This window comes from Dipteris shenzhenensis, chromosome 10 (genome assembly GCF_047967505.1).
Source record: "Dipteris shenzhenensis isolate YYH24624 ecotype China chromosome 10, Dip_SZ_1.0, whole genome shotgun sequence".
In the NCBI taxonomy this organism is placed as follows: domain Eukaryota; kingdom Viridiplantae; phylum Streptophyta; class Polypodiopsida; order Gleicheniales; family Dipteridaceae; genus Dipteris; species Dipteris shenzhenensis.
Window position 1 is genome coordinate 12104363 of NC_141605.1, and position 71896 is coordinate 12176258.

The 71896-nt window shown below is 42.7% G+C and overlaps 3 protein-coding genes across 3 annotated transcripts; 2 read left to right on the plus strand and 1 right to left on the minus strand.

Moving 5' to 3' along the window:
• The first annotated feature begins 3856 nt into the window (after window positions 1-3856).
• On the plus strand, window positions 3857-19669 carry LOC147897406 (la-related protein 6A-like). Its single transcript, XM_087380536.1, has 10 exons — window positions 3857-4730; window positions 4908-4989; window positions 5223-5317; window positions 5420-5491; window positions 5632-5711; window positions 5835-5931; window positions 6531-6578; window positions 6772-6840; window positions 7012-7185; window positions 18899-19669. Exons 1-10 carry the CDS (start codon window positions 4056-4058, stop codon window positions 19145-19147), a joined length of 1641 nt encoding a protein of 546 aa, XP_087236662.1. The 5' UTR covers window positions 3857-4055; the 3' UTR covers window positions 19148-19669.
• Window positions 19670-49335: 29666 nt separating this feature from the next.
• LOC147897407 (beta-phenylalanine coenzyme A ligase-like) lies at window positions 49336-60127 on the minus strand. Its single transcript, XM_087380625.1, has 6 exons — window positions 59050-60127; window positions 51338-51527; window positions 50948-51093; window positions 50778-50845; window positions 50511-50613; window positions 49336-49851 (listed from the first exon to the last, which is right to left on the minus strand). Exons 1-6 carry the CDS (start codon window positions 60082-60084, stop codon window positions 49738-49740), a joined length of 1656 nt encoding a protein of 551 aa, XP_087236751.1. The 5' UTR covers window positions 60085-60127; the 3' UTR covers window positions 49336-49737.
• A 6969-nt stretch (window positions 60128-67096) lies between these two features.
• LOC147897408 (Transmembrane amino acid transporter family protein) lies at window positions 67097-70138 on the plus strand. The gene is made up of 5 exons (XM_087380452.1): window positions 67097-67929; window positions 68040-68173; window positions 68311-68738; window positions 68893-69024; window positions 69177-70138. Exons 1-5 carry the CDS (start codon window positions 67250-67252, stop codon window positions 69663-69665), a joined length of 1863 nt encoding a protein of 620 aa, XP_087236578.1. The 5' UTR covers window positions 67097-67249; the 3' UTR covers window positions 69666-70138.
• Window positions 70139-71896: the final 1758 nt, after the last annotated feature.

Sequence of the window (71896 nt, forward strand, 5' to 3'; positions counted from 1 at the left end):
TGTTAGAGGAGGGTCTCATTGATGGCACTCTAGTTTGTCTGGCGAAGGGGTTGACCAAATCTAGGTTGAGCAGGCCCAACCACCCCATGAAATTAGAGAATGATTCCCTCAATCGCAAGACTGTGGTTGAAGGTGTGGGGGATTGGGGCCTAATTGAGTTGGAATTAAGAGCCATAGTGCCCCATGATTCGAGTTCTTCCCACTTAGGCATCGAAGCTCATTACGTCCTTCAAACTCAGGAACTAACAATGCGATGTGTGATGGGCTGATTAGAATGTTATTTGAAGCACTATCTTCCAGCTTTGGGGCAATTCCTACCAGATCTTAGGTGCATGTGTTGCTCACTCAGCATGGCTACTCCAGTCAGAATCCGTCATTGTGTAGGCTCTCTGGCCTTAAAGCAGTAGTCGCTGCATTAGCCTTAAAGCAGCGACTTCTTGAGTCACTACGTTAGCCTTAAAGCAATGACTCCTTAATGCGACGATTCCTTAAAGCAACGACTATCAAACACAGCAGGTACTTAATGGGTTGAAAATAGCAACTCCTTGTCGCAATGGGTTCTTAATGTAGCAGTCGAATATAGCAGTGACTCCTTATCACAGTGACCTCAGAGTCATTGCGTTAGCCTTAAAGCAATGGGTTGACTTTTGATGTGACAGTTATGAGCTCATTTAATGCCATGTGTCAATTAGAATGGTGGAGGTGGTTGACCAACTATCAAGTAACACGGTCAATGCAGTAAGTTGGCTATGTCATCGATTGGTTTTTGGTGCTCCTTGTGAATTTTGGAGTTTCTGTGCAAGGACTATGAGCACTGGGCGGTGGTATCCTACCTAATCAACCTACTCAAATAAAAAAACTACAAAAAAAAACAACTTAAAAGCGACAAGTTAGAGATTTTCCAAGGGGGTGGCTGGGACTCACTCACACCACATAGCTAGTAGTGACTCCACGTGTTATAGGGATCTTGGAGGAATGCTCATAGAGACTCCACTCTGGAGCAATCCTTTCGAGAGCTTTGCATGAATGACCCTAACACTTGTGTCACTCAAGTGTCTGTCAGATTGTGTCAATGTGATTCCACAAGAATGTAGAGGAAAGGGAGAAGAGGAGAGGGGAAGGTAGGAGAAGAGAGGGGATGTGGAAGAGAAGGGGAGACTGAGGGGAGGGAAGTGGAAATAACAAAGGCAACACACAATGGAAAGCAGGAAGTCTCACTCACAAGAGAATGAAGAGAATGAGAGAGCTTGTATTCCAAAACTTGCAACTACACAATCAAGACCAAAGTCAAACTTCTGGCCTTTTGTACAATCCACCTTTTGAAGAGAGGGCTAACCCTTGTACTCTCTTTCACCTCTCTCACTCTCTTTTTACATGCATCTGGGCCCATATGGCTCCAAGGTGGATAGCATATAACCTTCCTTACACTTCTCCGCTTTATCAATACAATCAGGTGGCACTTGCATGAGCTGTTAACCGTAGCGGTTATTATGGATCTACATCAGTGTTTCCCTTAGTCTCAAGATTCTTTGCTTGATTCTTCATTCTTTAATTGCTTAGGAGGTTTTAACTAGGTATCAAGATGCTAGGGTACGAGCGTAGATTCTCTAACAAGCTATGCATGTCAAGGGAAAGGTCTTTGTAAAGAATGCACATTGCATTTTATGTCCATCTATTGGAAGTTGAGAGTAGGCAACCAACCTTTGGCAAATGACCTGCTACTATAAGGCGAATTGTATCTAGGAATTTCTATAGTACTCCACACATGCCAAACAATAAAAACCATGTTTTACCATGGCTTGATCTTAGTAATAAGACTGTAAATATATTTGAGCCTTTCCTCTTGAAGAGGATGCCCCCATGCCAACTTTTTGGCTAATACCAACTATAGAAGTTCATATGGAGGGGCATTAGGTTAAGGTTAATATTGCACAATGGAGAACCATATTGAAGAGAGGATGAGAGCTTTTAATGGTGAACCAATAGGTCGTACCTTTTGTTCTAGACTTTCTTTCACAAAAAAATCCTTTATTATTTTCATATTTTGTTCTCTTCAGAGCTGTTCCACCTAAAGACCCTCTATTTATATACAACTCTACATGGTCGATGAAGACTCACTCCTCCTAGTTGTCATTGCTGCTTAGGCTTCGGCATGATAGACTTTCAAATGTTCACTAGGCCAATAATAAAATACATGCTGCTAGAGAACTATGAGAACTAGAAGAGCTTATTATTTTAGTCTCATCATTTGCTCATTTTCTTTTGAAACGCTTTTCAGCAGGGATCACTTGTAATAAAACCATGTACATACTAGAGAGAAAAGCTTTGGCAAACCCGCGAACTCTCATGTCCTCATGGGAAAAGCAATCCTCAATAGGACAATTTTTAAAATCCTCAATAGGACAATTTTTTTAACAAAGCCACGCATGGAGGGACCTTAAACCATGTGAGAAGAGCATTCAAGGTTATTAACATGTTCTCCCAAGAAAGTATTTTTTGAGGTAACCTACCATGATTCATAAAGTCCCTATAGTATTTGCTTTTGAGTCAAATGAAACACCAAGCAGCATGTAGTTACTCTAATGAAACCCCACCCACCCCATGTGAAGCCTTCTAAAAAGCAATGTTTGTGTATGAAGGCCTAGGTTTTCTAGACAACCATAATGCCTTATATTTCTAAAAAACTATTTAGAGCTAGAGTTGTAGCAAAATCAACCACAATGAGAACTAGAATATTGATTTTATGTGGCATTCCTTAGTTTGTTTGCATCAACAAATGGTTTAAGACCTTTTGGTGCCCTAACGACTAGGCTATACCTGTAATATTGCTTTAATAGGAGTTTTGTAGTAGCTAGTCCAACTAAATCTGTTCTGGTGGGCATTCATGGAAGATGGAATTGTGCAAGAGCATACTTCATAGTCTTGTAAAAAAGTCTAATGATCTCTTGGGATTAAGGTTGGCCCTCATAATGATGTTAGGGCCTAAATTCATATCACAAAACAAAACCAAAGTCATATGGCATATCAATAGAGGAAAGAAATTTCTTAACCATCCACTTCTAGTCTAATGTCACTTGTCTACTTTGTTGATTACAAGACAAAACAAGTCACCAGAATAGGAAAGAGCTCGGTAGACCATAACAAACAAAAACTGCTCGGTAGGAAAGAGCTCGGTAGACCATTAAGGAATACCTATAACAAACAAAAACTGCAATAGCACATAGAATTGATAGGACAGAGCAATCATCCACACAACACTCGCAAAAAGCTCAAATCACTTGGTAGAGTAACACAGACCCCTAAAAAAAACACCAATTAGGAAAGGATCCCACAAAGAGGCCAACAAATTCATGCTGCAATCATAGTGAGCTTGTACACAACCAACGTGTCCTAAATATGCATAAGAAATTAGTGTTGTCCATGGGAGATTGCAACGTTCCACCATGTTTCACTTTGTTCTGGAGAACCCATGTGTGCACTAGAATAGTGGGTGGAGAGAGAGGTTTATGATTGCAATCTGTCAAGGTTGGCACATGCAAGCTGGAAGCTCGCTGGATGTGCCACATGTAATCCGATTGCCTGGTCTCCATTGATGCAGGACCTTGACTTGATTGTGTAGTGCCTGAACCTTGCCAAAAGGCCTCCAAGAGAGAGAGAGAGAGAGAGAGAGAGAGAGACAGAGAGAGACAGAGAGGGGGGTGGGGGGGAGGGGGGAATAGACTCGTAGAGATGAATGAGTGGGAGAGAGAGAGAGAGAGAGAGAATTGGGGAGAGAGGGGGGGGGGGGGGGTTGAGCCCTCCTAGAAAGAGTAGTGCGAGAGAGTAGTGCGCGCGCGCGCGAGAGAGAGAGGGAGAGGGAGGGAGGGGAAGAGAGGTAGTGGGAGAGAGAGAGAGAGAGAGAAGGGCGAGAGAGAGAGAGAAGGGAGAGAGGGAGGGAGGAACTTGGAAGAGAAGGAAGCAGCATATGACGAGGAGGCTTTGCGTGTTTTCGGGTTTCGGGACGACGACGACGACGACGACGACGCTGCTGGCAATGAATTGAGCTCTCTCAGGCAATGGGACAATTCACCAACCCTGCATCTCTGTTGGTCTCACGCCATGGCGGAGCAGCAGCATCAGGATTAGCTCCCCGCCTCTCCCCTCCTCCTTCCTCCCCCATGGCTTCTCTCTCCCCCTCGCCCATCGCCATTTTCAGCCTCGAATCCGGCACTTCCGGCCACAATTCCGAGGTCTCCAGCCCCAAATCCGCCGTGTCCAGCTTGGAATCCGCTGAATCCTCAGCGTCCAGCATCGACTCGTTCCGTTCCTTCCAAGAATCGCCCCCCGGCGGTTGCAGCTTCGATTCGCAGCAGGAACCCTCCGAACCGAGTCGTGATCGCGCGCATTCGGTGCTCATTTTGTCTCCAGGCCTGTTGAAACACGGAGAAGCACAGGATGATGATGAGTTTTGTCAGGATGATGGGCTTGCTCAGGATCGCGGGCTTTCCTCCACTCGCCTTGAAGAAGCGTCCTCGGAGGACCTGCCGATTGAGGCACCGCCCATACCCGGATCTATGATTGGACTCGTGCCAATGAGCGACGCTCCACCAATATTGGAACCCACCTCCTGTGTCGATGTCGAGACTGTTCGAGACCCAGATCAGTTAGAGCACGTGGACTCTACTTCGGCTCCAGCTTCTACTTCAAAGCCTACATTGACGGATGAATTGAAGGCAAAGATTGTGGAGCAGGTAAGGCATTATGTCGTACAAAGGGGAATGCTCGTTTCGAAAACACTAGGCGCACGTTTTCCAACTTTCCGGCCGAGTTCAAACAAACGTATTGTCTATCTATTTCGAATTTACGGCGTGTCTTGGTTCCCTATCTGATAATCGAATGAAGTAGCTGATGTGCTTTCACTCCGGCAGGTAGAGTTTTATTTCAGTGATGCAAACCTCCCTACTGATAACTACTTGATGAAGTTCGTTAAAAAGGACCCTGAAGGTTTTGGTACGTCATCATTATTGCCCGGTTGTTTAGTTTTTGCAAACATAGTTCGTTGCCTTGTATTTCTAATCTTTGTTGATCAGTTTTAAGAGAGCATTGCAAGCGAACTCTTGTAAAGCCAAAATTCCTTGGCCGTTTTCATTGATTGCGGGAGTAAGATTGGAATTTTTGTTGATGGGTAGGCATGTTCTCTCGAACAAAATTCGAGCACTGATGTGTGCTTTCACGGTTTGTAGTTCCTATCCCTGTTGTGGCAAATTTCCGAAAAGTAAGAAATCTTTTGAAAAATCATGCACTTGTGGCCACAGCTCTGCGAAGCTCAAAACAGCTGGTATATGTCTAACCTAATACGTCAGGTTCTGTCTGTACTTGTCGAGATGTATGGTGGTACATTTCTAGGGTTTCCTATGAAAAGTGGATTCTTATCTACCAGGTGGTAAGTGAGGATGGCAAGAAGGTGCGACGACTGCAGCCTCTTCCAGATGTGGACCATGAAGAAGCGCAGGTAACTATAAAGTGCGCTTAGTGAGCGCTAAGCATATATGGGTTTCCATCTGTAAACGTTTGTATTTGAACCCTGAAGGATGGAGTAGGTCTTTATACGTAGTTAACATGGCTCTTGTGTCTTTTATTTGCATCAAACAGTCACGTACGGTTGTTGCCGAGAATCTCCCCGAGGACCATTCTATTGACGCTATGAAAGGACTTTTTGGGAGAGTTGGCAAGTGTGTCTCCTTGCCACCGTTTGAAGTGCACATTGCTTTATGTTTATCCATTGATGAAACCTTCTCTTCAATGATGTGCTTGGAATGTTTAACGGCTGCTTATTAAATGTTCCCTTTATTCAGTGTGAAGATGGTGCGTATATGTCAACCAGAGGCAGGCAACGGTGCTAATCATACACAAGCCAAGTTCATAAAGACGGACATGGTTGTCAGCAACAAGGTATTTTTTAAATGTATTAGCAACCAGGCATGGCGCATTATATCAGCAACAAGGTTATGATGTGTGAAGGCTTCCAGACTTGTGTTTTGCTGTTTGAGATACTGGTGGTAAAGGTTCAGAACAGGGTAAACAATTAGGAAGTTGATTTTCTAGTTTGAGCTTTGAGTAGGTAGGCTTCTCCCTATGTGCAAGCCTTTATGATGACTTCATCTCCGGAGAGCCTCAAGAAAATCTATGCACATTGTGGATGGTTTCCCAAGTGAGAGCATATGCACACACACTGTCTATTAACATTGGCTGCTGACAAAGTCGATTGGGGTATCCTGTTAGTAGCTAAGTAGCAGACATTAAAAGCTGCAATTTCTATCTTGCAATTACACGATGAATCAGGTTATGTTCATGGATTCTTCAAGCTTTCCAATAGAGCAGAGAACATTTTTGGTATATTCCTTTGGTTTCTAACTGAGATGGTTCTTTCTCATGTATGCTTATGTCAACTTTAAACCATGGTTATATGCATGACACCTTGTATATTAGCTTGTTGGTCAAACCCTGCTGGTATCGTTGACTGCTGACTACATGTTCTGGTGGAATTTCAGCTGCATGCCCTGATAGAGTATGAATCTGTGGAGCAAGCAGAAAGAGCTGTAAGTACTTTGGTTAAGGCTCTTTTAATATCTGAAGCATCCTTGGCTAGTTGATTAGTTATTTCAACGGAACCACTAATGAGGACTATGTCTTGCATGGCCCTGAAGTTATTAAGTGTCAGGCTGACCATAAGAATTATAAGAAGTTTTTTCACATACAGTTTGATTCTACTTGGTTCTATGCCTTGATCAGGTTTCTGAGCTTTCAGATCATCGAAACTGGAGAAGTGGGCTGCATGTGAGGCTACTGTTAAGGAGGACTGTATGTTATCCTCTCTCTCTCTCTCTCTCTCTCTCTCTCTCTGTGGAGGACTATATGTTATCCTCTCTCTCTCTCTCTCTCTCTCTCTCTCTCTCTCTCTCTCTCTCGCTCTCATCCTAGTGTGATGTATGCATCTTCTAGGAGTGATTTGAAATATGTGGATCTTGGCAGTTTCACGGTAAACATGGCCATCAACAACCCACAAGCACTAGAGTTCGCAAATCAAGCGATAGAGTTGATGGGAGTGGAGGAGAAGAAGATGCTGTCCCTTCATTGGGTGGTGCCATTTCTGAAAAGATTAGAGAGGAAAGTCATCATGGTGTTGAAAGGTCCGACGAACTTGTGGTGAGTCTCTTGGACTTGAACTCCCTTCATGTACAAGTTTTCTTTCAATGTGTTTCTTGGTTACATACAACCACACCTTTTTTTGCTATGCTGTAGTCATTTTTTGTGGCATCTTACATCGTGATCTAGTCTATCAAGGATGGTTCCAAATTTCTTTCATAGGATCTAGAAAGATCTTATTTAGGAGTTTGGTGAGTGTATGGGATCTTAGTAGCGTTATCATGTTGCATGTAGTTGCATGCCCCTATGTATACAAGGCTCAAGATCAACGTAATGATAATTTATAATGGTTTAGAATTTGGAGTCTTAATGTATGCACTATAGACTCATCTAGTCAAGAGCTTCCTTTGATGAAGAGTATGTGTGCTGTATCGAGTTGCAGATTGAGTCCAGTTGTTGAGCTTATACTTGTCTATCGTAGTGTCTTTCATTTCAACTCCTTTTTTAACATTTACTTTGCGATGAGTTCTAGCCCTGCATCTTCCAAAATTTGCAATCAAAGTAAACTGTGTGTAGGCCTGCGAAAGGATGGCTAGGGAGAAATGCGTCTTTTTCACCCAATCCTAGCTTGAAATAGGGAAGCCTAGTGTAGATGCCCCTCCATTTAAATTTGAATCTGCTTTTAGCTAACAAGCGATGTATTGCATTTCATGCCAACTTGACGAGCTGTTTCTAGGCCTCGGGTGAAATCTAGTGTGTCTCTAGTGTGTCTGATGTATCTGATGAGATTGGTGCAGATAGGGTACGAAGGAGGGCTGAGCGAGTGGGATAGGAGATAGGGGCAGAGTAGTGGGGATGGCAAAAGATTGGGAGTGATATGGGAACATTTGGGAGATGGTGGAGGTGAGTCTGACTGTAGAGGGGAATGGTGGCTGGCAAAGGGGTCGATGTGACAAGAAAGAGGAGTACTGTGAAGAGGCCTAAGGGGGTACTATGGCGGTCAGGCTATAGAGACATGTCGAGGCCGATGTCGATACTGGTGTCGGTGACAATGATGGTGCTGCTGTTGCCACGAAGGTTGGTGATGAGGATGAAGGTAATGATGACAATGCTGATGATGCTGACGCTGAAGCTGAGGCTAGGGCTTAAGCTACTGAGGCTGAGGCTGTGGTGGCTGCCTTCTTTACAGCCATGCTATCTGTTTGCAAACTGCTGCAGTTGCGATGTCATCGATCTCTCCTTTTGGTGGCTGTTTGAGCTGCTGGTCTCCTTTCTCTCCTTTTTGCCATGGTGCTTTGCTGTTTTTTTGCTATTTTCTTGATTTTTCCTTCAGTTACAGATGGGGAAAGGGACTATTGCCCTTCCTTCCCATCATTTCTGCTTCTTGGGCTGAAAGGTGGGAGGCCTTTCTTGGAGTGGAATAACCTCCCAAAGGCTTCAAAATAGCACCTCTTGGTGTCCGTGCCCATGCGTCAATCCAAGCGTTAGGTGCACTAATAGATGATCCTCAAGTACCCCAACCTGCCCTTTGAACCATGTTCCAAAAATCTTTTTCTGGGTGGTGTAGCCGAAGCTTTCTTGTTCCCGTCATGAGAGGCAAATGTCACAGTTAAAGGGCACATTCGCATAGGGGGGAGTCACCCCATTAGGATGCCTGTTGGGACCAATGGGAGAAATCACAAGATGACTTTCCCTGCCTCTGTCCACCTTCGCTGCTCAGAAAAATCCCAAGATCATGGCCCTCAGCAGACCTGGAGGCAATCTCGAAGCTAAGGTTGGTCGATGCAGGGACGACAGGCGTAGATGGCACAGGACTGGAGCAGAGGTGGGCTGGTGCAGGCACTGTGCAGCAATGGAGGCAGAATGTAGCAGCTCGCTGCTGCGATGGAAGAACAAGTTGCAGGCAGTCAGCAACGGGGTTACTGGATGAGCAACAGCCAAATATATAGGAGCATCCCCTTGTCCGCATCATTCAAGTTGAAGAGAGCAAGTATGAGGCTCATTATTTTCATTGTGTGTCCATTCTTTGTCGTTGAGTTACTCTCTTGTCTCTTTCTTGATGCGGTATCATAGCCTATGGTTTATTGATGCCCATGGTTGATTGCTATGGTGATAGCTTGAGATGATGTGAGCTGTTAGAATTAGAGGAGAGAGGGAGAAGACACTATAGATGACACATTATGAACAAGAGAGCACACTCCATAGACCTGTTGGAATACTAAGGTCACCTTCCCACTTGTGAGCCCTCATATGAGGAGGACATGGGGGAGGATGACATACAGTATGAGATGGGACAGAGAGGGTTTGTTTAGGGCTTCCATGTGATTAGCAGAGGATCCAGCTCTGCAATCTCGAACCTCTTGGATCTCCTCCGTGCCTGTGAAGAAACCGACAGATTTGGTCCAATTTATGCAAGCTCTGGAAGCCTTGGCCCCTGTGACCCTCTCCAGGCTAGCCGCGATCCACGTAGAGTGTGTTGTCATCTGCGAACTCGGAGTCAAGGAGCTCCTCCTCCTACCTGATCAGAAGCCGCATCCCTATAAAGCCTAGTGTCTGGGAGTGCAAAAAATAACCCAAGGCCTCTGTCATGAAAAGAAAAAGATAAGGGGCCAACAGACAGCCCTGCCTCACTGAATGGGAAAGAGAAAAGGCCTCGCCTGTGTGGCCTCCAACAATCATTTGGTTGGAGCTGCCCGCATAAGAGCTGATACCCCTCTGATCCATCTCTCTGAGAAACTGAGCTTTTGCATGGTCCCCTCCAAGAATAACCACACCTTGGTCCACCTTCCCTCCGAAGGCTCTACCCAGCGACTCTGGTTACTGTCTCTAAGACTCCTGCTGCATCTGCCTACGTGGCCTCCGAGTCCCCTCCCCTCTCATGTCGCTATGCTGTCCCTATGTCTACTGAGGGGAAGGATGCGTCTTGTACAGTCCTCATGTACAATCTCTAGCTAGGTGCCCCATCTATCTACACGTCAAACATTGGTCTGGTAAGCCTGAAACCTCCAAATGTTGACAAAGAGTATCCCCCTCCAAAGTCTCCAAGAGAATCATGTCTGGCAGGGTATCCGTTCTCTCTACCACTAGTCTAAGTTGAGGAACCCCATTGTCTGTCACCACTGCTGCCTCCGACTTTGCTGAGTATTCCAAACTGTGCCAAAATCTCGTCCAATGGAAGGAAGGATGGACTTGTATTCCCTCGGAAGCCCCGGGAAGCGGAGCGTCACTGGGAAGCGGGGAACATGGTGAGTCAAGTCCATGTCCTCCACCGCAAATCCATGATACCAAGGGATGAGGTAAACCAAATGGGGGCCCAGGAGGATAGGACTATGCTCCACACGAGTCAAAGCGGTATCCGGGGAGCCTAGCTGGAGGAGGAAAACACCGCGTCTGACACATTCCCTGACTAATATCTCTTTCTTTTTTACCGATTCACAGACGAAATTCACAAGCGTTGGCATCCCGAATATCCTCCCAGCCTATCTCATGGATGGCATGCACACAAAGATACGTAAGTTCTATTTTCTTCATGCCTATCCACAAGCCCTCAGTTCCCTAGATGGTTCCCTCTACCACATGTCATCATTCTAGACCTTTAGCTTGGTACACCATTTACCCCTCTCTTGGGGCACAATTAAAACATTTGCCCCTTGGCATTTTTACACATTTAGGTGCACCTAGGCCTGAGCACTCAGAACCACCTAGTCGATGCCAATACACCCTCACCTAGGACCTTGGCAGTTACTTCCCTTGACCATTTTATTTACGCACATAAAATATTATAAAAGTCGGTCATCTAAGAGAAAATGCCCACCGATCTTTCCGAGGTCATGCTATCTCGGCTAGAGCATAACATTCCTTCCCTCTTGAAGCATCAGCGTCCTCGATGATGAAATCTGGGAACACTCTCCGTAACTGGTATACAGATTCCCAGGTAGCTTCTGATAGAGGTAGACCATGCCATGCAACCAACACCGTGGGTATCTTTCGATTGCGCACTTGCATTGTTCCTCGGTCCAGGATTCCTGTTGGTTTGCGTCTTGCATTATCCTCTATCTCCTGAAACAAAACAACACCTTCGATTAGTGAGTCACCAGTATGCAAAATTTTCTTTAAACGAGAAACATGAAACACTGGGTGCACCTTACACCCCGGTGGTAATTCTAATTTATAGGCTACCTTGCCTATTCTTTTTAGAATTAACCATGGCCCACAATATCGAGGTGATAACTTAGCACACTCTCCTGCAGTCAAAGACAGAGAGTGTGAAGGAACTCTGAGAAAAACTTTTTCTCCTTACTTAAATTCTCTAGCGAATCGGTTTTCATCCGCATACGCCTTAGCTCTATTCATAGCGTGGCGGATGTTAGCTCTCGCAAGTGCTAGCATCTCCCGCATCTGAACCACAAAGTTCGCGGCACTAGGCACTCTCTGAGGTATTCCAACTATAGTTGGATTCGCTGGTCTATAACCATAGTTCAGCTCAAACGGACTGAACCCTGTAGAGGAATGTTTTCTATCATTGTAGGCAAACTCTAACAATGGCAACCACTTGTCCCATGTATGTTGCCTCAATGACACATATGCTCTAAGCATATCCTCTAAAATTTGATTGACTCTTTCTGTCTGACCATTTGTTTCTGGATGATCCCTACTACTCATTCCCAACTCAGTCCTTAGTGTCTCAAATACCGCGGTCCAAAAATGACCGGTAAATTTGACATCTCTGTCTGGCACTATGGATTTGGGTAATCCATGCAGACGAAATATATGTCTAATAAACAAATCCGCCACTTGCGGGGCACTAACAGACTCTGTAGTTGGAATGAAGTGAGCCATCTTGGTAAGACGATCAACCACCACAAGGATAGAATCATATCCACCTTGTGTCGTAGGCAGCCCTACAATAAAGTCCATGGAAATGCTCTCCCACTTACTTAGTGGTATCTCCAAGGGCTGTAAAAGGCCGGGTGGCTTCACCTGTTCTGCCTTACTTACGTGACACGAAAAACGTGTCACATATTCATGAATATGCTTTTTCATCTTTGGCCAAAAGAAATCTCGCTTCACGAGATCATATGTCTTCTCGACTCCTAGATGTCCCACACATGGGCTATCATGGCATTGCTGAATGACTCTCGGCCTGAGATCATTCTGATTAGGTACTACTACCTTGCCATTTCTTTTTAGCATACCATCCTTTATGGCATATCTTGCATAAGTTTGGCCTTTTCTGGATGCCAGGTCATCCTTTTCCCCGGGTTTTAACACATGAGCCTTAGGCCATAGGCTCTGGACGAACTCGTCCACCTTTTGAGTTTCTCTAATCTCGGCCATTAAAGCAACTCTCTAACATTGTGAAACTCATGTCATGCATAATGTGTGACAACGCATCAGCAACTTTATTATCCTTGCCTCTTCGGTACTGAATCGTCAAATTAAACTCCTGCATGAGTTCTGCTCACCTAGCTTGGCGGCCTCTTAAGTCAGGTTGTTTACAAAAATGTTTCAGAGTATCATGATCAACATCCACATAAAACTCTGATCCATACAAATAATGTCGCCATGTTTTCAAAGCATGGACAACAGCATATAACTCTAATTCATGAGTTGGCCAATTTCTTTGAGAGGGAGAAAGCTTCTTGCTTTCAAAGGCTACTGGCCTTCCCTCTTGAAGAACTGCTCCTACCGCAATGCCACTTGCATCGGTTTCCAGGAACAACGGTTGATCAACTATTTTTAACACCGGTCCTGTGACCACAGCTTGTTTTATGGTGTTAAAACTTTCTTGTTGATTCTGTCCCCATATAAAAGGTACTTTATCTGAGGTCAGATCAGTCAATGGCGATACTATTTCGGAATATCCTTTGATATGCCTTCGATAAAATTGGACAAATCCCAAGAATGATCGCAAAGCGGTCAAACTCTGAGGGATTGGCCAAGTCAGTATCGCAGCCACTTTCTTTGGATCCATTTCTACCCCCTCTTGAGTAATTATGAATCCTAAATATTTAAGTTTAATCATACACAGTATAGTTTTCTTCTTATTTACATAAAGACTGGCTTTCCTCAAAGTACTGAACACTATTCTTAAGTGTTCGCGATGCTCAGTAATACTTTTACTGAATATCAGAATATCGTCAATAAAATGTACTACAAACTTTCCGATATACGGACGTAGTAAATCGTTCATAAGCATGACGAATGTAGCTGGAGCATTGGTAAGTCCAAAGGGCATTACCAAAAACTCATAATGACCAAACCTGCTTCTGAAAGCAGTTTTATGCACATCCTCGGCTCTAATACGGATCTGATGGTAGCCACACTTAAGATCTATCTTACTGAAAATTACGGCCCCATGTAATGCATCTAGCAAATCATCGATCCGAGCCATTGGATACCTGTGCTTAATAGTGATATTATTCAATGCTCTGTAATCTATACAGAGGCGAAAAGTATCATCTTTCTTCTTCTTTAATATCACTGGCGAAGCAAAAGGTGAAAAACTGGGTTGAATCTGCCCCAGCTTGAGGTATTCTTCCAGTTGTCTTCGCACCTCAGCTTCTTCTGTAAAGCTTAATCTATAGGGAGGTCTATTTACAGGTTCTGCCCGCGGGATCAGCTCAATTTTATGTTGAACATTCCGCTCTGGAGGTAACCCATAAGGTAACTCATCCCTAAAACAATCAGAGAACTTCTCCGATATCTCTTTAGCCAACTCGGCCATTTCCCCATCTTGAGTAGCCTCAGTGCTAGCCGATGCATCATCAATCGACTCTACCGATGCTATACACAGACACAGAAACTCTTTCAGAGTCTTCCAAATTTCCATGGCTGAAATCAATGGTCCTCGAGGTAAATCCTTTTCACCTCGCAAAACATATTTTACCCTGTTCATCTTGAACTGGTAAATATGCTTTTTCCAATCAATGGTTGGATTTTTTCAAAAATGCCAAGCCATACCTAGGGCTATATCTGCGTGAGCTAGCCTGGTCAATTCAAAGTCCAGCTTCTCAACATAGTCCTGTATTCGAAGTTCCAACTGGGTAACCCTTTGGTCCCATACTTCAGTTGAACTTCCATCTGCCATCCTGACCGTATAAGCATAGTCAGACGGACTAGTTTTCAACTTGAGCCTCTTAATAAGCTTCGAGTTAATTACATTGTGCGTTGACACTGAGTCAGACAACACAATCACATCATGATTGGCTACTTGCCCTTTCATTTTAATCAACTCAGGCTCATCAAAAATCGTATACCCCGTTGCTGCGGGCTTTGAAAGAATGTTATCAGGTGCACCGCTTACTAACTTAGTAACAGACACACTTAACAACACAGGTACTAACCTCTGAGAAGGTCCCGCCAATTACATCCGCATATGTTCCGCATTGGGACTCTCCTGCATTTTCGCGTCGCATTCAGATATTATCATATTGGCCGTGCGACGGTCTTTGTTTAGTGGACAATCTTTCCACTGATGTCGTTGAAGGCAGCCAAAGCACAATCCTTCTTTTCTAGCTTTCTCTTTTTGCTCAGGGGTCAACGAGGACTTTGACCAAGCCCGGGCTGCCATTGGAGTTACTTTTCTTTTCACTCCGACGGTGGTACTTGTCTTTGCTTGTCCCTCAACCGGCTTCACCTGCTTGGTTTGGCCACTTGGCTGCGAGACACTTGTCTTTGAAGTCCATTTCCTCTGAAATCCCCCTTTTCTCGGGTACTCATGCTGAGTCCCTGCCTGCGTACGTCAAAACCCCAAAAATATATCACACTTCGAACTCCCCTTTTGCTGTACAGGAATAATAGACTGCAACTGAAAACTGAAAATTTGTATAGTGAAAATTTGTATAGAAGGAAAAAAAGATGCCCCCTGGAAGCTCCGCGAAGTCTTGAATGGATACTCCTATCCCTGGTATTCAGATTTTAATTAAAATTGTCGAACCACTGCCAAACTGCGTAATCTGCGCAATGTATTAGTCTTGACCTGTTTGATGACGAAATTCCCACATCGTTGAGCTATCGGAGCTTTTTCATTTCAAAATCGTCAAATCTGAAAATCTTCTGCATCCTTGCATCGCTACCGCCTACCTAAGCCTTCGCGAGATCTGAGTTTTACAAGCATCTTTTGGCCCAGCTTTCGAGAGAAGTAATAAGCTATAGCCAGGCAAGGAATACGTTTGTTGCCCCTTGCTTTTACCACTCTCTCTACCCGCATTTGCGCTTTGCATAGCTTGCTACTGAGGTCTTTTCGATAATTGTTTCCGAAAACGTGGCGCACATTTTCTCCTTGCACGTCCTTACTGAAAAAATATCCGCAGCCGGTGAAGGTTTCCCAAGCTTGATAGTGTTGTTCTTAAGCAACAGACGCTATTCATCGCAATTTTGTGGCTCTGGCATAATTGAAATCCTCATTCGTCGTCTTCATTCACTCCGTGACATCGATGTGCTTTTTTTTTTCTAGCTTTCCTGACGTTGAGTGGTGCCGACGGTCATTAATTATTTCTTCTGATATAACCTTCTGAGCTTATTCAAGGAGAAGGTCCTCCACAAGTTCCTCACGCTTGCGATGACGTCCGTGACTATCCACAGCGTAATCCTGTGCTGAAGCCTTGCTTCTATAAAACTCGCATGGATCCCCACGTCCACCTGAGCCACGCTGATTTCACAGGTGTTTCACCCAACACCGCTCATCGTGTCGAAGGGCCTACCCCTAACTTCAGTGTCATGCGCCATCGTTTCCTGGCTCCAAGCTGACCGTAAACCAACGGATTCACGTAGGCAGCTCGTCCCTTCTACACAACTCGTTCATCCACACTCCCAGATGTTCTGTGCTCTGATACCAAATGACACATTCCCTGACTAATCTCTCTTTCTTTTTTACCGATTCATAGAGGAAATTCACAGGCGTTGGCATCCCGAATATCCTCCCAGCCTATCTCATGGATGGCATGCTCACAAAGATACGTAATTTCTATTTTCCTCATGCCTATCCACAAGCCCTCAGTTCCCTAGATGGTTCCCTCTGCCACATGTCATCATTCTAGACCTTTAGCTTGGTACACCATTTACCCCTCTCTTGGGGCACAATTAAAACATTTGCCCCTTGGCATTTTTACACATTTAGGTGCACCTAGGCCTGAGCACTCAGAACCACCTAGTCGATGCCAATACACCCTCACCTAGGACCTTGGCAGTTACTTCCCTTGACCATTTTATTTACGCACATAAAATATTACAAAAGTCAGTCATCTAAGAGAAAATGCCCACTGATCTTTCCAAGGTCATGCTATCTCGGCTAGAGCATAACAACGTCCATAGATAGTGACCTCCTAGATGTGGTCAACATCTAGTGCCAAGGTGGCCTAGATCCAGTCCCTAATTTGCCTCGTGGAGGGAGTGATGCCTACTATTGTGCCTATGACAGGCCTGTCTTGTATGAGATTCACTGCCTACTATACATGTTGCTTATCTGTTGCTGACAGAAGAACTTTGACAGTTGGGGGATTCAAGGGTGTTGCCATAGAGCTCCTCTGGCCAGACCAATGGTTGCCACCAATGTCCCAATCACTAGCAATAAGCAATAAACTGCACCAACCGAAGGTGGGAGAGGAGGAAAGGAAGAAAGAAGCAAAAGCGGCCGTGAGAAGAAGGCCACCAACGAACCGGCCGAGCCCTGAAATAAAGACCCCGAAGCTCTTCCACAGCCAAGCTCTCGAACTCAAAAAGAATAGTGAACTGCACAAGTGAGCTGCCACGAAGAAGAGCTAGCCACAAAGAACTTGAATCTTTCCACGAGCTTGGGAGCGGCTTCCCGAGGCCAGCATCACAGCAAAGTTAAAGACGGACACTTTGCAGTTACCATGGGTAGTTCAGAACTACATAGCTGTACAATGGTGGACTAGAAGTGCTCTTCTTGGTTCCAAGGCAAGCAACGATTTGAGTTTCTAGGGTATGTAATGTTGTTCTCGTCTTTTGGAGTTTTTTGCAGTTTCCTTTGCGGTGATTATATGAGGTCTCGATTGCTAGGAGAATGGAGGGTGAAAGCCTTCCGTATTGTGGAGGCATTCGGTGCCTACTACCCTATGACCTTAGAGTTTGGTGGTTCAGACTTTAGGAGTTTTGGAACACTGATTAGTATGGTGATCAAGAGGCTTCACCATGGCTACCTAGGTGTTGGAAGAACCAAATGATGGACCAGATGAAACCTTTCACGTGGAATTGGTGATTCAAAGGACCGAGGAGCATGCATATACCTGTTGGAGAAGGGTGGTGTTTTTTGGGTCAGCTAACGGATGGTGTCGAACCTAGCATTTTTAAAGGATAGAAGTTCTCATCAGGCTCTCATGAAGAGTTATGTTTACTTGGACAGTAGACTAGAGGGAGAGATACATAAATGAAGATAGATTCACTGATACATGGGCAAACTCGAGCATCTATTTATCGGGGCAATCTTGAAAGTGCAGAAGAAGAAAAGCTAGCTGAATGTACTTTTACAGGAAAATAATCATTATTGCTGATGTGGCTCTCTGATGATGTAGCTGCAGAAGTGGCATACATTGCTAATTTTCACACTTACATGATCCCAAGGCATTTCTCATAGTGAATTTTTAATGAAGTGCAAATGTTATTGTTCTGGACTGAGATTGCATTTGTCGATTATGATTGCCAATGGTGGGCTTTGTTATTGGACCTTGGGTGAAACCCCCATCAAGCGGTAATGCTAGAGAATGGTTTTCTGGAGGTCCCCCCCCCCCCCCCCCCACCCACACACACCCACACACACACTTCCCTTCCTTCCCCACCACCCTCCTCTCCTCACGAATGTTTTTGACCCCCTAAATAAATTTCCCGCCAAGGAAACAGGGTGAATTGACAATCAAATATTGTCATACTCTTCAAATCGTGATTTCCAGATTCCTCTGGAGGGGATCCACATGCTGGGGATAATGTCTTGGTAATGAAATTTGTAAAGTTATACAAATACATCTTGTGAAAGTTATAAAATGGTTTACAGTAAAAAGGTTGACAGTGAATTGTCACGTGAAAGCAAACATTTTGTGGAAAAGTTTACAGTGAATTGACATGTAAAAACAAACAGTTTCTTTAGAGACAAGCTTGCTATTTTGGCAGGCTCAGGTAATAGGGCTTCTTGAAATGTAAATCTGTCTTCAACGTTTCCAGGGCGCTTCTAAAGAGTACGACTGTATAGTATCAGGAGGTTTTATTGTCAATTCACTCTTTTCTTGGCATCCACAAGCTGGGGATAATGTCTAGGTAATGAAGATATCTAAGTAATACACATGCATTTTGTGAGAATTATAAATTGGTTTACATTATTCATTTTTAGAAGTCAAGTGGCTGTCAATTTTTCCACAGAATGTACACTTTACATGTCTAGTCACTGTCAAACTTTTTTTTGTTTAGAGACAAACATGCTATTTTGGCAGGGTTTCCACGGTAAGACTTCTTGACATGTAGAGCTTGAGACAGACAGTCTTCAACACATCGGATGTACTTCTAAAGATTGTGTTTGCAAAATGCCCAGAAGGGCTGTACACAGATCTACATTCTGGTGGTTAGAGACAAGATATAGTTAAAGTTTCAAGCTTTTCTTAGGCTATTCTAATGGCATCATGACTTGCAAGTGAAAACAATTTAATGTTGTGGGGTTGAGCTACTAAGGACTAATGAAAACTTGTGGAAATCCACAGAATGGAGATGTTTGTCTGGCATATCTGCTGCAGTACTGAGACTATGGTATGGGGCTTTGTTACAGGGACATGAAAACATTTACAATGAGAAAGATGGAGGATCAAAGAGAGGAAGAGGTCGAGGGCGTGGACGAGCTAGGGGGCATGGGCAATTTCACCCGAATGGTGGTCGTGGTCACCCAGTAGGTACTCCTCCACATGCCAACAGCTTTATCAATACCGAAACAAAGCCACCTCCAGGACCCCGCATGCCTGATGGAACTCGAGGTTTTAATATTGGACGAGGAAAATTGTTGAGCAGTAACTCAGCTTAGTACCACAATAGTACTTTAGATGATGATGATGGGCCTTGGTTTTCAGTCTACAATGAACTTGGGCCTTACTAAACTTAATCTGCCATACCGGTCTAACTCTAGAATACAGACTATGCAAGAGTAGTAGCAGTTTCTCATAGCTATCATAGAGGCAGCTTGTGCGCTTGTCCTCTGTGAATTTGTAAATTCTTTGGTATATCCACCAGAAGTGGGTTTGGAAATCTGTACAAAAGAGAGCCGGCTGCTGGCACTTTGTTTTTTAAATAAACATGTTAGCTCAAGCAGCTGTAATCGAGAGGCCTAGAGGTTCAGACCTTAAAAGCGGAATGTTACACGTTGGGGGAACTGTTCCCATGTGAGTACTTTGGGACTTCAATTACAGGTCGGTTTTCTCACTTTTGTAGAGGAAACCATAATGTTAAATTCACATTTATTTGATCATATTCTTGGTATTAGAAACCTCCTGTCAGATTTCACAATGCCATGAATATTATGAAAAAGGAAATAGCTGGAAAAAGAACGAAAAAACTGGTACTTGGAATTAGTACAAAGCACATATAAACTATTGGTGTAATGCAGAAGATCAGAAATCTGCCTTACAAACAAAAGGACATAAGGAAAATGTCTTATATAATATTGCAGCTGGAAAATGTTGCTTTCGAGATGAATTGCAACAAATTGTGGCACATTATTTTATCAAAATGACTATCTTTTGCAATGTATGCAAACACACTGTCCAATTGAGTCTGTTCTGCCTACTTCAAACACCATGAATATGAATATGTCGCTCGAACATTGCCATGCTTTATAGTATGTAATCTAAATGAGAACTGCTAAAGGCAACTACTAGATCCTTTGACTTGAAAAGCATTCTACGAAAGCAGAGACTCTCCATATGGGCAGTGGTCGGACAGCCTATTATACTTTGCAAAGAACTAATCATTTATGGATCATCTTGAAAGTGTTGACAAAGCTTGTAATTATGGAAGATTGAACTCTTTTGCAACACTTTCATTCAACTCTTTGTCTGACTGAACTTGGAAATCTGGGCAAAACACTTTCTGATGCACAAAAGATCATCCTCATCTAAATGTATTGAAATGTATTCATGTTTAGCTTTTATGTTTTTGCAAAGCTTTGATCGAGTTTTTATAAATGTGGTTATGTTGTCTTGTATTGCAAGCAGGGGTTTAAAAATAGCTACTTTTGTGTTTGAATGCTTGTTGATATTCTGAGAATATTCTCAGATTTGGATTATAATAGGAATTTAAGGTAATTGTAGTTGAGCTTTTAATCGTATAAAGTCTTGGGATAAAGCTTGTCAACAACCCCCCCCTCCCCAACACACACACACACACACCTGCACCCGCACCCACTCCCTCACCCTCTCCCTTGCCTCGCCCTTCTTTGGTCCGTTTTACCCATGCAAACTCATTTGAGCTTTGAGCTCTTCAAGTGGGTGTATGACTAAGAAAGGTTACCCCAACACACGCACATGCACACGTTTGAATGGAGGCTAGGTGTCTTAGTCGCCTAGGTAGCTAAGGCTAGGTTCAGTGGAACTAAGTCATGCTCCGACCATGTTAAAGGTCTTACATGATAGGGCTAGCCACTGGTGGAGGATTGATAAGCCCATAGATATGGTTGCACCTTTGTTATTGCAAAATCCAATCACAGGATGAAATAATGTGGAAAAGTGAGCAAAGTCAGTAGGGTGTTAGCACTGTTGGCATAGGGAGTGTTTTAGCACATGGTTGAAAGGATAGCTTCGAAGAGGAATATTTGAGTTGGTTCTTGTTTGATTGTAGTCATGCTTGATGTAACATCTCCAATCCTTACCACAGTCTACATGGAGCCCTCTTGTTTTGTTATATGCGTAGTCTCTCTCTCTCTCTCTCTCACTCTATGACATCTTGATGCAAACACCACTTGACATCTCTATGCCTAGGCCCATCACATGCCATTTGTTCATTGCACATAAAATATGGGGTGCACTCCGTTGACTCTTTAACCAGAGAGCTTAGAACCACGAGGGATTGCGGGTAGAGCACTTTGCACGTGGGCAGGAGGTATTGGCTCCGATCTTAGTGCAACGTGGTTTGTTATGGCTTCCCATTCTCTTGGAGCTCTATCACCATTGTGCCCATACACAAAGTATGGGACCCCATGGGCACTGGAAACTACTGTACTCTTATGATTGGCCACACTTTGGCCAAGATTTATGGGTCAATACTAGAGAGGGAGATAAATAGCAACCAGGCAGTGGGCTCTATGGTAGGTAGGCTTTCAATGACAACACTCCACCTTTGATCATATCTTCACTTTGAGAGCCACCATTTAGGAGGTGAGATCGAGGTGCAAAAAGTCTACGCTTACTTTGTAGACTTTTGGAAGACGTTTGACACTGTTCCATGCTCCCATTTGGGCTTCAGGAGATGCAGATCCCAGAGGTCTTGATCTAGGGGGTGATGAGCTTGTACAAGTCTGTTGGAGGGAGAGTTGGTGCCTCAGGAGATCTATCAGATTGGGTTGAGAGCACCATCAGTTGTGAAGCAGGAATGCCTTCTATCACCCACTCTTTACGGGCTTACATTGATGAGACCACATCTTTTATTGCCCGCTTGGGAGGCGAGGGAACACTACTACAGTAGATATATGTGGATGACATAGTTGTTATATCATCCTCAGCAGAGGGACTGTAGAGGCATTGGAGGTCTTGGATGTGTTTTGTAGAGAGAGAGAGACTTGACATTCAATCTTGGGAAGACCAAGGTCATGATCTTCAACACCTCATGCACTGTATTGCATTGACATAGTTTTAGTTAACTGAGGCTAGCCAGTGGAGATAGTGCAGTCCTACACATACTTGGGGTTAGTCTTCTCAAGGCCAATTTTTAGGATGACTCGTGCAAATAGAGCATGGCTCACACGTGGACGGGGAGCTCTAGCCTGACTTGAGAGGCAACGCTTTTACACGTATTTTTGGGACCCGCCAACGAAGGGTTGGCTTTTCTGCACACTAGTGAGCCATGTATGCTATACCTTTCTAGGGGAGCGACCTTTCAGCAGTAGAGTCAAGGATATTTGAGCAGTTACAGGTGATTATGGGCTCTAGGATGATTTGGAGTAATCCCTCAGTCCCCCATCAAACTGTGCAGGTAGAGTTCGCCATGACACCTCTCCAGGTTGATGCCCTTTTCTAGACAGTGACTTTTCTCCATAGAGTATGGGCCTTACCTTGCTGGAGATTACCGAGGCTAGCACTAGAGTCATCCATACGTTTAGTAGAGGGGGCCGATGCAATTTGGTATGCACATGTATATACATGGTTTGCTAGTCACAGTATCTAGATGGATTGGCTTCCTCCCTTCCAGTACAACATGGATGCATCTCCCAAGTCGATCCCTCGAGATGAGATCAACCGTATCATACAGTTAGGTCTCCTCTAGTTACATACATCACGGGCTTGGAGATGGGACCGGGAGCTCCCTACCAATGTCCAGTTTCATCGCGACTACTTCTTGAGAGTATCGGAGGATGAACTCATCATTAGACCCCAGTACCTTGAGCACAGAGGAGTCTCATATGCATTGATGATTGCCATCAGATAGATGCAGGTCTCATTGCATCAGCTAGGTATTGAGGAAGGTAGAGCTACAAGTATACCTAGAAGCAGCACATCTGCAGGTTATGCACATTAAGGGAGAGTGAGACCGAGGAACATTTCTTGTGTGTCTGCCTAGTCTAAAATCAAATCCGAGGGTGATACCATTGCATCTTTTAGGAGGGGGACAACTTTGGTCCACTCTCATGGCTGATACCATGACCAAGTCTGCATTGGGCTCTATTTGATTGAGATACGATGGCACAGAGATATGCTACTACAACAAAGTAGAGACATGTACAACATCACAAGCTTCGGAGGTAGATTGAGTATAACAGCGTGTCATAGACTTCTATGCTTTTAAGTCGGCCCTAGGACACAGTGAGGTGGAGGAGAAATTAGATGACATGTGAGTGAGGTGACATGATATTGTGGAGGGACGTAGAGTCCACACATGACATGGAGAGTGACCCAGGCATGCACAATCGAGGTCCGACCTATCTCTGCCCTTCTTAGAGGCAATCGCTTGAGATGAGGAGTCACTCTTGACATAGCCCATCAGATACAGAGTTTGAGGAGACCATGCCCAATGCCACAGCATGAGAGAGCTCAACAGATGTAGATCTAAGAGATATTACGGTGTCGGGTTTCGGTTTTTGGTTTTCGATCCTGCTCTGGACTCTTAGCACCAGTTTGTTTGCTTGTGCTTTTGAGGTTTGAGAACTATAGCTATATCTTAGTTTAGCATAGCAGTCAGTAAGGGCCCTTGCCCACCCTTCGCTTCAGCCCTTTGAGGCTTGTATGAGTTTCTAGTCTATTTTGGTGTACTTTGTCCGATAGGCCCATGAGGCCTTGTGCGGACGTTAATGTGTCTTTCTTTCTTTCTCTTTCTTTGAGAGAGGAAAAGGAAGTTCAAATCTTGCCCTAAAATGCACTAATGAAGAAGGGGATCTTATTAAGCTAGCAAGTTTTAGGATTTACACATAACACTTTTCATTCTACATTTTAGAGTTAGTTTTATCCATACATAAGTTGATACTAACCTATTCTAGAGGCTTTGACTCATCATGACTCTCTCTCTCTCTCTCTCTCTTTCTCTTATTTAAGAGAGGAACAAGAAGTTCAAAGATTGGCCCAAAATTCCTCATGAAGAAAATGATGTTATATAAGCTATCAGTAAACTACCCAAATTTGTTCTTGTTTCCATCTTAGAAAATAGAAAAGTAAGAAAATGTTTTTGTATCCAATAGCTTAGTGGAGGCATATATCAAATTTGGCTTCAAACTGTTACACCTTCCCTTGAAGATTGAGATAGATCTATTTATGATTGGCTTGTGCAATTTTAAACTTTCACGACCGCTCTTCACACTCTTAATGATGGGGCTACCATGATTTCCTTATTGCACTTGCGTGTACCCACTTGGTGAAATAATCTATGGCCACAATAATGTATCGGGCTTGCGTTCACCATTTGTAGAAGGGTATATAGGTCCCATAGTCAATCCCCCTAGTTTCAAATGGGTTATGCAACTACTATTGTCACAAGGTCAAAATATGTGCCGGGTTTCATTGTCCTTTTGGCACACATAACTTTTCCTTTTTTGGCATATTCATATACATCCTGCCATAGCACTGGCCAACAATATCATACTAAGAGAATATTTTTGGTTGTAGCTTAAACTAGAAAATATCCTAGACTTTGAAAAACTCTCCTTTCAATGTAGAGTTTATATATTGCAATATATCCACTTGCTACATGGAAAGGATAACCATTTGAGTGTCTCTCTCTCCATGCACTAATGTGCAACTCCGATATGGCCTCTTCTTTGTATTATTTTCCCACAATCATTTGAAGGATTTCTTTCCCATCTCCACATGCCTCCTAGGATTTCTACAAGCTCTTTTCATGATAGGACCTTCACTTCTTGGAGTTCCATCAATAACATACATGAAACCCATAAATTCTAAATTGCCATCTACAGTGTCATCTTGTGCATCGATCTCTTCCATCTACAACTTTAAGCTAGTTTGCAACAATTTTCTCAGGCTCAGAAGGATGTAGAGCAATACAAGAACCTCAACAATACACGAACCTCAGCAATACATAGACCTCTCCCACCATTGCTTCCATGTTCTTAGAACACATTAAAAAGACTTGTTTCAACCCATTTCTCTCTATGTTGTACCTTTTGTCCCTCTAAGCTCAAACCTCTCTCTCTCTCTCTCTCTCTCTCTCTCTCTCTCTCTCTCTCTCTCTCTCTCTCTCTCTCTCTCCCCCTCTCTCTCCCTCTCCCCTTTCTCCCCCATCCCCTATCGCACCTCTCTCTCATATCTCAAGAACCATTGCACCTCTCTCTTGAGCTACAGTCCAACTCTGCATTCTCAACCACCACCTAGCTCCCAGCTGCCGCCGCTTAGCTCCCAACTCTTCACTCACCATAGCTGGTATCTTGGTTTAGCTCCAATGCAGCTTTTCCCAAGTCAAGTAGCAAAACATCAAGGCTCATTTTGTCTTCTAGCCCTCGAAGCTTAGTTCATCATTCCTTTTGGTTTACATTAGTTGAATTCCATCTTCCCTCTTCCTTCTGTAAACCAAAGTTGGGTTGAATCCTTGGCCCAATGTGGGGTTTTTTCCAGTAGGGTGGGCCTAATCGATGTAGATCACCATGGAATTTCCTAAGGTCAAGACCTTTTCCTCGACTCCAGCCAGCAAGCTCTCTTACTCCACCATTGCAGCCTCCCATTGCTATCCCCCAATGCAAAGATGTATAAGAAGTGGAGGATCATAAGAGACCCACAAGGAGCATATCTATTACTTGTAGCAAGAAATATGAGAGCTCAAGCTCCAACTTGTAGCTCTTAGAAGAGATATGGAGAGCAATAGAAAACTTGAATTTATGGAAGAAGTATTACATAAAAACGTATCTCCACCAGCACCATAGTTTGTCTCCATGGTTAGGGAAATGATCACTAATTAAGTAAGTTCTATTAAAGAAGAGATGATTTTGTTGATGCTAGAAACAAAGTAAAAGTTTATCTTGATGTGGAAATAAAAGAGTAGGAATCTAGAGTCAACAATACAATGATCTTAGGCATGGGGAGGTTAAAAGATGGCCACCTTCATGATGATTTGGAGAAAGACACATATTACATAAACATATGCCTTGAGAAGGAAGTACCACAAGTTAAATGGGACAACAATGATATGTGCAATAGTAGTCAAAATGGAACACAAGAACAGGTCTACTTTAGAGAGAGGACATTGAGAGTTAAGATCCTTGGACAAACATAGAAGCTGGAGGGTACAAAGATTTAGATATATGAGAAGCTCACTTCGATCTAGATCAAACAAAGAAACATTAACTCACCAAAATAAAGGAAGCTTGCCAAGCAAGAAAATGGACAGTTATCGAGATGGGCAAGCATTGATCAGGGACTTCAAATCTAAACCCAAATCCTCTTAGTCTTAAATGATGTTATGCCTAGAGTGTGGTTTTGAAGTGAAGTTCGTCCCACAAAGGTTCTGTTAATGCCATGCTCAACTACAAATCTTGTAGCAATGGCCACATTACATTCTCATACTAATGCAAAGCATTTCCTACAGCCTCTTCAACATAATGGGCTTCCCTAGTTGGATATAAAAGTTTCAACTCCCGACAATACATGTCGATTGTTATACCATACCATTTCCTAATGGTTGCAAAGGAATGATCCATGTGGATCCACAGAGATTTATTGTTCCTTGCATACATCAAGTTTCAAAACTAACTTGAGTCAATAAATCAAAATAAGGAACCAGTGACATAGCAAAAAATGAAAAAAGTCTTAAAAATTCATGTGTTGCAAACTCGCAAAAAGGGCAATCTTGGAGGTCTTGCATGGGTCGATCAAAGTTAACATGGCACGTATGTGTCTTGCCCTTGTTTCTCTGTAGGACTCCTCTATTACAGACATCCTTGCTATTGTTCTATGATTACCCTCCCACACATAGAACATCTTATTAGAATGATATGGCAAGTTGTCCTTTGTTCTAAGTCTTTCTTAAATATGTTATCAACCTCCCTCCACATCAAAGACCAAGAATCTCTCTTAGCTGGGGTAACCCTAGTCTCCTCTCTACCTTCAGAATACCTTTTACAAGAGGGCATGAACCAAATTCCTCACTCTCATTCCTCGTTAACTTTGAATATCATTTGCTCAATTTCGCAATGTGGCCATTCATGGAAGAACCTTAATTAAATTTAGTATTACTGTGTTTAACTTTTCTCAATTTCAAGGAGGTATGGCTTGGTATATCTGAGAGTGCTCTCAACGGAAGCAAGAACGGAAGAAGGAGAGAGAGAGAGATAGAGAGCCACACAAGTTTTGGTGGGTGCAGAACCACCCTAATCTTCTTTTTCATTCATTTATATATGTGTTTGAGTATTGTACATAACCGGGGTTAAGGCACAGTGACCTTTAACCCCCACAACCTCCCACTTAAAGGACAATGTGCCTTTAAGGGAGAATAACTAGTGAGCATACTATCCAATGCCCATCAATACACGACAATACTCAAACCGCTGACTAGGAAGACTCTTCGTCAGCATATCTGCAGGGTTATCATCTGTATGAACCTTGACAAGCTCTATGCGCTTGTCCTCAAGTACCTCCCTGATGAAATGGTACCTGACCTCAATGTGTTTGGGCTTTACATGAAAGACCAGATTCCGTGCTAGCTGAATAGCACTCATGGAATCACTATGCAATGTCAGTACACCTGTATGAATCCCCAAATCTCCCACTAGCCGATCAAGCCATATAGCCTCCTTGCAACCCTCTGTGGCTGCAACATACTCAGCCTCTGTGGTAGACAAAGCAACGCACTTCTGTGCGCGAGACATCCACGACACTGCACCACCTGCAAAGGTGAACACATAACCAGAAGTGGATCTCCTACTATCCTCATGCCCTGATGATGCACTTAACTGCCTCCCAATGCCTCTTTCCTGGATTAGCCATATACCGGCTAACAACTCCCACTGCAAATGCAATGTCTGGTCTAGTAGCTATCATAGCATACATAAGACTCCCAACTGCTGATGCATAAGGAACCTTGGCCATCATGGCCCTTTCCTCATCTGATTTGGGACTATCTGTATGACTCAGTTTCACATATGGAGGCAATGGAGTACTCACTACCTTCCCCCCCTCCATATTGAAACGTTGCAATACTTTTGTAACATACTCTTTTTGTGAAATCCAAAGGAGTTTCCTACTCCGATCACGCGTGATGCGCATACCAAGAATATGACCTGCAAGTCCCAAATCCTTCATATCAAAGGCCTCATGCAACTTGGCCTTTAAAGCATCTAGCTCATAAGTATTCTTGCTAGCCAATAGCATATCATCCACATATAGTGCCAAGATTATCAGGCTATTATCCTTAGCCCTTTTAGTGTAGAGGCAGTGATCAATTTCACTCCTTCTAAAACCCTGGGACCGAATGAAAGCATCAAACTTCTGATACCATTCTCTAGGCGCTTGCTTAAGACCATAGAGACTCTTCTTTAGCTTGCAAACTAAATGCTCTTTGCCCTTTTCTTCAAAGCCTTCCGGCTACACCATGTAAATTTCCTCATGCAAATCCCCATGCAAGAAAGCTGTCTTGACATCCATTTGCATAAGCTCCATATCCTCTACTGCCACTAGTCCAAGCATGCATCTAAGTGTGGTCATCTTCACCACCGGAGAGAATATCTCATCAAAGTCCACACCCTTCTCTTGCTTGAACCCTTTAGCAACCAAACAAGCCTTGTACCTAGGCACATCATCACCTGTGACCTTCATTTTGTAGACCCATTTACATGGCAATGCTTTCTTTCCATGTGGCAAAGAAACCAAGTCCCAAGTCTTATTCTTCATAAGTGAACTCATCTCTGATTGCATAGCATACTCCCACTTGCGTTGATCCTCACGCATCATAGCCTCTCTGTAGCAAGAAGGCTCCCCACAATCAGTAAGCATCACATAGTCTACCCCTGGAACAAACCTATCAAGCGGTCTAGACACTCTAGATGATCTTCTCAAGGGAATTTCAGCTTGCTGTCCCACTTGCATATCAGCCACATTTGGCTCATCATTTCCACCAATAGATGATCCATCATCTACCCTTGATTGTGTACCTATGGGAGTACTTGGTGGTACCATTTCTTGCACACTTGGTGCATGGACAGCTTGCTGTCTATCAACATGTGTAGGTGGATTCACATCCTGGAAAGTTATTTTTCTCATTTCCACATCCCTCATGGGTGCCTTATGCATCTTTTTCTCATTGAAGACCACATCATGGCTGCGTATGATCTTCTTTGCTTCTGGATCCCAGAGACGATAGCCCATCTCTCCACTTTCACCATAACCCAGAAAGATGCATTTCCTAGACTTAGGATCTAGCTTCTTTCGAAGCTCTTTTGGCACATGTGCATATGCCTCACACCCAAATATACGCAAATGAGAGTAAGAGGGCTTCTTGCCACTCCATGCCTCTTCAGGAATACCACCATCCAAACTCTTACTAGGTGATCTATTGATCACATGCACTGTAGTCTTCATTGCCTCAGCCCAAAAACCACCAGAAAGACTTGCATTGGAAAGCATGCATTGCAACCTTTCTTGAATGGTACGATTCATCTTTTCTGCAACTGGATTTTGCTCTGGAGTACGAGGGGATGTAAGCTCCCTCTTAATCCCACGAGTATCACAGAAATGCTGAAAGTCATGAGAGAGATACTCTCCACCATTGTCAGTCCGTAGGCATTTAAGCGTTCTACCTGACTGATTCTCAACCAAGGCCAGCCATTTCTGAAATACCTGGAACACATCACTCTTCTGAGCTATAGCATAAGCCCACACTTTCCTAGTTGCATCATCAATGAATGTCACATAGTATTTAGCCCCGCCTAATGACCGTGTAGGCATGGGACCACATACGTCTGAATGCACCAAATCAAGCATTTCAAACTCTTTCTTTCCCCTTCTTTTATGGGCTGATTTAGTCTGCTTCCCATAGAGACAGTGCTCACAAAATTCAAAATCAGAGAAACTCAAATGCGGTACATAACCCAAACGGCATAAGAGTTTCATTCCATTCTGGCTCATGTGCCCCAACCTGCAATGCCACAAAGAAGTGCTTGGCTGCTCGGTTATTGCAACAACATGATCAAATACCCCTGATACATGTAAGGGATACAAAGTCCCACACTTGGCACCCCTGGCCAAAAGCATAGAGCCCTTTTGAATTTTCCAACTCTGAAAGCCAAAAGTGGTGTGAAAACCAGCATCATCTAGTTGACCCACTGAAATAAGACTCTTGGTTAGCTTAGGCACATGTCTCACATGTTTCAAAACAAATGCAGACCCATTTGCAAAAGAAAACTTTATGTCACCTGCTCCCACTATGTCACATGCATAGTCATTTCCAAGATGCACACAACCTGTCTTTCCACTATCATAAGTGGAGAACCATTCCCTATGGGGAGTAACATGGAATGAAGCACCAGAATCCAAAATCCAATCCTGGGAATATGCATCATCTAAAGTGGTAAGCAACTCTGCAGATAAAGTAGACATGAAGAGAACATCATTGTCACTATCATGTGTGACTGCATTGATCTCCTCGATCTTCACTTTTCCTTTGTCCTCCCTTGGACTCTCTTCCTTTTGATTTGCACCCCAATTTGCATTCTTTTTCTTATCCTTTTGCTCTCTTTTCAGCTTGTAGCAATCCTTTTTCATATGGCCCTTCTTGCCACAATGGTAACACTCGATGTTCCGTGCCCTGGATTTGCTACGAGACTTCCCTCTTTCTTCGGACTTCCCCCTGAACTGTGATCTGCCCCTTTGCACATTTAAGGCTGCATCCTGCTTGTTGCCATCCATAGACTTCCGTCTAATCTCCTCGGCCAACAAGCTACCCACAACATCATCAAATTTCAGTACTCCACCAGGTGCAGAGTTACTGACAGCTGTACGGAAGGTATCCCATGAGGATGGCAATGAACATAAGAGAAATATTGCCTTAGTCTCCGCATCAAAATTCATTTTCTGAGCCTGAAGCTGGCTAAAAATAATATTGAATTCATTTAAGTGAGAAGCAATGGAGACCCCTTCCTTCATCTGCAGCTCAAACAACCTCTTCATGAGGTAAACTTTATTAGAGGCAGTTTCCTTTTCATAAGTGGCACATAGTTTCTTCCACAAATCTTCCGTAGTCTGCTCATTTAGTCTGCTCATTTACTACTGTGAAATAAACTGACTCTGCAAGATGAAGTCTAATAGTAGACTTTGCTAATCCATCCAACTCATTCCAATCATCCTCAGACATATTTGCAGGCTTAGCTTCAATCCCTGGCAAGGGTTTAATCTACTTCTTTTGAATAAGCACATCCCTTATTTGTTCTTTCCACAAAGAAAAGTTTGTCCCATCAAACTTTTTAATGCTGAAAAACTCCTTTTCAGGCATGGAAGAGGATGCCATGATGCAAATGAAACAAAATCCCAAATGCTAGTCCCTGCAAGAGAGAATCACACCAAATACCAGGTGCACCAAAATGTGTATGCCACAATAGAGTGAAGTATCACCAAAACTCAAAGCTCAAAGCATCTGACTCATGTGCATATACTATGCATCCATATGAGCAAATCTGGCCCAAAAGAAAATGCCAATAAGTGCCAAATGACTCAAGCATAAACACTGTCCACTGGCATATGCATCAATAATGTCTCATCCAAGAGAGCATAGCACTATCAGTGCATCACCTGCAATGTTTCAAAGCTGTCCCTCAGCATAAAATAGCATCCATGTGCAAAGCGTCCATAAAAAATAGCATCCCACAAGGCAATTTGGGCCTATCAGTGCATCCAACAAGGACCGCAATGCATCCAAATGGCCTATAAATCATCCATTGCAACCCAATGCATACCACGAATGAGCGCACACTGCTCAAACTGCAACCAGAGTGATCTGCATAAGGTATGCTCAAGAAATCATAGTCCCACGGTAATGAGCCCTACTGAAAATAGAACTGAGATGCCTCAAAACATGGGCGCCATTGCATAATCGGACTCAACAAGAAAATCTGCAAATATCTCTCTTCTGCCAAAACTCCAAAATCCCAACCGATGAGTGAGAAATGGGAGTCAACACTTATCCACTGCCATGTGGCATAAATCTAAGGTTTCAAAACCTTAGTATGAAAAAATGCATAACAGAGAGACGGAATCGAATACACAGAGATCTATAACTCTGAGAATCCTCCACCGAATCGTGCAAGAACTGATAGGTAGGGGTTTTTGGGCGTCCGGAACGCAATGGGATAGACGGTTTTGGAAACCGTGGTCTCAATCACTGGGTCCAACACACGGACTGAAAAACGTTTTTGGAAACAGAGCTATCTGTAAACTCTACCGGAGTGCGAATGATGAGCAACATAGAAGTTTTAGGACCTCCTGAGTCCACCGGAACTAACAGATCTGCAAATGGTTGCTGCAAACTTGAGTTCCAACACCCGGGCAAAAAACGCAGGAACTGACACAGTGAGTCAGAAATCCAATGAAATGATCCCAGATCAAGAATGAAGGTGTTTCCAAGCTCCTGAAGTGAAGTGGACACCAAAAGCAAGCAATAGTTGCCTCTACAAGTCAATATGGAGTCTCTATCATCGAACGGAACAGGGAAAAGCTCAAAAAATGACTTTTTCTTTGAAAGCTCTTAACAGGCTCTCAAAACCACTTCGCAAAGCCAAAGTGACTTTTCCAAAGGTTTCTCCAAGGTCTCTGCACACTCGGATGCAAGTAAAGTCACCCATAAAGCTTCCCACAAAGCTTCTCCTTCCTCCCATAGAGCTGCTGAGCTTCTAAGCATTCACACACGCTCAGCTAGATCACTCGGGCTCTGATACCAGTTGAGAGTGCTCTCAACGGAAGCAAGAACGGAAGAAGGAGAGAGAGAGAGATAGAGAGCCACACAAGTTTTAGTGGGTGCAGAACCACCCTAATCTTCTTTTTCATTCATTTATATATGTGTTTGAGTATTGTACATAACCGGGGTTAAGGCACAGTGACCTTTAACCCCCACAATATCCATATTCTAGGAAACCCTACCGAGCTAGTCTAGATGTGCTAGATCACAAAAGTAGCATTTCATATGTTCTATAAAACATAAAAATCTCTTCAAAAGGCTTGTCAAAGTAAAATTTAGTCAGCACATGGCTTGAATACAATCCTTATTGCTTGAAAAATGGATTGGGTGGGTCAAATATATCCATAAGAGGCAAATGAATTGCAATATCACCACATACACATGCATAAGGGTACAATAGAGCACTAGCAACCATAAGAGACTCAAGAATGGACATGACAGCTTGAGTAATACATGGAAGGCTAAGGACTAAGGGTGAATTCATGCGAATAAATGTTCACCCAAATGGACTTCAAGATCTCAATATCTAACACATGAGTCATTAGGGTGGAAAAGTGAGTCCATAAACAATGTAGCATGTAAAAATAAGCACACAAGGTACAACAAACATTCTAATGGCAAATGAACATCATTATGTACATATAGTTTGTTACCAAGGGGTAGGGATCACGACCATGTCATCATAGGCTCCTGAAGAGTAGAGATCAAAACCATGTGGTTATGAACCTACAAGTTGCTGCTAAAGGGGAGGGCTCACAACCATATGGTTGTGAAGTCCAAGTGGTTGTGAGGCTTGCAAAGGGTAGGGATCTCATCCATGTGGATGCAAGCTCCCAAAGGGGGGGCTCATGACCATGTGATCATGAAGCTCTAGGTTGTTGCCTTAGGCAAAGCTCCAGTATGTTGCCTCCATCACTCCCACACCCTCCCTCTCCATATCTCTTAGCCTGCCTAAGCTTCTCTAGCCTCTCCCAAGTCCTCTTCTGTGCTCCTATTTTTTCACCTCTTGAATGCTCTCCCTTCCCTCCGTTGTATGTCCCCCCCTTGATCACCCACGTCCCCCTCCACACCACCACCCTCCAAAATTATCTCCTCTTGCTCTTTGGTCCTCCTAAGAACTTTCCCTTCTATTATTGGCCCCCTGAAAAATCTCTCATCCCTATTCCTTCTCTTGTCCCTTATTTTGTCCCTTCTCCTATTCCCCCTGTGTCCCACAAAGCAAAATTTAAATGATAACAAATAAAATCCAAATGAGAATATATAATAGGTGATATGCTCCTATTATGGAAAAGAAGGGAACATTTCTAGAGATTGCAATTCAAAGTCAACAAGGAACCATCAAGGAGTAGTGCATGTCACAAATACATACAATAACAATTTGGCTCACCAACAACAATATATGACAAGTGCTTGCATGGCACTAAATCTTTGTTCTATAATGATTGTGGAGGTTAATCAACAAGAATTCAATGGGGAGATGACTCAAGCATTAGTGTTAGCCAAAGAGAGAGAGAGAGAGAGAGAGAGAGAGAGAGAGAGAGAGCCAAAAGCTAAGCATAGACGAGAGAGTGAAGGTTCATAGGATAAAGTATAAATAAATAAATTGGAGGAGGGATTTTTGGATTGTATTTAAATAGGTAATGTTTAAGGGGGGTTGGTTAAAGTTTTTGTAAGCGTGGGGGTTGATTAGGGGTTAGGGTGGGGTTGGGGGATGGTTAAATCTCTAAAATAGGTTATACTAAGGAGTGGTTAAATACTCTAAAATAGGTTAGACTAAAGTGCATAGAAGAAGGGCTAACTAAAAGGAATAATTATTAACTAGTCTGTGGAAAAAGGAGGAAAGAACAACAAAAATATATATAAGTAATAAATTTTAAAGATGATAGTTTGGGGGATGTATATATTCATGTTTATGTTCAATACAAAGTAGTGTACATGTTAGTGCACTCCTCTCTCTCTCTCTCTCTCTCTCTCTCTCTCTCTCTCTCTCTCTCTCTCTCTCTCTCATGTATATATTCATGTTTATGTTCAATACAAAGTACTATGCAGGTTAGTGCACCCCCAACCCTACTTCTTATTGATTATAAACATGAATATATACTTTGTAGTTTAGAGTGCACTCCTCTCTCTCTCTCTCTCTCTCTCTCTCCCTCTCTCTCTCTCTCCACTGTATCAAAAAGGTGGGCATGGAGCTTTGCTCTATCTTTGCACTACATTGAAAGGTCTTGATGACACCAAATGGACTTCTCTTAGTGGGTTCTTTTCTCAAAATTATTCTTTGGGAGTGTTTGGGGGCATTTTTGGCAAGGAAATAGATTGTAATGGCTGGATTCTCACGGTTATGTAAGATGAAAATCTATCTGAGGCTTTTGTGAGAATATACTTGAGCAGCAATTGTCTATATAAGAATTGTGGAAGAGTAATTGCGCATCCTTTTTCTAGTTTCTCACTTTTGGCATCGAAATTATTGTGGGCTAGTATTTGTAGTTTGTAGAGAGATGGCAAGATGTGAGGCATCTAGTGACTTGGTGGACATGGACAACATGAACTTTGAAAAAAAAAAGAGTTGTGATCTCAAGTTTCTCCTCTTTGTTCACTCGACTCCTTCTAACTTGATACTTGGAGCAGATAGGGAGAAGCATTGTGCAAGGATGCTTGAGCATATCATGCACCTGTTCTGAATAAGTCACAAGTTACCCTCCATTCACTTTTTGAGTCTCAGCTTTTTGGCAGACCTTTCGGCTTGGAGCACATCTTCTCCAATGAAAGAGAAAGGAATTGATGCACCAAGCCATGCTAGGTTATCTAGTACTCATGTTCTTATCAGTAGATCTATCAAAGCACCAAAAGGTGGGAAATTACTCCTTAATTACTTAAACACTCTCCTATAAAAAAGAGGCCAACGAGATCATTATGCAAAGCTTTTCAAGGCACAGCACAAGAAGCTTATGTAGAAGGTAACTATGATTGAATCTCTAAGATAACTGCATCTTTGAAAAGTTTGATGTGTGAGCTAATGATAAGCATATGTGTAGAAAATGGACAATAGTTGTTGGCATTCACAATTTCTTGCAACCTTTTCCACTTGAATTTGCTATTTAGCGTCAATTATATTGTTTGCAATTATAATGGTGCAATGTAAAGACGTGTGTGCCACCAACATTGAAAGCATCTTGTTTTCAAATTCTGCTAGTGTTTCATCCCATGAAGATTGTTTCATTCCAATCGTATTTGTGAACTGCTTTTGAAAATCACAATTCATGAAGATGAATGGAACTTTAATCTTTCATAAGGTTTCAAAACGAACACGCTGGCATATCTATTCACTGCCTTAAAATTGAGTTAGTACAACTTTGCTATTTTTATAGAGGGCACATGCGCATGCAGGGCACGTGCTCTCTTTTGTCACAAACAATATAAAAAAAGTAGTAGTCTTTTTGTTCAATGTTATCACACTATGGTATTCTCTTAATCTCTCCCCCTCTCTTTGCCCTCTCTTCTAAATACACATTTATATTGGGTCACCCTTCATGTATCTTTTCATTTAACGATTAGCATGAAGCTTGCCCATACACTCAAAGTAAACGACTCAAAAATATTTTTCACTTGAAATTGAAATGTAAGAGAACTCATAATTTTTTGATATGAGAATATGGAGTCTAGCATAAATAACCTAGTCACATATTCACTTATAATCTTTTGAGATTAGATTATGGAGTCTTGCATAAATAGCCATCACATCTTCACACACCAAAAGTCTCCTTGAATTACAGTATGATTTGAAATAATCATACACACATAATCATGGGTAAGTTAGCACCAAGATAGCACGACAACCACCTATATCATCGAGAGCACAAGCTGTTGGATGAACATGTGCTTATTCTGATGGAGACCCATCACTCTTAAAAATAGGAAGTAGATATTCTTGCATGCTAGATAAGGTGCTATGGCATGTAGTCATTTTTAATGTCTGGGCATGTACACATAGGCCTTTAACATATGTGTGCATCATAAGTGTTGATTCATCCATAGACTCAATAACAAACTCCACATGCTTCATGAACTGCTTTCTTGGTGAGGACCATGCCTTGTAAGGACAATGTGCAAAGAATGTGATCATGTGTTGCTTGTAATATACTACTGTTGTATTTTGCCCCATGTCCCTCTTGCACATTATTGTAGTTGGGAAGTTTGAGCCATATGAATGTCATCTACACATGCCTCTGGTACAAAAACACTTGCCCCACCATTATTTGATGTCTCCAAAGGGAATCCTCCAACCATCAATAGGTTCACCTATAGTCATATGATGTTACTTCCACTCGCAATAGGTCATTCTGAGGTATGAGCATGGGTACTAAAGGCACCCGTATCACTAATGCTAGTAGATTGAAATATTATGGTGTTTAACTTGGAAAGGATGTTGCCCAATGAACCTTGCATCCTCACCCTAGGCATCCATTCCATAACATTCTTTTGCACCTAAAACATTCTAAAATGAGATGTGTTAGGGATTGAGAAGCTACAAGAAGCCTTGAAAGTGGGAGCTTCCTTTGAAGCACATGCTCGCTCTTTTAGAGGTCACGTCCCACTATCAACACTAATCGTGAACTCATAAGTGCTCCATATGCATCCTCGTTATTGTGTGATGGCTTGTATTGTATAGAGTAAGCAATTTCGGGCACATGCACCAATGTATCATTGAAAGTATCAAGGTATTGTATAGACCAAGCAATTTCAGGCACATGCACCAATGTATCATTGAAAGTATCTACTTAACATGAAAGGGAGAATAGAGAACAATGAAAGGGGAGAATTTTCTTGAATGTAGTGGATTTTTATCCAAGTGCATGGACCCCAGGGGATTCACTCTTCATTAAAGGGGGACGTCACCTGCGTGCATGAACTTCAAGAAAACCCCCTATTTAAGATCCATGTAGGATGATAAAACACCCCTATTTAAGCTTATAAGATACCACCAAAATTCCATTATGTCCCCCCCTTTCCTTAAATCTACATTCTCTCTCAAGCATTTAGATTACACAATAAGCAAATTTAGGTTACTTTCCCTATGACTATTTAAAACCATACACAAAATCAAACTTATTTGGACTAGTTACCCAAGGTAACCTATATTATGTCCCCCCTTCTTAAATATGACATAGTCCCCCTAGCTTAAATTCAATATTGGGGAAAAAAAAAGGGCCCCCACCCCTAATGTATAAGCTTATGCCTCATTTCAAAAAAACCCCCTATTGTACACTCACGTGATATCATAAGTTTCCCCTTGTGAATCCCCCGGGGCATGGACATCGCCTCATATTGCAAGGAAATACTCTCTGCAAGAATGTAAGAATCCCTACCTTCCACATCACTGTATGGAGTTACCTCTAGCATGCATCAATATAGTCAATTGCCTTGCATAGCTGCTAATGTATTGAATGTTGCTTTTGCTCCTATTAATCTTACAAGTATAACTTACTGATGATGGCTTTCCCATTGTTTATAGGGACAAAGGGAAGGACAAAATAGGAGAGGAGAGGGAGGGACAGGAGGATGAAAAAGAAGCAAGAGAAAAGGAGTGGAAGGGTCCAATGGAGGGGGGAGAAAAAATTTAGCAAGACAGGATGGATGGAGAAGAGGAGAGGAGAGGATCTATTACAAGGATTTATTATTGCTACTCAATACTTAGTGAAAACTTTGAGTAAAAAAAAATAGAAATAAAAATAGCTTTCCAAGTAAAATATAAGAAAGGAGGGACATATGCTTTTACAAACACACACACACACACTATCCCTTCTTCCTTTTTTCCATGCAATTTTACATTCCTTTTCTTTTTACCCATGCGGTTAAAAACATTTAACTACCTCTCCCCTCTCTCTCTTCAAATAAAACTTCCCCTCACACTCTTTACCCTTTCCCCTCTCTTTGTCCTAATTTCCCTCACACCTTTTCGCAACTTAACCCCTTTGTTTACTAATCCGAACCCTTTTTCTTAAAAAAGAGTTTCCTAATATTTTTCGTTTTTTTCAAAAAGAAATCCTAAAATTTTCCATATTGTTTTCTTAAATTCTCACTAAGTTTTCTCCTTTTTCCTCCCCTTATTTTTTCTTAACCCCCCAGCCCTTTTTGCCCTTCCCCCTAACTCCCCCCCCCCCCCCCCCTCTCTCTCTCTCTCTCTCTCTCTCTCTCTCTCTCTCTCTCTCTAAACCCCCCTCTCTCTTCCTTCCAATCTCTAATCTCTCTAACTCCCTGATTTCACCCTAATTACTCCCTAATTCTTCCTTATTTCTTAAATATTCCCCCAAAAATATTCCCTAATTTCTCTAAACCTCTCTTTGTTTATTTATACTCCCCTCCCTTTATTTATTTTCTCTTTAATTGCCTCTTTCTATTTTTTTCTCTCCCTATAACCCTCTTTTTTTTCTCTCTCTCCTAACTATTCTCTCTAGCTAAGCTTTGTTCCTATTTTCTCTAATTTTTACTTTCTCTCTTTACCCTTATTTTCTCTCTAAACTACACTACCCAAACCCTTGTTATTCAACCCCCCCCCCCTTTATTCTGAATACCCAACTACCGACCCTTACTCCCATTCTACCACTATTTAAACCCCCCTCCCTCACCTCACATCTCACATCCCCTTACCCCACTCCCTTGCTTTCACTCCCCCACATCCCACGCTGCCCATTGGACACTTGTTACTGTGGCTCCACTCTTCTGGCACTCGCCTCTTGCCTATGTTCCCATACTATGCAGTTGTAGTGCCTACAGTTGACCTCGGCTTTCACGTCTCCACTCTCGCCATCCACTCTATGCACTAGCCTCCCATCTTTGCATGGATTGCATCCTCAGCCCCCGTCCATCGGAGTCCTTGCTTTGCCGTATGTCGTCACCTCATGGTTGTTGTGCCTGCTTATCTGCCTCCCATCATTAGCCTTAGTACTTAATGTGTCATCTGCCACCTCATCACCCTCTGTCATTTGTATTGTTTACATGGACTCTGAGGTGCATTACACCCTTCCCCTCATTTATTTCATTTCCTCCCCTTGACTCTTATACCATTCAACTCTATTTTATTTACAACCCCCCCCCTTTTTCTTCCCCCTCTTTTTCTCTTAAACTCCCTCCTCTAATTCTCTGATTCCCCCTTCCTAACTTCTATATGTCTAAAATTTCAATCAAAGTTTTGATATAAAGCTTTCTAGAAACTCCTATTTTTAAATCTCCTTTTACTTTACTCTCTTCCGACTTGTTTAATTTTCCCCTATCTACCATACCTTATAATTTCCCTACTACCATACTTTACTCTCTTATGACTTGTCTAATTTCCTTATTATTTCCCTATCTACCATACCTTAACCTTGTATTATTAAAGACAATTTATTCCTATAAAATCTATGATATCTGCTCTAACTTTTTATCCATTAATTATAATTTGCTAAAACTCATGTACTTTTCCCTATGTTCTTTTGATTAAAAATGAATTCTTTTCATTTCATCGATTAGTTAATAATGCTCATGTTTATTATTCTCTTTTTAAAACCCCTTCTATTTCCTCTTGACATGATTCCCACTCACTCACTTATCTAACTCATTAAACCCATTGATTTTTACTTACACTTTCCCTCTACAAAGTTCCAAATTCACCCTTTATAATCTCAAAATCTCAAATATTCACTTTATGGTCACTCCAATCTACTAGACACTCATAGTTAAAATCAAGCTTGATACATTGTGGTTAAGTGTTAATTTTTATTGTGACACCCATAACAAGGGATGGGTGTTTATGACACCTATCTTCCCAACTAAGGTTCAAGGGGGTTCTCACCACGTTTTTCTTGTTGGATGGTGGCAGGTATGCAGATTCCCCTCTGTAATAAAAGTGATGCTTGTGATGACTTATCAAAGCAAAACTTGTTTGTACAGTCATGCATTCTACAAACCTTTTGCAATTTATGCCGTAGTTTTCTCTTTTGTTTCCATTACCAAAATTGTTTTCATTTCACTATGAAAGGGGGTTTTGTTGAGTCTTCACACACACTACCATTTTCCAATAGCCTGTTACCCATACACACACAATCACCTTCAACCCTCGAACATTTCTACTAACCCTTCCCTCAACCCCACCCAACCACACACACACATGCTACATACTCTTACATACACAAACACACACAAATACACACACACACACACACTTATTATTTGTTTTTATGAACACACATACACACTGTTACCCCTAATACAATACAAATTTTATTAACATTTTGTGTCGGTATGATGCAACTTACCTAGAGGATATGGTAGCAACATTGCTTAGTATGGAGAATGGTGCCATATTCAAACATCAATGTAACTGGCAACTTCTTTTGGTTGGATCGTTTTTGTATTTACCTTTAATTGATTGACCCTAATTCTTTACATTTGGTGCCTTGTCAATTTTTGAAACTACAAGAACTTATGTATTATGCACTTCTAGTAAGGTTAAGAATTCCAAGGGCTTGAAGCCAACACACAATTTTAATAGATGAGGGTGTGCTTTGGCCTTTAGATCAATATGGCCATCTTGCAAAGCTTCGAAGAGCAAGTGTGGTCTTTATTTTGACCTTAATTTACCCTATTATACATTTGACTTTCAAACTGTACCATGGGCTTTTAAAATGATCTACCTCCTCAATTTAAGCATGGGATAAGGTTTAATGGACCTACTTGGTGGTGCCCTTACTATTTCACATCCTAACTATCTAAATACCCCCTACTTTGCCTCTATCCACCTCTCCCATGACTACTATAGCTGCCTCTATGCTCTACCTTTATTCCCTATCTTCCTAAGCCTTGCCTGTAATCCATCCCCCTCTAAGCTCAACCAACATCTTAGCCTATTTCTACGCGATGGCATCGACTCAAGTGCTTGGCCTTTTCTCTCTCTTTTCTCGCTCGCTCTCAATATCCCCTTATTCTTGCTCCTACACAGTAACAACTCATCGTTTAAAGTTGGCAAGCATTTTCGCTTTATATCGACTTTGGACAGAAGTTTTGTTTGAACGTAGGTTTGCGTGATTGCCTTCAGGTTCTTGGTTGTGGGTACTTTGATTACTATTGTTGCGTCTTGCTTCAATTGTTTGCACATAGCATTACAGTAGCGCATGTCGCTGACCTACCTTTGCTTTTGCGCGCTGTGCCAGCTCGAGCCTTCATGTAGTATTGGTTATACTTTGACTACCTATCTCTCAATGTCTTCCCTATGCCTGCTAGTGCATGCTGCCTGCAAGACATCCCGCTCTACTGTGAGCTTTGCTTCCTCTTGCCAAAAATCTACATATATGGTGACTTCTTAGGCAGCCTCTTAGGTAATATCTATCAGCTTAGTTGCTGTAGCACTCTACTCACTATCACTCTTTAAACTACCCTTGAGATGCCAATGCACTACTGCCCTTCCTCGCCTCGTCATCTATGATTGTTGCTTCTCCATGCGTCTTCATCTTCTTGAGCACTGATGCCCTTCCATGCCCCTTCGACCTACCCTTGAACTGCTAGCGCACTGTTGTTCTTCTATGCCTCTTCCCCTTGCGTAGGCTTCTCTACGATAACGTATGGTTGATTATAATGGCAAGCAGTTATTTTACCTTTTCGTAGTTAACATTCATATAATACATTGGTTTGTAATGATAATACCTCTTGTAGATCACATTTTGTGCTAGCGGCCTACATGTGAACTCAAACAAAATGTCTTATACCCCTAGTATAGCCTGATAGGACGCATGCGTGTAAGCATGTAACTTATAGCTACCCATGTGATTATTTGCAATAGGCTTTAACCCTTGCTAGATATCCCATTCTTGGGCGTTTCTTTTTATGATCGTCCCATTCTAGCTCATTTCATGGGCATAATTAATGCTACTGTGATAAATTTCCATTGATGGGTTCTATGTTTATTAATTCAGTAATTGGTTCCTTGTTGGGCATAGATCTCTTTACATTTCCTACCACTTATTATGCAATTAATATCTAATTATTTGCTAACCTTTTAACATACATTGTTCTAATGCTTTTTTCTATTTTTGCCAATTCTCTTGTTTCTGATACCTTTAATTTATTTCACTAAAAAGTTTCTTGTCTTACAGGATGAATCGAGCATGAAAGCCCCTATGGACAAAAATACTGCTAGAATTAATGCCAATCTAAAGCCTAGTTATATAGCTTTTATCAATCATAAGATGCAAAAAGCCCGTGAAGATGGAGCTAAACTTAGGCTTAGACCATATTTGGCAAGAAAAGCCAAAAAACAAATGGATGAGCTCTGATTGGGAAGCACCTTTGTTAGGATACTTTTTCTATTGGAAATATTTGATGATAGTACATATCTTTTCTTGACTAAATACTTAATCCCTCATAATCTCATTTTCCTATTTTTTTGTCGTATTTAGCCTTGGATGGAATTTACCACCCGCTTAGGGCTGCATTCCAAAACAGCCCGACTCGCCGATGGCGCCTCACGAAGCAATAGGGTCCGAGCTCGACGGGGCTCTCACCCTCTCCGACACCCCTTTCCAGGGGACTTGGGCCCAGTCCATTGCAGAGGATGCCTCTCCAGACTACAATTCGCGCAGCGAGGCTGCACGATTCTCAAGCTAGGCTCTTTTCGGTTCGCTCGCCGCTACTAGGGAAATCCTCGTTAGTTTCTTTTCCTCTGCTTAGTGATATGCTTAAACTCGACGGGTAGCCTTTCCTGATCTGAGGTCCATGTTCCAATACGGGGGAGCTCGTCGGCACCCCCCGCGAGCCTGATCTCGACAGGCGCACCTCCAGGTGATTCGTCTGCAAATTGCTGCCTCGCGAGGGGTGAACCACCCTTACGACGCCTCGCCACTCGGTGCCACCAATCCATTTCAACTGACCGCACTGCCCCGAAGGGGCATCACGGACGACCAGCTCCGCTAAGTTGTGTGCAAGTTATTGTGTTACTAACCTTTGATTAGTCACTATATAATATGGCAATAATTTTTCTATTAACCTTTATTCTTTGTTTCATTAATTTATGTGTCTATTATGCTTCACCTTCTTCAAATTCTTTTAAGAATTTATCTGACTTCTATAACTCTTTTCCTTACTTGTCAATGTTTTTTCTAACCATTATGTTACTTTTATTTTCTAATTTTATTTTTGCCTCCTATATGGAAGGCTAGCTAATTAATGATTTACCCCCTGGATGGAAGGTTAGAAAATATTTTAATTTATTTTAAATCTTTAGTTTTGCCTCCTTTATGGAAGGCTAGTCAAGTAATTCTCTCTCTTACTTTTTTTGCCTCCTCTATGGTAGGCTAGATAAAACCCCCTCTTTTTTTCACAGTGAATTAACCCCTGTCTCTAGCTAGACCCTTTATATCTCCCACCTTAAATATTCTAAACTGTTAACTTCTCCCTTTTAATTTATGTTTTCTTAAACTTATATCTCTATGAACTATTTTTTAACTTCTATCTTTGTTTTTGCATCTTATATAAATGACTAGATAACGAACGTTGTGCCTCCTTGATGGAAGGCTAGGAAGTACTTTAACTTTTTATCTTTCTTAACTTTGATTTTGCCTCATGTACCCCCCCTTTTTTTAATTTTTTATTTCACCTAAAAGGTTCTAAAGTTGTAACTCTTCCCTTTTAATTTCTTTATTTTGTTAACATATATTAGCCTAGGTATTTGTGTATTTGCATTATTTGTGACAACAATAACAAGCGTGGAAGGATCACTTGGATACCTGTCACCCATTCAATGATCACTTAAGTTCTAACTTTGATTATTGACTAGTTGGTTGGCAGGTATAGTTCCTTCCTCCTCAAATAATTGACAGCAAGGACATAATTACCGTGGCTACAACATGACTATTCATTTGTTACTCTATATGTTACTCCATATGTTACTCCAAGTGTTACTTTTTCATCAAATAAATAAGTGAAACTTTATCTTTCTCATTTTTTATATAAATTATTTATTATACTACTTTGAAAGTAATGTATGGTTCATTGATGTGATGGGATTTGTACACACACACACACACACACACTCTCGCTCTCTCTCTCTCTCTCCCCATTTCTATAGAATACTAACACTTATGAGCTATCAAAACATGCCCCCCCCCCCCCCGGTTTTATTTAAAATATTTTTTAATAACTACTCAATTCCCCCTCGAATTGCACTAGGTAAGTAGAGGTTGCATGTACAAGATCTTTTGTGGATTTCGTCTGGTGCATATGAAAACATCCAAAACTGGAAACAAAAATTGAAAGAATTAGAGTAGTATGTGCATGTGTGAGCATAGTGACTACGTAGCAGAAGCTTGTACAATGAGTACAACTTATGATCCTATACATAATGTGCATTTCCCCCTCTTAGGTTGTGGCTCATCCTTCACCTTTGGGTATAAAACCCAGAAGATAGGCTGAAGGGAAGAGGAAGGAAATATGGAGAAAGTAATGTCCACCTAGATCAAAGAATGGTCGATCAAAAGATGATAGCGTAGATGAATGCATCTATGGCCGCGTGCTGAACATGTCATAAGTCACCATGGACTGTGCAGCTACTCTATAGAAGAGGCATCCAAATGTGAAGCTAGTCAATGTAGCTATGAAGATGTGATCCGGTAGGTTGTGACAAACAAGAGTGTTACCAACCCAAAATAACTAACAACAATGTCGGAGGTATGCTATAGTAGAGTGATCTCTATCAAATGATGTAGGTTGAAGAAGGATGCATAGTTTGTGTGGATAGAGTGATCCAAGGGCTGCAAATCTAGGGATGAAGGTGCAAGTATAATACTTTGCTTTGCTGAGGAAGATGCCCATAAAACTGACAAGGTACATCAACCTGTCAAACCTGTATGCTCAACTGTCTCATGAGCTGAAGGTAACCTGATGTGTGCAAGGCTAAACATCCATCGGCATGAGATGTAGCATCTGTCATAGGCTGAAGGACTTGGTGGAGCTGACAGTATAAAGGCCTAAAAGCCTAAAATAACGTTGTAAATGCATAAGATGTCTGTGAGGTGAGTGAGGTTCCGAATGCTGATGGAGGGACTGATCTGAAGTCTTGGATCCAACCACTGATCTGCATCAAGTAAGGACTGTATAATACAACCATAAGTGCAAACACTGAGGTTCCTCAAGTTGCACTATGGCTAAACCTAGTGATGTCCACTAGATTGGGGCAGGACTGCACTAGTGTATAAATATCCTCATGCTGAGGAATGATCTATTGATTGGAGGTGGTGATAACATGATCCATGCTGAGAAATGATATGTTGATTAGAGGTGGTGATAACTGGATCCAAGCATGATGTAATGCGGCATGACTAAGCCGATGATTGAATGTTCTGAAGACTGATGTGCCGATCTAAGCTGCTGATGGAAACTATGTCCATAGATGTGATAAGCTCCGTGTCAAAAGTAAAAGCATCAGCGATGGATGCTGGAAAGGAATCACTTGAAAAGCTAAATGGGTGGCATATATCTCCACATGTTGCTGGAGATGTGAGGGCCTCATACTAAGGACTTACTGAAGGCACAGGAACGGAATGAAATGGAAATGAAATGGAAATGAAATGACAATACAAGTGCAAAGCAATGATAACCAAGAGTACTCACATGTAGGCCAAGAGAGCTTGATGTTGATTGATGTGACAAAACTAGAAAGTACAATGCCTTTATAGAATAGGCACACACACTCTAGGTGTCACATGTATATGGGATAAGTCCCATAGTGACACATGGCACTCTAGGATATAAAGTAGTCTAGTACTACTCTAGAATACTAGAAAACACTCACTTTGGCTTCATGTTCCAACACTTACCTACTAATGAATAACTGCATGATCATAACTAAACTCCAGTTGTGTATCTGCATCTGGTAGGATAGTAGATGGAGTCGGATCCATGCACATGAAAACAATTTCAAATACAACCAACCGCAGCAAGAACAATACATGGATCCCAACAAGGGACAAAGTCGCCTTCTCTTCAAAACATGTCCGTGGACATGGACTCGCTTATATTGCCACATCACGTGTAAGAAACATCCAGAACATAAGCTCCGGCACTTAGTTTGCCTATTGGGCCCATCATTCTTTCATTCACTTACATATACGCATGGCGAGGCAAAGCACCGACACTCACCATGAACATACTGCTATGCCACCTTGTTTTGCACAGCATGTGATGTGGCAGCCACGCAAGCTTACGCCCCTGCGCAACTCTGAGCATTTGTTGGTCACCAAACTCTCATCCTCACAAGGCGTCCAGACTAAATACTAAATAGTCTACCAGTCCTCACGTTCACCATGGGGATACTTCTGTGCCACCGATCCAGATGCGTCCCGACATGTAGATTTGAAACCTTTAACTCCTGCTGTGTCGAGTCCATTGACGTGCTTTTGCTTCACATTTGTATCACTAGATGCGTGCAAGAGTTGCTTGTTGCAAGTGTTTTTACCACTGCATATTGTAATGGCAGAGATTAACAACTAGAACAAAATAAATCATGGTGCAACCTTGCATTCTCCCATGGGCCACGCTGATTTCTCAGACGCTCGTGTACATGGTCACTGTGATTGTAGTGTGTTTTCGTTGGTCTCTTTGTGGGGTCCTTTCCGGGTCGGTGTTTTCTGGAGCGGCTCGTGTTATGATCTGAGCTTTTTGTGGGCGTTGCGTGGATGCTTGCTTTGTTCTGTCTGAGTGGGCATTCATGGAAGATGGAGATGTGCAACAACATACTTAGTATTTTTACAGTATCTAAAGATTTGTTGGGATTCAGGTTGGCTGTCATAATTGCGGTATGCGTTCCAATGTCATATCACAAAACAAAACTAGAAGGTCCCAACATAGCGCTGATGTTATTTTCACTAGCCGTTTAACCCCTCTTTAAAGTGGACATCAAAGGTCTAGTCTAACTGTTAGGGCACCAAATAAATGTTCAACAGTTTGCTGATGACATCTCTGACTCTAACAGAGCGTTTTGGCTATTCGCGGTCGAGCAAACCTAGGCCTCCACAAGTATCGCTTTTTAGCAGGCTTCACATGGCGTTTTTATGAGAGTTACATATGCCTGCTCGGTGTTTCATCTGGCTGAGAAGCAAAATGTTGCAGGAGCTTTATGAATCATGCATGATTGGTCAGCGCAGAAAATGCTTTCTTGGCAGAACATGTTGAAGAGCTTGAATGCAAGTTTTGATATGCTTAGACATACTCTCCTCTTGGCAGAACATGTCGATGAGCCTGAATGCTTTCTTGGCAGAACATGTTGATGAGGTTGAATGTAAGTTTTGATATGATAGACATGCTCTCCTCTTACATGGTGTAGGTTCTCTCCATGAGTAGCTTTGCTAAAAATTTGTCCTAGTGAGAGTTTATTCAGATATCTCAGATATCTACATTGGTACATTACAAGTGATCCCCATTCAAAGTGATTCATAGACTGGCGATGAATAAGAATATGAGCAAATGGTGAGGGTGAAATAGCAAGCTCTGCCAGTTCTCATATTTTATTGTTGCCCTAGGGAATTTTGTCATGCACAAGCCTGAGTAGCAAGGACAACTGGGAGGGTGAGTCTTTCATGGCTGTTAAGAGTTGAATATTAATAGAGGGTCTTTAGCTGAAATAGACCTAGGGAGAACAAAGGATTGTTTTGTGGACGAAACTCTGGCAGGACTGTTGGCTCAACCAGAAGGAAATTAAAAACTCGGCCTCTCTTCAGTAAGGTTCTTCATTGTGCAATGTTAACCTAGTAGCTCACACATGAACTTCTAAACTTCATATTTAGCCGAAATGCTGGCATTGGGGCAACGTGGAGAAGCCCAAGGATATTTACAATTTTATTACTAAGATCAGGCCACAGTCAAGCAAGGTCCGTATCACTTGGCATATCAGAGGAAGACCTGTAGCAGGTCGTATGCTAAGGGTTGGCTCCCTGGTCTCAACTTCCCATCTAGATGGACATAAAATACAGTGTGTGTTCTCTGCAAAGACAGACCATTATCTTTTCCTTGACATGTGGAGCTCATTGGAGAAGGTAAGCTCATACCCTAGCACTGTAATACCTAGCTAAAGCCTCCCATGCAGTGGAAGAACGGAGAACCAAGGGAAGAATCTTGAGACTAAGGGGAACACTGATGTAGATTGACATGTCTGCACAACAATAGACTCACAAACACTCAGCTACAGCTACAGCCCTTTCTCAAGCAGCTCAGACTCTAAAATGTTGCCCTGTTATGAAGAATATTGATTGTGTCCAGGTGTCTCGTGTCTCATGTATTCATGCTGGAACTTAACCGACAAGGTCCCTCATCCTTTTTAAAGTTTTAGGGGTCGTCCACAATTGTGTAGATATGCTGTTATACAAACCGTCCATACAATGCTTTACAGGGGGTGATTCCTCAACACAGGTAATACGCATAGTTTTTCAGTTTTGAAAAATGCATGCATCTAATTCATCCAAGTTTTCATCTCAAGCTCCTGAGTCATCCAAAATAACCAAGCTTCAAACCATCATCCAAGCTAACATGCTCAGACCCATGAAAATGTGCCTGTACAAGCTTAAAATTAAGGAAACTTAGACTCAATGTGTGCACACAACTATATTGTGAGAGAGTGTTTTTATGTAAAGTTGCAAAACCATAGGAGTTAACTACATGCATATTACAAAATGTCATATTGAAAATAATCAAATCTTCAAAGGGTGCATCCAGTGGAGCCTAGCATAGTACAACTATTTGAGTTCATCAAAATTTGGGTTGAGGGATGGTTTTGTTCTATCAAATAACAAAATGGCTCTAAGCTCTTGATATGTACTTTGCTTTGAACCAAACAATGCATAGTGTCATAACAGAGACTCCATGAACTTGTCTTAACACACAAACAGAGGTGTGAACAGATCCCTTAATAAGCTCTGTGAGCATTTTAAAGATGATGTGCCGCTGTTTGCTGATACCATAGAACAAAAGAAGTCTCATGCTTTTCTGTTATATGTCCACTGGAAACTGTCAGAGTCTAGAATTTATTTTGTTGATCAATTCTCGACGCAAAATTTTCCCAGCTGAAGACTTTGGGATCTCTGCTAAAAAGACCACACGACGGATCTTTTTGTAAGGTGCAACCTGTTACAAGAAATAGTGACATTTACAAAGTCAGCATGCTGGCCCACTTGCAGGCTGGTTCCAGTGGAAAAAGATCGTGCCTCAGTATAAGCTCAGCATTTTATGACAGAAGGGGGAGGGGAGTGGGGGGCTGCTCCAGCATACACACTACCCGAGCCTATACTCTGTGTCCTATTTTAATGTCACTTATGTCACTCAATTCCAATCCGGTCAGGTATATTATCTTTTAAACAGATCTGGAGTCTCAGGGGTCATGCATGTAAGAGGACCTCCCACACACATGCATTTGTACATACGTATACACACACACAAATGTGTATGCACGCGCATATGTCTGCTTCTTCATATTCATATGTGACCTATTATCCTTCAAATACAAGTATTTGTACATGGGGCCACGTATGTTTGAGGGTTCAGTCTTCATTAAATGAGTGAGAGTGTCTCTTTTTCTTTTCAAGACCATGGGAAACATTTCCTTGTTCCTTTCCAATTTTCTTATCATGCCATGTATTGATGCAGCAATTTTTAGACATTAGTAACTCTCGACTGTTAAATGCAAGGCTCACAGCAGGACACATCTATAAAATCATTCAGAAGCTAAACGTCCTCCGGACAATTTTCAAATCTGTATAAAGCCACTGCCCTTCATAAAGTTTTACCTGCCCTGACACGAAAGTCATGACATCGACTTCATTTAACGTGCTTTCTGGACGCTTCACCACATACGCCATTGGAATCTGTCCTGCTTCTTCATCAGGAAGACTGCAAAGGAGGACCCCAAATAGGTACCCAAATAAAGCATTAGGAGACGAAAATGTATCCCTCACGTAAAATTAGGGTGTGCTAACATTATCCAAGGACACGATTGCAGAATCTAATAACTCTCACTGAATATGGTAAGACATTGAAGAGTCTCTATTGCTTACGGTATCACAGCTGCGTCTACAATTTCTGGATGGGACAACAGGACCGCTTCTAGCTCCGCTGGGGCCACCTGCAAGCCTCGCAAGGGGTAAATTTCTCTTGTATATAGTTAGGCTTTTCGAAACCGTGTCCTTGAATAGTTGCAATGATGTTGGAGAGGAGGTGTTCAAACCTGCAAGCCTTTGTACTTGATTAGCTCCTTTATGCGGTCTACAACATGCAGATGTCCTTGTTCGTCAAAATAGCATAGATCTCCAGTATGTAGCCAACCATCTGGATCAATTGTTGCAGCTGTTGCCCCAGGATTACCAAAGTACCCTACATAAAAATTATGGTTACATAATCTATTCTGAGTAAAACTGGCAACTGCATCACATCAGTATTTAAATTGGAGATAACATGATTCAAAGGAGTTAATGTTCCAAATTACTATCTTCATCAGTGTCAAAATTCCACAAGTGCTCCTCAGGAAGCACAGGCACAAACATTGCTGATGCCAATTAAAGTCACTTTCAAAGTACTTGCCAAAGTGAAATACTTTTTCTGATCAAAGAAGCAATACCTTTCATAATTGTAGGCCCTCGTAGCCATAGTTCCCCTAGCTGGTTTGGTGGTAGAGCATTTGTGGAGTCTATGTCAACAATTTTGGCTTCTGTATTTGGGGCAAGCAAACCAGCTGAATCATAGTGCTCAAGCTCCTCTTCAGTCATGGAGATAGTTGCAAGGGCTGTTGACTCTGTTAGACCATAGCCCTGGAACCAATGAAAGTAAAGAAAGATGTCACCCCTTGAAAGGGAGGACAATAACAGCCAGGCCATACAAACCCCACAAGTTGAAGGATTTTGCTATTGGCCTTTCATGATTGATGTAGTATTTTGAACCAAGCAATGAATTTGTAAACAATACACAACATCATCATACTGTAGTGACAATTTCTGTTGCGGCAAAAAATATTTCATGTTTTGGTACTCTCTCTCTCTCTCTCTCTCTCTGAGCAGAGCACATAAGCAGCTGATTGCTGACATGCTTCAAAGGCACCAGGAATCAGAGATGATCTGACCACAGTACGACAACAGAAGCAGTCTAGACTAGGAGGTGCTTGCTACCACTTTTTCCAATAGTCCAAACCAAGTCTCAAGAGAGGATGGAAAAGAGCCGGTCCTCCCAGATTGGAGTGACTACGCTAAGAAAATACCAAGTTAGCTCATTTGGGTACTCTTCATATTGAGAGCTGCTGTCATGGGAGGAGCGACCAGGCTGAGAAAATACCAAGTTAGCTCATTTGGGTACTCTTCATATTGAGAGCTGCTGTCCATATTCTATATCAGTCGATTCTTGAACCTAATCTATCTTAGTTCAGAGTTGGGATACTGTTCGAGAGATGATTGGAAAACTCTTGTCATGTGGCACGTCTAAAAATCTCAGTTGGCAAGGTTCTATCTAGATGAATTTACCAGCCACCTCAGAGGTTCGCTCATCTATATGGACTGATCTTATCCATAGCCTTCACGTCATTCAAGATCACTAGAATGCCTCCATATCAGCACAAGCTATTTCCCTTTCTCAACCAGCAACCCACCCTAGAATGATTTGGTATAACTTTCTCCTTAGTTGGCTCTTGCTAGCATAGATAGGGTTCTCCTTTTTCATTTCCATAGGTTGCTTTGACAATGATGAACGAGATTTATGCAACCATGAAAATGGGTTGTTTTTGTTGCCTTAGGTTGCTTCAGGCCACAGCTTTACTTTTGTTCAACCAAGATGTTCCTCTTTACACAAATACCTTTTTTAAAGCAATAAAGATAGAACAAATTTCCCCTTCTTCTGCCCCCCCCCCCCCCTAGAAGAGAAACTCGTATATTATGCTTTGGAAAACCAGGCAAGATCAAATCCCCAAAACTCGTATACTGTGCTTTGACGACCCAGGCAAGATCAGCTATCCGAAAGGGCATTAACAAGAAAGAAAGCTGGGTTGTTTGCAGCTGGCACTTGAACGGGCTTGAAGAGGAAAACTTGTACCACAGAGACAACATAGTAGGGTGCGAATTTGATACAAGCTACCAGTAGTGCCTCATGGGAAGGCTTGGAAGTCATAGGACTACAATAGGCTTTGATACCATGTTGGAAGATAGAGGGTGAGAGAGGAGTGCACATACCAACATTCTACATTGAAATGAAGAAACAAAGGGTAATTTATACACGTAGAAAGGATAGGTCCGTTAGTCCAGTCTTAGTCCGTGTACAACACTTGCACCAGATATTGCAGTATACTTGTTCTAGACTCTTATGTAATGTCCCAATGGGAGATATGGGGATGGGAAAATTCAGTATTATCTCTCCATCCCTCACAGTCAGGGGGACGGTAGCTGGTTTACATACGGAGGGCATGCTTTCCAAATCAAGATTGAGGGGGCTCCCCCACACATTCGGGAGTGGGGACTGGGTAGTGCAACTGGAAATCATGCCCATCTCGCCTACCTGAGGATGCAGCCCAGCATATATGGATTGCAGGGTGCAGCCTCATAGTGGCACAGCAACAGACTTGACCTGCACTACCCTACAATGTGTGGCTGGACATCATTTATACCTTGCGCCCACAAGCATGAGACTTCTCCAGATGTTTGTTTGTTTATTTCCATAGATGAAAAAGTGAAAAACTGAGATTGAAAGAGGCATGTCGAAGGTGAAACCAACAGAAGTGTACAGCATGTGCCCCGATATCAACTGATGAGGAAAGTCTCAGGGCCAGTGCACACGAGAAGGAAATGCGCAATCGAGAAGGAAAGACTATTTTGTTCACACGCTGAAATACCCAACAAGATTCAAGCATTTAATCCACATCTGACTTAGTTGAAATGGAGGTCTGCGTACTTGCAGGGACCTCTGCATGTGAAGAGTTGGACATTGTTGATTGGCCTGCACATCTGCATCTGTACCAAAACCTGAGCATTGAAGGGACTGGAACCCAATACAGCGCCAGGTGGCAGAATATGATTCGCTGGAAAAGGAATCGCACATTGGTGCTCAAATTGGCACCCTCAAAATTTGAGGTGCAAATCTCAGCGCCATGGCGCTTCAAACTCGTCTGGGAATCTGTGCCAGCCTTCAAAACCCACGACCAGCCTCTCATTAGACGCCTCGTGTGCACTGACTCTTGGTCTGCAAGGCCATATGAAGAGGAAGGATCCCATGCAAAACGGCAAAGCGAAGTTATGTTTCTCTCTGTAAAATGAGACCAATGTATCACCTAAAATAGATGCCATGAAGTCGAAATGTCGTTAGGAGCAACAGTCATGCCTCATCGTTATAGTGTTTGTACCTTGGTTGATCAACAGAATGCAAAGAAGAATAGACTCAAGACCTCCAAGGGCAAGCTGTGACTCAGCATGTACCATCCTAATTCAATGTCATAGGATCATGTTTGCCTACTCAAATGGGCAGGTGTGGATTTTAAAAAAAGACCTAAGCCCCCATAAGTCAAGTGCAAGTTGTTGTGTGGACACCTTTGAATGAATGCAGGTACCAATCATGCTTTGATGTGATAGGATCATGCTTGCAAAAGCCTCAAAGCTCATCTCCTTAGCTGAAGGAAGATATTTATGAAAATGATATGAACAATGCCAACCACCAAAATCTCATGCACACAACAGATGGGGAGGTAACCTTTCCAACACCCCCTCTCACCGACACATCTCGGCTTAATGCCAACACGTCGTCGATGACGATGCTCCAGTAACTCCTTAGTTCCTCTGGAACATTTCGATGTTGTAATCTTTTCCTAGCTTTTCATCCAGTGGTTCCTGCTCCACTAGGTCTAGTTCCACTTCTGCACACCATCCTGGTACACAGGTCCATCTATGGTAGCATCTCCTGGCACCACCACCTTCAGTCACGCTCCCGCCTTCGAACTCCAGCAATCCAGATGCCACAATCTTTCAATTGTCCCCCTCATAATGAGTGAACAACCTGGAGTCTTCTAGGCACCATGCTTTGAGGGTCTATCCTTTGACAGACATACACACAAAAAGCAAGACATCCTGAATGTGCACAGACCACCATCTACAAAATACCCTTGTTAAGAAATACATAAAAATGAACAATGTCAAAACATACAACGAAAACGGGATAATGAAATCCCAAGTATATCTCTAGATAACCTGGACCACGAACTCTCATTGAGCTCTCCCGCAGGTACTCTTTTGGCTTCAAGACACCTCGTCCACACCTTCCACCAATCTGTGTTCGAGATTTGAAGAAGCACCCACACTTCCCCTTCTGCCTTCGAAGAAGGCCCATCTCTCCAATCTCGCATTACCTGAGACATTTGAAGAGCGTATTCTCTCCACAACATGCTATAATGGCTCAAATTAAGAACATCAAGTACATACTAGATCATCGTACTGCTTGTGTGCTTGCTCTGAAAGCAAATTATGCACCTCATCGAGGCACATACCAATAGCCTGTGCAATCCTGTATTGTCCCCCTCTGAATTACAGCATCCATCTGAACATGAAACTCTAGGGCACTCCATGGAATCTACCCTCGTGTTAGTATCAACAGTCACGCACCTGGAAGATACCAAGCACTCCATGCTGTCCTTCACCTTCACATAGGTTTTTGACTCCTTGTCGATTCATATCTCAATGCCACACATCATCACTGTGGTTTCTAGGTCTGCATATCTGACCTCGGTAACACATGGAGATGTCACCAAGAACAGTTCTTCGATTACCACATTAGCTTTGGCTTTTGTGTCACCCTCTAAATCTGATTAGGACTCCTTGTTCTTCTGATCCGCCGCCTTCTTTCTGCAATCCTTGGCAAAATGGCTTGGTGTGTCACTAGAAGCACTTCTTCTTCTGCTTCTTCTTGGAAGTGTCTTCATCATCAAAGTCATCCTTCTTGGACTTGCCACCGTTAGGCTTGCCCTTCCCTTTGCCAGCGTAATCCTTTGCCAGCAACGCCTTGTCATCTTGTCGTTGTTATAGAGCTTCTCCCTAGCTTCTTCTTGGAGCAATAATGGACCCAACTCCTCAAAAGTCAGAGGTTTGGTCCTCTGTCCTGCTGTCACAGTCGTAACAAAGCTTTTGAAACTCCAAGGTAGCCTCCTCAGTACCATCAAGGCCAACTGGCACGAGTCCACCTTCTGACCAACCGATGCTAGTTGATCCCTTACCACCTTGACGAAGTGGTCATGTACCGAATCTCCTTCATCCATATCCAAGTTGTAGAATGTTGAAGAAGCAAGATCCGGGATGTGTTATCTGTCTTGTACAGATCCTTCAGAATGGCCCACGACTCTACTGACGTGTCGGCCATCTAGACGTGAGGAAGCACAGAGTCCGCCGTAGTCCCTATGATTAATGCTAGGGCGTGGGCATCTCTATCTTCCCAAGCTTCGAGCTCCTCTCCATCTACTAGTATGAGTATCTCCTCCTTGTTGTCTACCATATCCTCCGGCTCCCGTTGTCAGTTTCCACAGCTTTCGAGCCAAAAATGTGTTCGGATCTTCACCTTCCAGATAGGGTAATTTGTCCCATCAAGTTTCCCAGACTCTCCAAAGTTAGAGATGGTTAAAGAAAGAAATCTGGGGGAGGAGGAAGGAAGAGAAGGGGTCGGAAGAGGCTTCTGAAATTGACATCTTTGCTGCTAAACCCACAGCAAAGTCGAACAAAGTCAACCTTCTGTAGACCAGAACTCTGTATGCACCTGACTGAACCTGAGTCACCCTCCTTCTCGCAAGGGCACAGTCCTCCAATCGTGGAAGTCGATTCCCAAGAGCTTCTGAATCAGGGTTGTCCTTCAGCAAGGTCCTTGCCTTCAGGTTCCCACACTTGTGAGCCTCCTACTTGGGCTTTGATACCATGTTAGAAATCGATCAACAGAGGGTACGCATAGCGGAAGACTGATAGAATAGCCTAGGAGCTCACACAGTGTGTGTGGGAAGTGGAATCACAAACTTCTTTAACTTATGTGCGTCAAATAGATGTGCAAACTCATCAATAGACAATAGTCCAGCCAGATATAGAAGCTACCAAAACAATATATTTCCATCCAAAACTATGGACACGACAAAAGAGAGATAGATCCAAAGTCCCATGAGGGCGTGGTACTTTGATCTTACCACAAGGTACTTCTATTATCTGCCGGCTATCTCTAGACTCGAGTCCGCGTGCTCCACCTCGAGCGTATGTAGACTCTCCGTTTGGATCCTTAAACCTTGCTGTCTGCAAACCAGCCTAGGTGTGCTGCCAATGAGTGAGCTAAATCTGCAGCTCTCCAGCCAAGTTCTCCTCCAGGATGAGGCCCAATTGTGCGGATGCTGGTACTGTTCCTTTCTGCACCTCAAAGGCTGCTCCAAGAAGATGAGATATGAGGGCACAAAGGCCCTCCTTTTATACGCCCCCAAGGGGTTGTCAAAATACCGACCAGTCAGCCCTGATGGGCCGACTGGCTTGCTGGCCGACTTGGTTGGCTGGTCCAACCAGCCCTATATAAGGGCCTATGCCAGGCCCTTTGGGCTGCTGCCTTGTCACGATCAGAGCCTATTGCGGGCTGGTAGTTGCTCCTGATCGCCTATGTACGCCTGCTTCCAGGGCCTGTCTGCAGACCAAGACCCTGCCCATAGCCCTTGCCATGCTGTCACCTGTTGTCCAGAGCCTCTCAGCCATGTGGCGCCTCTTGCCAGGCCTAGATCCAGGGGCTGTTTCCCTCACCATCCATCCTGCATAGTCTTGCCTTCTGACGCAGCCTCTAGAGCTCCAGGTATTTCTCTTTTCTTTCTCTGATCCTTGCCCCCATGGCAGCCATAGTGCTGCCCATGTGGCCTCCTCTCAGAACCTAGGTTCACCCCCCCATGCTCTCCTCATATGGGGGGCATACAAATGGGGAGGTGACCTTTTCAACACAACCTTGCAACCTGATGGCAACTTCCTGTTCGTCGAATTCTACCTTCAATGTATATCAATTGATTGAAAGAGGGGCAGGGGGGGGCACTGCTCCCCCTAGGGTTCTTGTTGCCCTCATTTTGTCCTTATCAATTGATTGAAAGGGGGAAAGGGGGCTTGATTTTTTTAATTCCAATGAATCCTTCAAAGGCAGTTTATGTCATGCAGTGTGGCAGGAGTTTCTGTTGGCTAGGTATTCTCTTGCATTTTGCTGGCCTTTTGAATTGGGATCCACCACGACTTTTCCACTGGGATGACTCATAGGACCTTTGGAGCAAACTACATGACAACATAAGGACTGAACAACTAATGGGTGTCCAATGCACGGTTCATTCCATTTGGATGGGCGGCACAAAGCTCCTGTGGTGCTACAAACATGAGTCGTTTTCAATATCCTATGCTGTTGTGGCATGCTTGTGATCTTAGGAGGATCTAGTGTTCAACACGAAGGGCTACTTTGAGACCCACGGATGTACCTTCAGGAGAGAATTACTCGTTTATGATTAAATTAGTTCTCCTGTTTACGTTAGCTACGCTGACATAATTAATGGGATATAGGAGTTAGAACATCGTCTACCCAAACGGCTGCCATTTGGTGGATCGCATTCAATCATTTACAGGAGTTTAAAAGTACTGCGATTCTAGAACAGCTCAAGGCCAACAAAAGGAGTGCGTGCAAGATTTCTCCTTTTGTACGAGAGCTGGAGTAGCATTGCCTTCCCTTTGCTTGGTTGTTTCTACTTGATTCTATACTCTCCTTAGGTTGTGCAACCAAGGACCCTCGTTAGGCCATTACAGTCGAGATTTTTGCTAACTTGACTGTGACGTATTCAGCCTCGCTTCGCTTGCAAGTCTTGATATCTATATCCGTGTATTTCTGGGCTGCGACACAAGCGATCCGCAATGACAGGAGTAGATGCTTACCATCGGGACCATGGGCTGTCGGAGATTTTACCGCTCAAGTTATGTAACCGAGTGCAACCGCCTCGTTGCTTTTCTGATCGATTTTATTCTAAGCTTTATTTTTTTTTCAGAGAAATTGTAAGCTCTATTTTGCGTGTACGCTATGAAAGAATACTATGTACGAACTGCGTGCGTTTCCGAAAGGTCTTGATTGGCAATATAACCCAGCCGGAATTGCAGGCTCCCGTGTACATAAGAACATAAAAACACGGTGAAATGAAAGACGGATTGGCATGTTCCAGTAGTGATTGACGTGGGAAATGTACAAATGCACATCGACTTTCACTATGCTAGGAATCTGCATCTTGCTTGGGGTCACTTCGAAGGTAAAGTTACGCAACAGCCAGGCAATTTGCGAAGATACCTGTTTAATGGTGATGTTTGGAAAACGCGCTCGGAACGCAGTGATGACTTCCTTGCTTAGTGGGGCTGCCCCAGATCCTACTTGCCTCAAGGACGAGAGGTCATACTTATCCACTATGCTTGTCTTTGTAAGAGCTAACAAGATCGGAGGCACCAAAGGTAAATTGGTCACTTTGTATCGCTGGATATAAGTCAGCATCTCTTGAAAATCGAACTTGGGCATCATAACAACGCAGCAGCCCATGGCAGGCAGCACGCAGGTAAAGAGGCCGAGCCCGTACACATGGAAAATTGGAATGAGACAGAGATACACGAGCTCCGGCCGTAGCCTGCCACCCTCCAAACTGTACATATGGTACGTGAGTGCGATGAGATTCCTGTGGGTTATGATAACCCCTTTGCTGGCGCCCGTGGTACCCGAAGAGTAGAGCAACGCCGCAGTGTCGTCTTGTCGAGACGGAATGTTGGGCAACTTAGCAGGGTCTGCGGAAAGGAGATCGGACAAGGACACGCACCGGGAACGCCACGGCGGTAGTGGGGGCGATGGGCTGCGCGGGTCCTCGGGGAGGAGGATGAGGGGCAAGGAGCAGTTGGGGCCGAGCTTGGGGAGGAGGGAAGGGGTGGTGGAGACGAATTTGGAACGGGAGTCAGCGATTTGTTTAGCGATTTCGGGGGGGGAATTGAGGGGGTTAGCGAGGGTGACGACGGCGCCAGCGAGCATGGCGGCGAGGGAGAGGACGGGGAAGTCGATGGAGTTGGGGGAGATGATGAGGAGGACGTCGCCATGGGAGAGGCCAAAGGAGGAGAGGCCGGAGGCGAGCGAGAGGATACGGGAGCGGAAGAGGCGATGGGAGAGGGAGGAGGAGGAGGGGGCATGGATGAAGGCAAGGGAGGAGGGGGAGGGGGGGGAGAAGGGGGGGGGGGGATGGAGGAGGAGGGAGGGGAAAGTGAGGGAGAGATCAGAGGGCAAAGGGACTGGTTTACGTTTGCTGTAAAAGATGGAGGTCTGTGTGCAGAAGCCACTACTGTTGTCCATCTTCGTCTTCTTCCTTTGAAGCTCCGGCCAAGCTCAAACACTCTGTATTTACTCACTCCTTCCTTTACAGTCTCTACCTTCATCATTATCATTACATGTCTTATTCTGTCGTCGGAGTTGGACGATCAACGCACGGCTTTTTGCCCGTCAACGCACGGCTTGGTGCTTGCCACTTGCTTTTTCTTCCACGTGCCGCCCTACTTTGACCTGACATCCAAAAATCAAAGTCCAGTCAAATGCTCTTTGTTACTTTGCGCAACCTTGTTAACCACTTTGCGGGGCTTGCACGAATTTGGAGGGCCTTCCTTGTGGTGCGCAGCCTAGCTGCTCTCACATGAGCGTTTGTGCACCTGCCCTTCCAGGGTATGATGACGCGCGATTGGTTCTCACATCTGCGTAGAGTCCATTTTGGAGTGTGCCACTTCCAACACCAGTGCTCAACTTTTGCACCAACCAAGAAAGCTGCGATCTCGTGCTAGGATGGACTGTAGAGCCTTAAATGCTCAAGACAGGTGCCTAGCTCTCACATGAAAAGCTCCCTGCATGTACTTACAAGGCTACCAACGCATTTTGTAGCATATTTGCCTAAGCCTCCAAGCTAAACCTGGCAAGCATCCCCACGATGGACGAATGCTGCAAAAGTATGCAAATGATAATAGCTGACAACTCCTCTGAACAATTTAGGAGATAAGCGGAGTGTAGCCCCATAATGCTAGGTTAGAGACAAGATTTTCCCATCTCCAATGGGGCTCAAATATGCCCAACGTTGGCATCCAAAAAGCCACAACATCTCATGGGAACCATTGATACGTCACACCCACGCCAGCATTTCACAGCATATTTGCCAACACAAGAACACCCTATTAGACCTCTCTTTCAAAGAAGCAAACCTCCATTAAATGCTTCAATGGAGTTGGAGCTAACTAGACGTGTGAACAAAATGACCTATGGGCACCAACTATGCATCTTGTTACTGTGTGCACTAAGCCTTAGGGCAACCTAGTTGCCGTAAAACTCAAGTTCATGCTTATAGTGGGCCTTGAGGCTCTTGAGCACTAGCAATATGATGGACATCAAGCATTGGCAATATGATGGACATCTAGAAGCTAGTAGAGATGTTAAGCCTAAGAGGGGGTCGACGAGGTATGAGGTTCTAGTGGTAAAAATCATATGATAGAGCACTAACGACTATCGGTATGCATGGTCCTTGAGCTATGGCCATGCAACAAATAAGTGCCATTGTCACACCATCCCCGATCTAGTAAGCATGGAGGGAAGGTACCCTAGTCTAATGTATGCCTCACCCCCCTAACGAGTGTACCGTGTCTCTCACTCTAGTACTCAAATGAGCAGTTAAGTTGATTCTAACTTGCAAAGATGAAAATGCAAAAGGTATTGGGCTATCAACAGCCAATTTTAATAATGACAATTGGTTTCCTCCCATGCCCCTCCTTAAAAGTATGGGTCTACCAAGGAACTAGTGGAAAACTTAAAAATAATCATTAAATTTCTTTTGGGAAGCATGGGTTACCAACCAGATTTTGCAATCATGGGGAAAATTGCAAACTTCACGCTTCAGACCACATTTCCAAATGATCTACGATGAAATACAACACACCCAAATTTGGCAGGTCTCCCTCATATGCGGCTTAGCCTCAAGGCCTCGATTTATATCACGAGATCGAATACTATGAGCTGTGTTTATAGGGGAAGCAAATATTTCCACCACTCTTAGCAATGGAGGTCTTCAAATTCAACAAGTGTAAGAAGGATCTCCTTGACAAAAACCCCATTTCTTTAGGATTGCTTGTTCTTGCATTGTTCCCCTATTTTACAACCTTCGTTCTCTTATTTCCCCTTTTTTTCTCTCCATGACATAAGGGCTCTAAGCCCATCCTTTGAGCTTGTGCTCACAATGCCTTCTTTTCAAAGTCTTCCACACCAATACCCATGTTATATAGATTTGATTGATCTCACCCCTCAAAAATACTTTTAAAAATTTTTAAAAGTAGTAATTTCCACGGTCCACTATCAAGTTAAACCTTTATTTTCTATATTTTCACTTGTTTCGTACCACAGAACCATAAAGTACGTATATTAAGAAGGTTAAATTCTCAAGCATCTTTAACATACCATTCAAAGATTTCACATAATTTGAACCCCTATATATATATATATATATATCTGACTATACCCCCTTTAATCCCAATTCGAATGCACACTTTCATTAAAATCCTTCAAAATGGTCTTTTTAAACTAATAGTGGGAAGAGGCCCTTAAGGTACATTGAAAGTCTATTTTCAAAAGCACTTAGCACCACCACGAGAGTCTCAACATGGAAACCCATGCTTCAAAAGAATATGTCAAAATTTGTTCCCTTTTCTACCCCTAGAGCATGAATTTGAAGAACACAAATAATCAAATTGTTCTACTTCAAGAGATCTACAACCCTCTCACAAGAAGATTTTCCTAAAGGTAACATCTTCTAACCCCAATCTCAAACACATACACACGCATGCACACACGCGTGCACGCGCACACACATACACACGCGCGCGCACATGTGCACGCATCTTAAGATCTAACCATGTTTGGAAGTGATCAGGATAGAGTTGGCTATACTCGATATAAAGAGCATCCTCTACTGAACAACGAAAACATGGAGGAAGGCGTGTTGTTGTCCATAAAAAACTTCCAAACTTGTGCTTCCACATGCTCATGTGGTTGTCCCTTAAACTTGTATGTCTTCACATGGTTTTTGTTGAGTGATTTGGCTTCTCTCTATATAGCTAAGAGCCATCAATGCCCATACAACCCCTCCACCGAAACCATTTGAATGAGGATGTCCATGGTTGGTGAAATGATTAGGAAAATCAATGTCAGTGTCGATGCTAAGGTGAGAGAAGGTACAAAGGCTCAAGCGAGGTAGAGATTGATGCGGATGACCATGCTAGTTTAGAAGTCATCATTGATAGAATGTTGATTAAAAAGATATCGAGGGGTGTCAAAGAGATTATGACCCAGCTAAGGACATGGGTGGAGCAAAATCCGTAAATGACACAAAGGCTATGATAGGAAGGACATGGATTGTGCAAAACTCAGAGATGGTATAAATTGATGCAAGAGTGGTTAGGGAAGTCAAGGATGAAAAATGAGGATTGAAGGTCATGATTTGCATAGAAGCTAAAAGTGTCACATGAGACTATGGTTAGTGCTTATCAACATCACCTTTTCAATATGTGTCTATGTGTGCATAGAAGGTGGAAGTGACATGTGAGACTATGGATAGTGCTTATTGAAACCAACTTTCAGTGTGTATGTGTGCATGTTAGCATAACAATGACTTATCTATCATGTATTTTTCATCTAATATTAAAAGCCAAGCCTAACAACTTCCACCCTCATGTCCCTAATTATAGAATTCAACATAAAGCATTCAACTTGCAATAGATGTCTACCTACTTTGGAAGAAGTGATGTTGCTTTTAATAGGGCCAAAATACTAGTATATATATGTATCAAAGAGTCCAAATATGACAAAAAGATAGTAGATGAAATAAACCATCCGATGGACCATTCAAACCTTCCATCTCACCTTTGAGTATTCCATTTCCCTTGCCACCTCAAATTAAAATACAATACTTTCTAACCTTGCATTGCAATAGAAGAAAACATGTTTTAAAGACAAGACTAAGGTTATTGCTTGTAGCATTTAAAAATACCTCTCTCACATTATGCCCCTTCTCGATGAGTACAATATTTTTTGCCCTCTACAAACGTGCTCTAAGTTTTCAAGAATCAATTAACTCATTGGGGAATATCAAACTAAGAGAGTAGCTTTAAACAAGATTCGAATGCACCGCCTTACACACAAAATGTAATGAGGGACTGGAGGCCACAATTGCTAAGTGCTCTAGCCACTATGGAGGCTTCATGCTTCATGCCTTGTTGAAGCTAAGGTATTAGCGGGCATAAGGCATAAAGAATATATATTAGTGGGCATAAGGAGTGAATAATATATGAGGCGTTTGGGTGTGAGAGATAGTTGTACTTGTTGGAATGAAGTACTTTGATTTTTAAGAAGGAAACGATGAACTACTTTTGCACAAATCTTTGGGAAATTGGGGTGGAGCTAAAAGCTATACAAAAAAATGTAGAGAGGGATTTAATTCCACCCCTTTCATGTTTCCAAGCTACTATACAATCCATAAGAACATCTAGTCATAGCATTCGCCAAAGAAATGCTAAGACAACACCTCTAGTCATCCACCAAATCATAATTTTAAACAAACAAGAAAACCCAAATCAATCCCTTGGAAGACCTCTTTCTGTTAGATTTTAGAGTTGCTTGTGGCTCACAAGAGAACTGAAAAGACTTGGATCACCATCATAATTAACATGACTGTAAACAAGCATGAGGCTTGAAAATGTGAGAAATACATCGTCCATTTGAAGGTGAGAGAACTTAGAAGCAACATTTTTAACTTCGCAATTACAAAAAATTTATCTTAGAAGCTATTTGGATGTAAAGCTTGAACAATGCAAGAGAAAGTTAAAATGTGAATTCAGGCTTTCTTGGCTTGGTTATGCAACCTTACAAGGCTTCAAAAGGGAAATTGGTTTGCGTATTTCTGTGTTTAGGCTTTAATGTAAGCATGTAAGAAGTGTAGCTTGCAAGATTCATGTTGTTGCTCATTTGACGTATAGCTTACAAGATTCTTGGTGTTCCTCCTCACTTCCTACTTGGCATACCCACATAGCACATTGCTTGCTTAGAAAAACAAAACTGGGTTACAAATAGTTCAACAAACTGCCCCAATGGTTTTCTTCAACACAACAACACCCCAAACACATTATGTTGTAGACTGAAACCCCTAAATTTCATGAAAGCTTGATATGGCTCGACCCTTTGCTCCACTATTATAAAGCACATATTGTTTTGCCATGTAAGTAACATTCATCATGGGATTGCACAATTGTCATGAGTTTCCTTGCATCTTAAATTGGGAGACACTCAACAATGCAAACCCTTGCTAGCAATGTCGTTTGAAGGCTTGCTAGCATAGCATTGCATCTTTCACAATGTTTTGCATTGGTTTGGGATGTCTAAGAAACCTTGCCATCAACGTAGGTAGTTGTTTGAGGGCATGGCAAGTGCATTTTTTGGCAAAATGAATCAAACATTTGTATTTTGTTGCAGGTCTCATTGGATCTTGAGTGTGTGTACATGGATTTCGAGGCACCTATTTTCTAGAGCAACATTGGCAAAAAGGGTGATGTTTTCTTGGAAAGTTGGTGCTCTCAACCTCTTACAAATTGTTAGCTATAAAGAGCCCTTTTACATATTTTTAGGTAAGCTTTTCTGCTTGATATGCATGTGTAGGCCCTCGATATAGCACTGCCTTTCATATGTGGGAATGGCCTTTTAAGCAAAATGATAGATCTACATAAATGCTATAGGAGCCCAATAGAACTATTTTTGGCATCATGATTGACTTGGCAATGTAGTCCTAAAGTTTGCATTAGAGTGATGTTCATAGGGTTGCTTTGTAATGAAGAGGTGTGGAGCCTCTATTCAATAGTGGAAAGGAAGGTAGTTGAGTTGATAGGTGGCATTGTTCATTGCTCTCATTTTGATTTGATATGTTCAATCCATGGGTTTAGTCCTAGTCCCATGGTTTAAGGTGGTGGGTGTAGATGTGGCATTTTGTTAGAGGGTCTCTCCATGCCCACGTCCATGGTTAGTTGATGTCTAATAAAAATGTGTGGCATGCTATTGTGCAGAAATTACTTAACAGTTTGGGGCTAACGAAGAGATTCAATTGCTCTTGTTGGGGTGAGCTCCTTGAGCATTTACATGGAGTTGTAAACTCTAGTTGCAACTCCATCGATTGCCCCAAGTTTCCCACACTAGAACATCGTAGAGTTTTATCATGCAAGCTCACAAATGGCAAATTGGTATCATAGTTTTGGTGTCATGTAGGGAAACTAAATTGTCCAGTTACCAACTTAGAGAACATGTAGGTTCGCCTGATCCCTTGACTTAGCCTAGGGTTTAATTGCTCAACTTGGGATTTTAATGGTAATTGTTGCTGTGGTTTTTTAATTAGGCTTTGTGAAATTTTCATAATGCCACATTGCATCATGCATTTAAATGTGTATTGTCTTCTCTATCGCACAGTTTTTACGAGGCCACATGCCATACCACCAATTTTGAAAAGCTCCATATTTCATACATGTGAATGAAAAGATGCCCAACCCTTTGAAACTTGATCAGCACTTGGTTGCACATTTGTGAGCTTGTAAGATGTGGTTTCTAGGGATAGTTAGCATAATCTCTTAATGATGGACAAACAGGGTTTTAAAGTTGGTTTTGCTCCTAAGCGCTTTGTGTAATAGTTGCTTGATGGAGGGGATCGAATTAGGTGCTATTGTAGGTGTTGATGCAAGAGAGAAAGGTGCAAGCGTAGGAATGGAGCATGAACTGCTGCATGTAAGAGGCCTCAGGTTTGGGTAGTGCCTCTTGCTGTGCATTTCTGGGAGTGCCCATACCCTTGGGAAGCCAAGAGCCTCTTGCCCACTCCTTGCTTGTTGATTTTGGGTATTGGTGATTGTGGATGCCAATAGGAAGACATCTCCCCCGTATGTACTTGTTAGTTCACCTTTACTTGTAGTCTTGTGTCTGCTTGGTGTGTAACCATACATTGCTTGCAATTTAAGTGGTGTTGGGCAGGCATGAGGTGGTGTGTAGTGGCCCTTAGAAAGCAAGCAAGCAAGAGGCCTCGTTTGGGAGGGAGAGAGAGTGGCAAGGGGAGCTGCCAAAAGTGAGAGTGTAAAATTGAAAAGGGAGAACTAAGAAGGGTAGAAGAGGGAGTGACTAGGGCCCCAAGAAGAGAGAGTGAGTACTGAATGATTTTGGGAGGACATTGTCTGAGGGAAGAGTGCTTGTCTCTTCTCTTCTCTTCTTAAATAAGAAGAAGAGATCGTTCAACGGCATCTTCTTGAGCCGCCAACAACACAGTCATCCTCTCGTGTCTCAATGCTAAAAAAGAGCGCGCAAAACAAAAGCATCACTATTCACTACAACAACACAGAGCAAGAGAGTTCATCTCCTACAAAAAGAGATCATCATCTTCCTCCTCCTCCTCCATCTCCTGCACAGAGCAATGCTTAGAACCATGGACACAGTTGAGGAAGGGGAAGAAGAACTGAGCTTCCACCATGGGAAACAACTCCAGAACCCCCCCATCACCTCCTCCTCTTCCTCCCAAGATGCAGTTTTGGACTCCATGGAAGCAGCTTCCATGGCTGCTGCAGCAACAGAACGAGAGCTCGTCTCTGTTCCCCCCACTCCCAATCGAGTCACCCCTCCCTTCACTCCCACCTCTCGCTCCCCAAATCACCCCTCCACTTCCTCCTCTTCTGCTCCTCTCCCTTCCTCTCAAGCTCCCCAGCTCAGTTCTACTTCCTTGCAGCAGCAGCCAGCTTCCTCCTCCCACAATATCACCCCCTCTGCTACTCGTCCTTCTTCCTCCTTTGCTTCCCCTTCTGTCCCTCGCTCCCCCCTCATCTCTAAAGCCCATACCCCTCGCACCCCTTGGACCCCTTCCCTCATCTCCCCCCGCTTCTTTAGCCCCGTCGGTACCCCTGTCAAAAAGGCCATCATCAACATGAAATCCTACCTTGAAGAAGTTGGCCACTTCACCAAGCTCAATCCCCAAGACGCTTGGCTTCCCATCACTGAGTCCCGCAATGGCAACGCTTACTACGCTGCTTTTCACAACCTCAACGCTGGAATCGGCTTCCAGGGCCTCCTCTTGCCCATTGCCATGTACTACCTTGGATGGTACTTTCTCTCTCACTCTCGTTTTGCGCATGTTACTCTTGAGGTTGCTTCTCCAGCTCGCTGAGGCTCCCTGTCTACACCCTTACAAAAAAAATTTCTGTGGTTTCCAGGACTTGGGGAATTATTTCTCTTGTAATAGCTTACGTTTGGCAGCTTTACACTCTGTGGGTGCTCATTCGGCTGCACGAAGCTGTCCCAGGCGTGCGGTACAGTCGCTATGTGCAACTCGCACAAGCTGCCTTCGGTACTCTTCTGCCCTATCAGTCTCTCAAAATAAAATTTCTTTCTCGAATCTGAGCCGTTTGCCATAAAGGAACAAGCCTGTAATTTTTTCAAGGGATATGCCCCGGATGACAACTCAAATTTATGCTCACGCTTCAGGTGAACGATTGGGATTCTGGCTTGCCACTCCACCAAATATCAATCTCACCGCAGGAACTGCCACCACCCTCATCATCATCGGCGGCGGCACTCTCAAGCTCTTCTACAAAATAGTGTGTGGCCCGGATTGTGGGAAGAGTCCGCTCACAACGATCGAATGGTACCTCGTTTTCTCCATGCTATCCACCGTCCTTGCGCAGCTTCCTAACCTGAACTCCATCGCTGGGCTGTCCTTAGTGGGGGCCGTTACTGCCATCACTTACTGCACGATGATTTGGGCTCTTTCCATAAGCAAACCTCGCCCCCCGGGCGTAACATACATTGTCGAACAGGGCAAGTCTATAGTAGCCACCACGTTTTCAATTTTAAATGCGCTTGGGATTGTCGCCTTCTCCTTCAGAGGCCACAATTTGGCTATGGAGATTCAGGTAACCCTAGCACTCTCCCACGTTGCTGAAACTGTTTACAACTCGCTGTTATGGGGAGGGAGGGAGGAGACGGATCGTTCGAGGAATCGATCGTATGCTTGAAGAGCTTTAATGTGTTAAGCCGCTCTTAATGGACCAATATGTGAATCTCCAGGGTACCATGCCGTCGTCTTTGAAACATCCTGCGCACGTTCCAATGTGGAGGGGCGCGAAGGTTGCCAATGTGATCATCGCAGCCTGTTATTTCCCAATCGCCATTGCTGGTTACTGGGCTTATGGCAGCATGGTACGTGTTTCCCATTATGCCAATTTAATGTAGATAAGACATTGATGCGGAAACAGTAGGTGCTATGAATCTGTTAGATCGCCTTCCCTGCAGGAAGCACTATTATAATCCCCTTTATTGATTACTGTTCATTGCTTTTGCTTGCTGTGCAGATGCTTTCTACAGGGATACTCTTTAGCATGTACGCTTTTCATCAAATTGATATCTCTCGAGCCCTTTTGGCGTTCGTTTTTATCCTGGTTGTCATCAATTGCTTGAGCAGCTTCCAGATCTATTCGATGACGATATTCGACTCCTTCGAAGCAGGCTACACCAGCAAAAGAAACAAGCCCATCAGCCGCCATGTCCGTGTTGCTTTCCGGATATTCTATGTATTCACAAATTTCCTCATTGGGGTCGCCTTTCCCTGGCTTGCTGGCTTGGCGGGGTTGCTAGGAGGACTCACGAGTGCTCCAGTTACATTTGCCTATCCGTGCTTTATGTGGCTAGCCATTAAAAAACCAAAGAAATACAGTTTTAGTTGGTATCTGAATTGGACTCTTGGTCTTGGTGGCATGGTCTTGGCCGTAGCCTTCACTGCTGGTGGCATTTGGAGCATTGTGGATTCAGGCATGAAATGGCACTTTTTCAAGGCTTCATGAAGTCACAAGCCACTCGTGAATCACAATTTTTGCCATATCCAAATGCCCGTGGGAAGTCTGCATTTTCTCAATTGACCAAGGCAGAAAAGTTTAGGACGCTGGTGATTTTTGCTCATTTTTGGTTGAAGTCCTTTCCTGGAAAAATGGCAGATTGAAGCCAGGACAAGCAGCACTGTGTGCTCAAGATGGGACTGAAGGGAGGACAGGCAAAGCTGTCAGTCGCAGATTTTCAAAATTCCATATTGGGATGCAGCCAGCACACTCATTTTTTCCCTGATCTTTGAATGTAGGGGTTTGTTGCTTGAAGGTGTTTATGAAGTTATTCTTCCTACTTAATATCACCACTTTTGTTGGGTTATACATGAACACGTTCTGGATTTCTAACTTCTTGCAAGCACCTTCAGCTCAAACCCCCTCGATTTATGACATTTAGAATCCATCCCATTGATCTTAGCTTAATTGGGCTACTACCTTAGAACGCCCTTTGAAATTAATTGAATTTCTCAAGCCTCTTCAATTCCCTTTCTCCTTAAGTTAAGCTATATGTATGGAATAATTTGTTGAGGTTAAGGGCCTTGAATTTCTCACTTGAGAGAAAGGCCTCTTCAATTCCTTTATTCCATAGGTCAAGTTATATGTACTAGATAATTTGTTGAGGTTAAGGGTCTTGAGCAATTGTACATGAGCAAACTAAATAAAGGGTTAGGTGAGAGCCACTAGGGGTTTTTTGTTAAAATAAACCATTATGTAAAATGAAATCATATTAATTAAACATCGAACTCAAAAACATTTTGAAGGTGTATGAAAAATTGCAGAAATTCTTGAGAATGTACATAACTGTGTAATTTGTCTTTACAATGAATTTTGAAAATAGATATGTATTTGTGCTTCAATAATCAAATTCAAGTTGATGGGTTGAGATTCATCAATAATTCCATGGCAGGGTTCTTTTCCACTACAAGACTTTAGTATCTTAGAGCATAAGGCATGATCTTTTAGTTTTTTGGAGTGGCTCAAGTGACATATTGTAATCATTTCTAATGCACATGCAAGTTATTGCACAAGGGGACCTTGCAACTAGCATATCTTGAAAAGTGCTTTGTGATCGGCAAAACTAATATTTTTATGACAAACCTATATGATGGCTAGTTGTTTGAACCTTATCATTTGCATTTTTATTATACAAAGATTTAGTGCAATTTGGGTTGCCTCTGTTGTTATTTATTATATACTTTAGACATCTCAAATTCCACTTTGTGATTCAAATATATATATTGATTTAGATTTTTCCTATATATATATATATATTATTCCACATATATTAATTTGCCATGTGATGATCTAGATAAATGTGTGAATACATCCTCTTTCATGTAGCTCTTTTACGGTGCTTGCGTCGCAAAGAAGAAAAACAGACTTGTATATTGCCAAACTTGATAGTGAGGGCTTAGTACTTTTGCACTTTCAAACTATGCTATTCACAATAGAAGGTCAAAATTTGTCACTTTATAAACAAAGGACCAATCTCAATAATTCATGCTTTGTGTGGAATTTTAGGACTCTTGAGACAAAGTAAAAGTCTCTCTTTTTTATATGCTCACTATTTTGACCTTTTGAACAAATGTAGTTGTCATTTTGTAACCAAATTCTAGTTCCAAAGTAGTGTTATTAAATTAATTTTTGACATATTACAATGTGTATTCTCATCTTGAGACAACTCAAAGCCTTATTCTATTGCATTGAAGCTGTATTTCTCAATTAAATTACCTAATGTGTCTTCACAATAGATTTAACATTTTAAGTTGTGCTTGTGATATCTATTTTACCCAAGGGATTAGCTCATTGTGATTTGGCTATTTAGGACACCTTTGAGTAGCTTTGTGTCAACTAGATAGATCATCACAAAAATAGCTATCGACACGGGGCACTTGTGCATACTTTTATAAAAGTTCTCATGTCATCATTGCAATTTCATGCGTTTTCTTCCATTCTTTTACATCGGAAACACAATTTATAATATTTCAATTCCACAATGTTTTGCCTCATTGTGCTTTCATTCTTTCATGCATAAGTTTGTATATTCAAAGTGTATATACATTCGCAATAAAGGACACACATTAGAGCATCATAATTGAGTATGATAAGATGTCACCTCCATAGATGATTGTATTGAAATCGTCTAATTCTGAAGGGACAACACTTTTGATGTCTTTGCCTTTCTCAAAATGCAT

What these genes read in the sequence shown, in the direction of transcription:
- LOC147897406 (XM_087380536.1), top strand. Translation starts at nt 4,056, where the DNA reads ATGGGACAATTCACCAACCCTGCATCTCTGTTGGTCTCACGCCATGGC. An exon ending in TGGACCATGAAGAAGCGCAG is followed by an intron (nt 5,492 to 5,631) that starts GTAACTATAAAG and finishes TGCATCAAACAG; the next exon opens with TCACGTACGGTTGTTGCCGA. An exon ending in ACATGGTTGTCAGCAACAAG is followed by an intron (nt 5,932 to 6,530) that starts GTATTTTTTAAA and finishes GTGGAATTTCAG; the next exon opens with CTGCATGCCCTGATAGAGTA.
- LOC147897407 (XM_087380625.1), bottom strand. Translation starts at nt 60,084, where the DNA reads ATGGACAACAGTAGTGGCTTCTGCACACAGACCTCCATCTTTTACAGC. An exon ending in CAAACATCACCATTAAACAG is followed by an intron (nt 51,528 to 59,049) that starts GTATCTTCGCAA and finishes CATTGGTTCCAG; the next exon opens with GGCTATGGTCTAACAGAGTC. An exon ending in AGGGCCTACAATTATGAAAG is followed by an intron (nt 51,094 to 51,337) that starts GTATTGCTTCTT and finishes ATTTTTATGTAG; the next exon opens with GGTACTTTGGTAATCCTGGG.
- LOC147897408 (XM_087380452.1), top strand. Translation starts at nt 67,250, where the DNA reads ATGCTTAGAACCATGGACACAGTTGAGGAAGGGGAAGAAGAACTGAGC. An exon ending in GCCATGTACTACCTTGGATG is followed by an intron (nt 67,930 to 68,039) that starts GTACTTTCTCTC and finishes TGTGGTTTCCAG; the next exon opens with GACTTGGGGAATTATTTCTC. An exon ending in ACTCGCACAAGCTGCCTTCG is followed by an intron (nt 68,174 to 68,310) that starts GTACTCTTCTGC and finishes CTCACGCTTCAG; the next exon opens with GTGAACGATTGGGATTCTGG.